The sequence below is a fragment of the Rhinatrema bivittatum genome, chromosome 4 (assembly GCF_901001135.1).
Source record: "Rhinatrema bivittatum chromosome 4, aRhiBiv1.1, whole genome shotgun sequence".
Lineage (NCBI taxonomy): Eukaryota > Metazoa > Chordata > Amphibia > Gymnophiona > Rhinatrematidae > Rhinatrema > Rhinatrema bivittatum.
Window position 1 is genome coordinate 24052436 of NC_042618.1, and position 72089 is coordinate 24124524.

At 43.9% G+C, this 72089-nt stretch overlaps 1 protein-coding gene across 2 annotated transcripts; it reads right to left on the reverse strand.

Moving 5' to 3' along the window:
* Window positions 1-616: 616 nt before the first annotated feature.
* DDX24 (DEAD-box helicase 24) lies at window positions 617-43278 on the reverse strand. Of its 2 annotated transcripts, XM_029597865.1 has the most exons (10): window positions 43063-43278; window positions 38983-39190; window positions 26077-26815; window positions 23987-24334; window positions 22231-22384; window positions 20253-20768; window positions 19497-19572; window positions 18971-19159; window positions 14064-14193; window positions 617-2912 (listed from the first exon to the last, which is right to left on the reverse strand). In XM_029597865.1, the coding sequence occupies exons 3-10, from the start codon at window positions 26807-26809 to the stop codon at window positions 2677-2679; spliced, it is 2382 nt and encodes a 793-aa protein (XP_029453725.1). In that variant the 5' UTR covers window positions 26810-26815; window positions 38983-39190; window positions 43063-43278; the 3' UTR covers window positions 617-2676. The 2 variants fall into 2 exon arrangements, with proteins under 2 accessions (XP_029453725.1, XP_029453726.1); XM_029597866.1 differs by lacking the exon at window positions 38983-39190.
* Between the last annotated feature and the right edge of the window lie 28811 nt (window positions 43279-72089).

Genomic DNA, 72089 nt, shown 5'->3' on the forward strand with positions numbered 1-72089 from the left:
ATCGATTATAAGACCCGCTTGCACGCGCACATGGACGCACTGATTTTATAACATGCACTTGTTGGCGCACACGTTATAAAATATGGGTCCTCGCGCAAATGCGTGCCGGATTTTCAGGTCCGCACGCAGCATATGTGTGGGCAGGTGGCCTGCTCCATGCACGGGGGGGGAGTTTGAAAAGTACATGCAGTAATGCAATTGGGCCTCCCCCAGTTCTGACTGGGAAGGAACTTTCCTACCCCTAACTCTAGCCTTCCTCCCCCTTCCCCTAAAGCTACCCTAACAATCCCCAACTTTTTAATTTTGCTACCGACTGCTCCTCTGGTAGCAGCAGCCGGCCGGCGCAAGCTTCCCCAGGTCAGCGTTGAATGGTACTGTCCTGGCCCCTCCCCCGGCACATAATGGGGGTTACACGTGTGGCTTGGTCTTCTGAAAATGCATGCAGCGCTTGCAGGGCTCGGCGACACGCGTAACCCCCGATTTTTACATGTGTGCACATTTTAAAAGCAGGCTTAAGTGCTATGCTGCAGCTTTATTTATTTATTTTTTATGTAAAAACTTTTCTATACCGTTGCCAAGTTAAATACCATCGCAACGGTTTACATGTAGGCACATATTTAATGTAGGCAAAAGTGTACTATAGTACATTCTAACAGGTGCCGTCAAAAGTTCAGTTACAATATATCATTAGACATAGTCATTTAGCGAAGCACTCTATGCCATGGCTAATTCAGCCCTGCTTCTTGATGGAGGAAGCAACTTGCTTACCATAACCTCCTTTTGCTGTAGACAGCAGGCTGAATTAACCATGTTTACTACTTCCCACTCCCCAGCCCTGGAGAGTCAACTGCCTAGATAAACTTGGCTCTAAAATGAATTGAGGGGCCTCACAAGGAACTCCTGCACATGCTCACTAGAGCAAAAGCTTTATATACTAAGAGAGAAGGGTCTGTTCTGTGCCACTGGATAACATCACCCAAAGGGTCATGGCTAATTCATTCTGCTATGTACAGAGAACCCCAAGTACAGTATTCAAAATTTGCTTTCTTTTTCATGGCAACCCTTTTCATGTTATGGCTGATGATGGAACATATTACTGAATCTGGAAATATAAAAGGAAAAGTTTGTTTTTGTTAAACCAAATCATTTTCCATGGCTTAGAAAAGAAAAATTTGGACGTTTGGGAATTCGAGAACATGAACCATTCTCTTAAAAGACTCCCAGGGATCATGCGAGCTTCAGATCAGTGGTAAATTGTGAAGCTTTTGGATATTTAGCTCAAGGTTCTTTTATCTAATTATTTAGTAATTCTATTTTTATTATTTATATTCTGCTTTTCAGCACTTCAAAGCAGTTTATCTTCAGGAATTAGAAGCATTTTCCTATCCCCAGAGGGCTCACAATCTAGGTTTGTCCCTGAGGCAATGAAGGATGAAGTGACTTGCCCAGAGTCCCAAGGGGTGACAGTGGGATTTGAACCCTGGTTTGTAGCCCACTAGGCTATTCCTCCACACCTGGCTCATGAGCTTTGTCTAAAAATGGACCACGTGGGGCTATGTGTACTAAGCTTTTTTCCCCTCATGGACACAACTGGTGTGGGGGGAGGCCTTTAGTAGATGTGGGCTTCAGTAGATACCTAGGTTTACACTTGCCATACATTAGAGAGATGTTTTCTAAACTTCAGCGAAGCTTCTGCTGCAGCTCCATAACAATATGGCTGCTCATTGAGGTCCATATTCAGTAAGGTACTTTCCTAAATTTAGCTGGCTATACAGAGCCAGATAACTTCATACTTAACCGGATATCTTTTGAAGACATCCGGTTCAGTAGGGTTGTCAAAAAAAAAAAGATAGAGGGGGCCTGCAGCCTGAATTCCTCCCTCCCTCTCTCCCCCCTCCATTTCATAGATAGCCCTCTCTGGCCGTGCACTCCTCACCACACATCCCCTTCTAAATATTCACATTATTTCAGGGTCCACCCCCTTCCCCAGTTCTCTTGGGGAAAACCCCTCCAACACATCAGTTTCCCTCTCCCTTTTGTATCCTTTCCATGCCACGGTTTCAGGACATATCAAGGGCTTCCTACAAGATCCCGACCAGGGTGTTTAATGGATGCATGATCTGCAAAGTAAGCTCCATTAGTTCAGGGGGGAGTTTCTCATTATGGGGTTGATTTTACTGGTGCTCTCTGCCTCTTAGGAAGGAGCCCAGTGTGTAAAATAATGCATTTTTCAGTTTGAATGTTTTAATAAAATACCTGCTCCAGCAGCAGGGAGAAACTTTAGGGGGTCACCTTTTAACAAGTAATGCTTAGAACTTAATATTCAAGTGGCTTGTAATTCCTACATTTGAATTGGATTTCTCAATACTTAATTTCCATAAGAGTAAAGATTTGAAAGCCACTATTTAATCGGTCGTGGCTAATCTTGGTCCACTGGAAGCAGCGTACAACAGGACAATCAAGCTATATCTGAGTTTTCTTGTAGAACCACCAAATTAGGCTACAAAAATCTGCCCAACCCATGTATAACACTTAGTGGAGTATATACCACTTTGCCTTGATACAGTAAAACAAAACAGAGCCATTTCCAGCGGCCGGAGAGCACAGAGGATGCAGTGGTTGTCATCGTTATTGCATTATTTATTTCTTTAAGCAATAATATTCTGTGTGCTGTGCTTAATGGGACTTGGCTCTGGCCCCTTGCTTCATTTGCTTTAGTTTCGTGACTGTACTCAGTGCTGAGTTTGCTTTACCTACAGGAACAATTGGTATTGGTAACCTTCCATCTTGGGTGGGATATTTGGTGTTCATCAAATTTTTGAAGAGAGGCTGTGTGAGCAAATATTTGAGCTGCCGTTTTAGTCCTTTTAAGATCTTCTGTTTCTCCCTCTGCTCCTCCTCATCTTGTCCACCTTGAGTCAAAACAAGATGTGTGTTAATTAGAACAAGACAATAGTATTTCATAATTACTAACAGTCTCGCTTCCCTTTATAAGGTTCTGTACAAAATACTTCAATAAAGCTCATAATCTCTTGTAGATGCGGCTGTGGTCTCTGAGCCTGGGACTGAAGGCTGTTTGGACAGGCATAGACTCGGTCCTCAAAACTATATTCAATATCAACAGGCATTTACTATCAAACTTTTAATACTTTAATTTGGTCCAGGAACCCTTATGCTAGAGCAGTATAAGCCTTTATTTGCAAGTAGGTGGGGGGTTTTCTTTTTTAAAGAACAATAAATCGTCACTTGAGTCAGCAACTGCAGTGCCAGGTCTTGGCTAGAGGCTCAGAGGCTGCAGCTCCCTCTGGAGCCCAGTACCATAAACCTTGCATCAGGCCAGCAGTTGCTGTTGTCACGTGATGACTGGGGCTCCTTATCCCCAGCCCAGGAACTGAACCGGCCCATAATCCAGTGAATAAAAGGCTTGATTAACTCCAGTTGTTGTGAAACAGATGGGTAGAGTATGCCCATTTCACCATACTGCGAACCTGCCAATTTAGGGATGGAGGCAATTTCATATTATCAGAGTGTTACAAATTCATCTAAATACAACAGGCGTGCATGAACGGACTCGATTCACAGATTTATCCTCACTGTCTCTGTCTTATCTGTCACCTCACATACAACAGTTTGCCGCTAGGGGGAGCTTGAGGCAACATACACTCACTTCTGTTTCTTCTCCAGTATTTATTTAAGCTTTTTATATACCGACAATCGTTGGGAACATCTTATCGGTTTACAGAAAAACATAATGCAGCAACAGGCTCTACATGGAACAAGGGGAAACAACAATGGTGATAAAGCTAAAGGGAAATAAAAAAAAAGAGTGAGGGGCAATAAATCGAACACAAAGATTGATGGTTATATGACCGTTGAAGAACAACGATCTAGCATAATATTTACAATTGTAAAGTGTGTGGCTTTGAAGTGTATGGTTAAAAGAAGCATTTGCAGAGACTTCTTGAGTTGACAAAAGTGAGGACAGGTCTGAGAAAAGCTTTCTGAGTGCTATAGTTCTCGGGCAGTTTGAGCCGAGGACCCAATCGGAGGAAACCTTTCACCTGAAGCCAGCTGGGGTAAAAAAAGCCCAGTTACCTGCAGAGTGACTGAAGGGGCAGGAAAGAGGCTTCGGACAAGGGACACATTAAAGGGCAGGGACTGGAGGCTGCAGTACGAAGAGTCAGAGTAACTTTAACCTCCTATTTAAATGCCCCCGGCTGTGTAAGCCACAAACCGTAAAGGATGCACGTACAGTATAGAAGAGCAGGTAAAACAGCATGTGGGCACCCTGCCTCGGCTGGGAAAAGGACGTCCATATCTCGGGAGAGATATGGACGTCCTTTTCCCAGTCCTTTCCGCAGGTCTCCTGAGGAAGAATTACTGGAAACATCGATGTCTGGGCTTGCGTGCTCAAAGCTTTGCCACTCAGCGGAGAAGCTTAAGGATACTTTTTGACTGACAATTCTGGCATCACTGACCGTGTTTTAAAGTTATTCAAGTGGATTTATTTAACTAGCAAATTTCACATGGTACACCAGGCAGTTTTTAGCCACGTTTGATTCAAAGAAAAAAAAAAAAAAGACTTTTTGGCAAATGACGACATGGGGTGGAGATCTTCATTTAAAACAAACAAAAAAAGAAACTTTAGTGCGCTCCACAGTTGATGCCTTCTTTAAACAATCACTAAAATGTGGTTTGTTGCAGCTTAGCGTGTGTTAAATTTTCCTGTGTTTAGTTGTTTTGACTTTTTATTTTCCACCAGAATATCTAACTCGGGGAGAATGCTCTACGACCCCGAATCAGATGTTAATCAAAGCCTTCCATCCTCCTTGCTCGCTGGCAGCCTGGAGGAGACGGGGGTTGGGATTCATGCATTTGACCCTATCCATCTCGGCTCTCTTCCCTCTTCAGAGTAGCCTATTACTGTAAGATTGTTTTCCCCTCCTTTTTCATAAGATGAAGTTGCCTATTTTTTTTATTAATTTCATGAGAGACCTCCGAATTGTTGCTGTGATGAAACAGGTTTTAGCCGTTCATGTCCTTATCCATCTGCATTCCCTTTAACTTCTTCCCCCTCCCATTTTAAGTTAAACAGCAGTTGGCAGCTAAACAGTGCAGACATCTACAGTCACCGGCAGCTGGAGCAAAGAAGGAGAGACCTTATGCAGACACCTTCTGAGTGAGGTAAAGCTCTGTTTTCTAACAGGAAATATTAAGCTGATTCGTGTTTGTCTCTCAGTTCAAGCTAACAGAACAGTCAGGATCAGACTGTGAAAAGGTACAGTATTTAATGGTGTTAACAAGTTAATTCAAGTGCATTTTATGCAGTTTAATCTTTGTGTTCACTGTACATCCTTCTTAGTAATAAACTTTATTAGCATTGTGTTTGTAATTGGTCACTGACCCAGGTAACATTAGTTGCTATATGAGCCCAGTACTGTTTGGGCGTGGGGTCTGCGAAGGTTTTTCTAGGAGCTGCATGACTGCTGGGATTGTGGAGTTACGGCTTCCCCACACATCACCAGGTAGTGGTTTATTGGCAGAGGCACCTGGTTGACGAGTTAGCAGGACGGGGGGCACATATAGGTGAGCCCTATGAAGTGCTTGTCGGGAACCTCAAATGGCCATGGGCTGACCCCGATGAGCAATTAGGGTAATATGGAGGCATTACATGACCGTGCTTTTTTGTAATACTTCATCACTTGTCATGTTTTGTGTCCAAGATACTCTGAGCATCCTAATCTACAACATTTTCACTACCTCTAATCTACTTTGCATAGTTTTGAAAATGATCCCACTTTCACATCCATATAAAGAACAGATCAGGTATAACATGGCAGCAAACATACCTGAGGGTCCATGGTGAGATTTCTTTATCTGACCTGGCAGTTTGCTCTTGCGCCTTTAAGCTTCCAGCTCTTGTTAGGCAGGCTGGGATCTAGCAGCATGAGTCTGCCTTCATGACAACCCAGGGATTAATTTTATATGCCCTCTCCACTTAACTTTAGCCCAGCAGTAACAGTCCTGGGGCAGGGCCCATGGACCAGCCCTCCTTCTGGAACCCTGCAATCATGGACTGCACTCCAGCCACTAGGGGGCACCGCTGCAAGATGATACAACATTTCCCAGCTCCCCCAGGCCCACCACCTGCTGGTGCACGGCCCTGCCACCAAGCCAGCCATTCCCATGGCGAGATTTCTGTTCTTCAACAGAATTCCCATTTTCTGAGCAGTTCCTTGGACAATAATATTCTCCTTTTAATCTCCAACTTGCTTGGCCCATCCATCGCTGTTTGGGTTCTACCTGCTCCGCTGGCAGACAATCCCTGGCATCAATCTTCCTCTGCAGAGGTCATTTCCTTTTACAAGACATTCAGGTCATTTGTACCCCACAATTTTTCAAGCATATTTTCCTTATCTTTCTACTACAGCGTTCCCGAATGCTTAGCTTGTCTCCATGTCCAGCCAATTGAGGGATTTTTTTTTTAAATATGACATCACCTCTATTATTTATTCTATGAACGGAACCTGAAAAGGCATTATTCTCTGCCTCCAGCCCATGTAAAGATGTTCCGATGATGGAGCAGAATTTCTTTAGGAGGAGGATATATTTTAAGAAAGATCTGAATTTCAAAAGAGAACAGATATGAGGCAAAGGCACTTGGCCCATTCTCATAGCTGTGGGGCAGTGAAGCAAGCCCTTATCATGCTAAGCTCCCTTATTCATAGCGGAGGTTTCGGTTGAGCACGTCAAGATTTGAAGTCTAACAAGAAGACATGCCTCAGAGGTTTTCTCCAATACACAGAGCCCGTAGCGGGCTAAGCTCCTTTCCTCATCACAGAGGGTTTTGGTTGAGCCTGTTGCAAGTTCGTTTCTAGTTAAGGTGAAGTTCCTCCGAGACCTTACCTTGCAGACCACCGCATGCAAGTTGCAGAAAGTTGTGTTTTAAAGGCGCTGATCCAAAAGGGCAATTCTTCAGGAAGGCAAGTTTCCAGAGCAGCAGCACTTCAGCCCTTTTGGCAAAAATTTGTTTTCGATATTGCTGAAGAGGAGATGTTCAGCTTAAACAAGCAGTTTGGGGCTCACACCGATATCGTTTAGAGCCGGCGCAATAGGTTCTTTTAACAGCAAACGTGCTGCGTCTTCCAGCAGCACAGGCCTCTGATGCTTCTTTCCCTCATAGCAGAGGCTTAACAGGTAATCTTAAAATGCCTAGGAAATATCTCTCGACTGCAGGCGAGAGGAGAGCCTTATGCTCCCTGCCACTTGGCAGAGGTTTCGGAAGAGCTTACTGCTAAGAAAATGGCTTTTTCTCAAAGCAAGAGAAATGAAATGTTTTGAGTTATCGCAGTCAACAAGCGCTTTGCAAGCTATTCACCCTTCCCCATAGTAGAGGATAATGGCAGAGCTTTCTGAAAAGAATTCAATTTTTAGGGATGCAAGAGGAAGGTAGGCCGAGTTTTCACCGGCTGCAAACCCTTTTCATCTCATGCTTCCTGCCATATAGCAGGGGTTTGTGGTCAAGTAGGATGATAAGAGCTCAGCTGTATCCAAGTGAGCTGGCCTTATTCTCTTACAGTCGCTGTTTTCTGCTCAGATTGAAAAAGCTTTGCTTATTAAAAAAAAAAAAAAAAATACGCTGAATCTGGTCTTATAGCTTATCAAAGTAAGGCTCCTTAAGCGCATCAAAAAACCTTTCCGCTTTAGGAGGAGATGTTATCTTCAGTTTTTCAGACTTTAAGCTTAAGAATGAAAGAGGGCAATTCCCTATGCAGCAAGGCTGAGGAAATATTCGACAGTGGGCTGCAAGCAGGAGCATTCGTTCTGCAGCAGACAACAGCCGTCTGCTTAGCCCGATTCCGTGGGAAAAATGGATAAAGCGAACATTCAAATCTGTTCAAACTTTGGGCAAGGAGCAAAGACTCTAGCACAAAGTGTTTTAAGTTCAGTTTGCCACTTACCCCACAATCGAGGAGACAGGATCTGTTGAAATAGCTGCAGCCGCCAATTTGTAAACTATACATCACGCTGCAGCACAGTTTCCTTTGTTTTTAAAAATAAAAGAGGGGGGAAAAAAAAAGGCAAACCCTATTGCTTTGGTAAGGATTAACTCAGAGATTAAGGCAGGATCCCTCTTTTAGTTTGGTAGTTTACAGTTGAGCAGTATGTCAGAAAGTGAATCAGACATAGTTTTTACTGCTCTGAGAACCAACATCTGGCAAGGTAATGGAGCTAGTAACAGCCTTCCTAAGGAGGGAATGGTCATGGTACTCCCATAGCTGGTCCACTCCCAACTCAGTGACCACCTGGAAATGAACATCATCCTACTCACCACGCAATTTGGCTTCAGGAAACAACTAAACACGGAATCACTACTCCTATCTTTAAACGACACCGTGCTCAAAGGATTTGACAAAGGCCACAGCTACCTGCTAGTCCTACTAGACCTATCAGCAGCCTTCGACACAGTAAACCATTCAATACTGATTGACCGTATATCCGAAATTGGTGTTATTGAAAAAACCCTTCAATGGTTCTCATCCTATCTATCACAAAGGACCTACCAGGTGTAATCAACGACACCCTCTCAAAGAAAATAAACCTTGACATTGGAGTTCCCCAAGGCTCTGCACTATCGGCGACACTCTTCAACATTTATCTTCTCCCGATATGCCACTTCCTCTCAAACCTTAAACTGACTCACTTCATATATGCCGACGACATCCAAATTCTTATCCCAATACACAACTCTCTGGAAGACACCTACAAAAAAAACAGCCAATTGGCTGCAGTTTACTTTCCTGTCGGGACCTTTCCTCTACTGACTTGCCTTGCGGGTCCTGGACGCCGGGGGAGGAGCTGGGTGAGACGCCATAAAATTGGCGTTCTCACAGCTCCCTACTTGCTGCAGTTTACTTTCCTGTCGGGACCTTTCCTCTACTGCCTTGCGGGACCTGGACGCCGGGGGAGGAGCCGGGTGAGACGCCATAAAATCGGCATCCTTCCAGCTCGCCGCCAAAGCTGCGCGCGGCTTTGCCTGGCGAAACTGGCGCTGGCAGGAAGTTCTATTTAAATTGAGCTGCAGCCACGAGAATTGCAGGAGAGGAATTAAGTCTACTACTTTATCAACCACAAGATCCTTGGTAAGACTGCTTTATATCAGGTTGGACTCTGCTCTCTCTTTGTAATGCCACATACAAAGAGAAAAGCAAAGCTGAGAGAATTGTCCTCTACTCCAGTGATGGCTAATCAACCTAGAATCGAGGATTGTTTTGTGAGAACCCCTTCAGATATCCCCGGAGGAGTCGCAGGAGGACTAGACCAGGAGCAGGGTCCGTCCTCCCAGACACAGGAAACATCTTTAACCCCTGGGGCACCAATAACACCCGAGCCACCAGCCGGGATTAGAGTTGGAGTTGATCCCAAACTCAAAATGGATTCTTTAACACCTTGTGACCAGAGAGAAGCAGATGTTTTAACCTGCTCCTCGGTGAGCCCACAGATGGGCTCCAGGGACCAATGTGATAATACACCTGCACAATCCATACCTGGCCAGACTCCATTAGAGGGAGGGATTGGTAGTATCCAAGAAGGACTCTTAGCTGGGATTTCTGTAATAACTCCTAAAACTTTTACTCTTGGAGAAATTGGAAATATGCTAATTTCAATGCAGAGGTCAATAAATAACATAGCTAATACATTGCAGGAAGTTTTAAATAAGAATGTGGTTCTTCAATCTAAGATTGATAGAGTAGAAGAGTCAGTGAATTCTGTACAACTCAAGGTGGATGAAATGGATAAAATTCAATTAAATTTAATCAAATCTGAGAAATCCCATTTTGAGAGATTAGAGGTCATAGAAAATCAGGTCAAGAAAAATAACCTGAGGATATTGAATTTTCCTAAAAGTCATTTAATAGCTCCAGTAGATTTATTTAAAAGTTATTTGGTGAATATTCTAAAATATACAAAGGATGCAATACCAGCAATTGCAAGAATATATTATATCTCTCAAAATGAGGAAATAAAAAGTCAGGATCAAAATCAGGATAATCAATCTGAATTAGATTTGTCAGAATTATTAGAAAAATCTTTTGAAACAAATATAAGTACTCGAGCCACCCTCATTATACATTTTTCCTTTTTATCCGAAAGAGATTCCTTATTAAGATTATATTTTAGACATCAGAATGAAAAGTTCTATGGCCAGACTATCAGGATCTTTCCTGATATATCACGAACAACACGAATCAGGAGGAAGGAATTTTTAGTAATGAGAGGAGAGGCTCAGAATAAAGGAGTAAAATTCTTATTGAAATATCCCTGTCAATGTATTATTATAAATCAGGGGAATAAGTATATTTTCACTCAGACTACCCAGTTAAGGCAATACTTGGATACCCATTCCTAAAGTACCTCGAATGTGCTGGTAATAAATAAAAAGGGGATTGTTGATAATATTTTTCTTTTTCTCTAGAGTTCCTGTTATAGTCTGCTTCAAGAGAGTTGTAATTCTCCTGTATTCTTTTTACTTGATTTTGTTTTCCTTTAGATAAGTATGCACAGTTTGATTTATGCTGATTGTGTAATGTATTTTCTTTCTCTTAGAACTGTGAAATTGTATCTAAATGTTATAAAAGTTTAAAAAACAAATTAAAAAAAACAAAACAGCCAATTACCTCACCAAAATAAAACAACTACTAACCAACATGAGACTCATCCTAAACATTGACAAAACAGAAATAATCATGCTGGATAGAAAGAACAACCCTACGCACATATCACCACTCAACATAATGAATCAAAAGTCTGCAATCTCCCCTGTCACCCATGCCCGCAACCTAGGAGTCATAATCGACAAGGAACTATCCTTCAAGAACCACATCTCCACTAAAATCAAAGATGGATATCACAAACTCCTAACCCTATGACATCTAAAACCTTTCCTTTCCCCCAACGACTTCAGAACAGTCCTCCAACTACTCTTCTTCTCCAACCTGGATTACTGCAACTCCGTACTATTCAACTTACCTCTCACCACCATCTGACCTCTCCAAATACTTCAAAATACAGCCACCAGAATACTCACAGGAACGAAAAAATACGATCACATTACTTCAACTCTCATCTCACTCACTGGCTCCCAATAAAATACAGGATAGATTACAAAATACTATCCATATTACACAAAATAATATATGAAAAACAAACTGGCTAAGTGCATCCATAAAACTTCACTCACCAAACCGAAATCTCTGGTCAGCTAACAAAGGTCTACTAAAAATTCCACCTGCTCGCCACAAACAACTTACCTCAACTCGGAAAAGAGCCATTTCCCTAGGAAGCCCCGAACTCTGGAACACCCTCCCAACCGAACTGAGAACACAGCAAAATTTAAAAACCTTCAAAAAAGATCTAAAAACTTGGATGTTCACCAAAGCCTACCAAAACACCCAATGACTCTATGCTACAACTTTCATTGCAGAACCAATACAAAGCACGTAATCTAACCTGTACATATGTTTATAACGACTATGAGAACTATGTTAACAAGCAAGTGAATTTCTGAAACTCTGTTAAACATCGAAACTTTGTAAACCATTGTGATGGCGAAACCGAACGACGGTATATAACACTCAACAAATAAATAAATAAATAGAATCACAGCCAATTCTTTTCAGAATGGAATCATGGTATTTTCCAACATAATGGAAGTTTTCTAGAGAGACAAGCATGGACAGCCAAGTATGCAAAAGGACAATCAAGAACCTTCCCAAACCATGGAAATTTTGTAGCGCAACATTCAATACCATGAGAAAGGGTTTATCAAACAGACAAAATTCTGGGTGAAGTAGAGGGACTCATTGGGGTAGATTTTAAAAAAGTGCGCCTTCGCGTACTTTTGTTGGCGCACCAGGCGCAAACAAAAGTACGCTGGATTTTAGCAGATACGCGCGTAGCCGCGCGTATCTGCTAAAATCCTGGATCGGCGCGCACAAGGCTGCCGATTTTGGGCAGTCGGCGTGCGCCGAGCCGCGCAGCCTGTCTCCGTTCCCTCCCTTCCTCTACCTAACCCACCCCCCCCCGGCCCTATCTAAACCCCCCCTCCCTTTATCCCTGGATTTACACCTCCCGGAGGGAGACGTAAATCCACGCGCGCCAGCGGGCAGCTGGCGCGCGGAGACGCAATCCGGGGGCGGTTCCGGAGGGCGCAGCCACGCCCCCGGACCGCCCCGGCCCGAAACCACGCCCCAAAACGCCGCGTCCCGCCCCCAAAACGCCACGCCAATCGGCCCCGCCCCCGACACGCCCCCCTCGAAAAACCCCGGGACTTATGCGAGTCCCGGGGCTCTGCGTGCGCTGGCAGGCCTATGGAAAATAGGCGCGCCGGCGCGCAAGGCCCTGCTCACGTAAATCCGGACGGATTTACGCGAGCAGGGCTTTAAAATCCGCCCCATTGTGTTGGAAGAGCCAAGACCATGGGATTTCCTTAGGTTGAATCCCTGGGCAGCAGCATATAAGAGACCCCTAAACTGTTCTTTATCTTATTGGAGGCTCCCAGCACCATAAAATAAGAGTTATCAGCTATATTTTTGCTCGAAAAAAAAAAAAATCCTTCTTGGAAGCTTAAGGCATGGCTGGTCGTACAAACAGTTACATGATTCATAAGATAAGGGGCATGCTGTTAAAAAAATCATTCAATAGCTTAGAGAAAAAAAACCCTCTTAGAATATTGAGCGACAATTCAATTATATTGTCTTATGTAAACCAACTATGGGACAGATTCTTCTTTTATCAAGGGCAGAAATCAATCTGTGTCAAGCTTCTTATTTATCACTGCAGGGCAGAAGATAGAACTAAAGGCTAATTTGCCTTTAACGAAGACCATAAAAAAGGATTCTGTCCTTCAAGACAGCGCAAGCTCATAGTTCAAGGGGAGAATTCAATCCTTCGGAAAACAAAGTCACAATCTTGAAAAGATGCCACATTGATGGGTTACAGAGGTGGTTTCAAAAGCTTTTTCGTGGTCATCATCGACAATCGTGATGCCGCAAAGGGACCATGATTTTGTTTCAAGATCTTAGGCTGAAAACAGTGTTTCTATGTTTCTATCAAAACTGTAATTTCTGAAAGTCAAGTGTAGCATTTAGAGTCCCATTTTATAAGGGATAGCTAAGACTCCGCTTTCAAAATCCCAATGTCTTGCTGGCATTTTCAGAAGTGTTTAAGCAGAAAGAGAGAGATTGCTATTAGTAGCAGTAGTAGTATTCTTAGAAACTCAGTTAATTGTAATAAAATACTTGGAGGTTACAAATACCTTTCAAAGTATTAAATTGAACTGTTAGGGATCAATGCAAAGGAGAAGCAGCTTCTAAGGTGACAACTGCAAAATGCTTTAGAGAATCTATTTCAGCCATAATCTTGTTGAAAGGAAAGTAGATTCAGTCACACTCTATAAGAGCACAACTAACCTCATGAGTGGAATTGAGTGCTATAAATCCTGCAGAAGATTAAAAACCTTAGATTCTTGATCATCACTACACACATTCATTAAATACTATAAATTTGAATGAATCCATAAATTATGGAGCAATGGCCTTAATGGTGGGTCTATCAACCTTCCACCTAGGATAGTTGGGCGTAGGTACATCCTAATCATTCTGGACTGGTGCAGCAGAAAAACAAGAGAGAAAAGATTAAACTTGCCTGATAAAGGAAAGAAAATTACTTCTGCTACACCAGTCCAGAAACCCAACTGAATAAAATAAATATTTATTTTATTTTTATTTATTTGATTTATAATATTCTGCCTTTCAGTCTCTTCAAAGCAGATTACATACAAGTACTGTAAATATTTCCTGTCTCCAGAGGCCTCACAATCTAAGCTTTTCTACCCACACACAACGGAGGGCGAAGTGAAATGCCCAAGATCACAAGGAGCAGCAGTGGGATTTGAACAAAAATAAAGAGGTTAAGAGACTGTTTTAATTTTTTCATCTGGGCTCTGGATTCCAACACTACAAAAAAACTTCTCAGTGCAAGTGCTCAGCTGCTCCACTTACCTATTAATACATCGTCCTCCAGCTCCAGCTCCAGCGCCTCGGCTGCTTGCTGGAACCAAGCGTTGTGCTGCTGGGCCTTACTCTTCTGATACTCCACCTTCTCAATCTGCCTTGCCACATTTACACGCTCCTTCGTGAAAAACAGAATCATTTTTTTTTTTAGGTACTGAATTCCTATTTCATGAACACAGGTATACAGGCCAAACAATGTCATTTTGGGCTGTGTCATTTGGAGGTTGATTTTTTTTTTTTTTAGTGTGCATTATTTCTGAATAGCGCACACTAAAAACAATGGGGAAAACACACACATACACTAAATTTTGTGTTCTCTTCCTCTATGGTTTCAGTTTGAAGACGACAAGAAATGACATTTCAAACAAAGGCCCATCTCTACACGAACAGGTATCATTATGGCCAAGTTTACAAAGCATTTTGGAGGATTGTTACATGATACAAGGTGTTTTTCTTATTCAGTGTATCTCAAACAGCAAAGCATAAATGGTGATGGTTCGGCCGAATGACGGTATAGAAAATCATTAAATAAAATGAAATACTCAGAATTTCTAGAGAGCCGGGTGCTGCTGCATCTTCCATTTCCACCGGGTCCCACAGAGGCACAAGCACTTTTCAGCAAGCTCCAAAAACCCCAGTTGAAGAAACCTCTGCTTTAATTTAGTATTCAGTGCGCATTAATTTAAGTTCCCTGGACGTCCCAGGATCAGTCCAGACTGCTGGCCTGTGTCTTCCTTCCAGCAGGTGGAGTCAGAGAAAAACGTTGAAGGCACCCTAGGATAACCCAGTGTGCCATCTGCGATCCCCCAGTATTTCTCTGACTCCAGCAGGTGAAGGAAGACATCCCCTGCGGTCCTGATCCTCTCTAAATTAAGTGTTTGTTTCTATCGAAAGGGGGTTCTTTGCTCCTTAATGATCATGGACTAGATCAGCCTTAGTAAGTATTTAAAAAAAAAATTACAATTAAATAAGTTTGGTTAGAGCAGCATAAAGGGCTTTGTGCCCACAAGCCTTGATACCCGGAGGGCGCGAGTAATACCCGGGTAGGGGGGGGGATTTACCGGTGGGCCGGTCCCTCCCCCCTGCGATTCCAGAGACGCTTCATTCCTCTGAAGGGAACTATTTCCTGTTACATTCCCCTGATTCACTGGCTCCATTTTTTTTTAAATTTTTTTTTACAAAAAAAAGTACTTCAAAGCCTGCTCGTGTTTAGTAGTAGTAAGATATCATGTAGCACTATCTGGAAATGATCTCTCATCATCTACACTCTATTTCCTGACCACACCCCGCCTCCTGCCAGCTCGCTGTCCTTCCACTCCTGGTAGCCTGCATGCCCAGACTCAGGTGGGTGTGCACGATGGACACACACACACACCACAGGCCCCACTAATGAATGCCATTCTCTGGAGCCAAGCATATTATCTAGGAAGAAGACAGGTAGATTTGGTAAAGTTAATAATTCATTTTCAGAGTTCATTACGTGTGTTCTGCTATTATCAATCCTCTCTTTGCAGGGATTCGGGTTTTCAGGATATCCACAATGAATATGCAGAAGAGATTTGCATGACCCCTGCCTGCAGATCTATCATGGAGCTGTTCACAGGGTGCACGTTTATTAGCGGGGGATACAGGAAACAAACTAATTTTGATGTGTGCTAATCCCAAAGCTACCAAGCTATACATCCAACTTTTTTTTATACGCTAATTTTGAATTGGAAAGGATCTAAAACAGGATAGGACAGCAGAGTTACCAGATGACTCCAGGTCACCAGGGACAGAGTCTGTCAGTCCTGGTTTTGGCCCACTGCATCTGTGGACTTATCTTGCTTTTTGGAACCATTTTCACATGCACTTTTAATACAACAGTAAATGCACACTCAGTCTAGACTCGCTGCTGCTTGCAGTCACATTAAAAGGAGACTAGACAGCACGTTCCATATTAATTCTGGAGTAACTAATATTAGGTCAAATGCATGTGACTGGAGTTTTGGAGACAACAAAAACAGGAATCTATTCCACATGTAATGGAAGTCTTGCCTCACCAATCTGCTACATTTTTTTGAAGGCGTGAATAAATGTGGATAAAGGTGAATCAGTTGATATAGAGTTATCTGGATTTTCAGAAAGCGTTTGACAAGGGACCACATGACAGACTCTTGAGGAACTTAAAAAGTCATAGGATAGGGTGCAATGTCCTGCTGTGGTTTGGGAACTGGTTAAAAAGACAGAAAACAGAGAATAGGGTCACAAATAAATAAACAAACAAACAAACAAATAAATAAATGGTCAATTTTCTCAAAGGAGAAGGGTGAATAGTGGAGTGCCCCAGGGATCTGTACTAGGACCACTGCTTTTTAACGTATAAATGAACTAAAGATAGGAGCAACGAGTGAGGTGCTCAAATTAGAATAATTTTGTATCATCAGCAAAGTTGTTAAATCACAAGACGATTGTGAGAAATTGCAAGACTGGGCATCTAAAACGGCAGATGTGCACAAGTGCAAAGTGATACACAAAGGGAAGAGCAACCCACATTATAGCTACACAATGCAAGGTTTCACATTGGGAGCCACCACCCAGGAAAAGGAGAGAGGCATCATCGTGGCTAATATACTGAAATCCTCTGCTCCGGGTGTGGTGGTGGCCAAGAAAGCAAATACAATGCTAGGAATTATTAGGAAAGGAATGGAAAATAAGAGAGAGAATCTCATAATGCCTCTGTATCGCTCCATGGTGAGACCACACCTTGCATATTGTGTGCAGTTCTGGTCACCACATCTCAAAAAAGGGGATGAACGATTCCCCTATGAGGAAAGGCTAACAGCTGAGGGGGATGATACGATAGAGGTCTATAAAATGAGTGGAGTGGAACAGGTAAACACAAATCAGTTGTTTACTCTTTCAAAAAATAAAAGACTAGGGCACATACAATGAAGTTACGAGGTAATACATTCAAGACAAATTGAAGACATTTTTTTTTTTAACTCAATTCTGGAATTCGTTGCTGGTTGATGCGATGAAAGCTGATAGAATAGCTGGATTTAAAAAACGTTTAGACAAGTTCCAGGAAGAAAAGTCCATAAACCATTATTAAAGGTGAACTTGGGGAAATCCACTGATAAGCAGCTTGGGATTTTCTGGGATCCTGCCAGGTACTTGTGGCCTGGATTGGCCATGGTTGGAAACAGGATGCCGGGCTTGCTGGACCTTTGGTCTGACCCCGTATGTAATCCTAGAGTAGTTACTCCAGGGTGAACAATACAAGCAGGGAAGACCATTTAGATCTAAATACTGGAGTAAGTAACCCAGGAGTCGATTGACTTGTGTAGGAAAATATTTGAGAAAGTGAAATTATGGATGCCTCAGAAGAAAAACAGATCAGATTATCTGGTAACCAATAGCCTTACCACAGCTTTGTTGCAGCTAGCTTCCATTCTTACACAGGTGCACAGGCTGCACTACACTATACCCCAGACTGTGCACATATTAGCCTTCCCTAAAAAAATGCAGGGAGACCGGGCATCCAAATGACAGATGGCATTTAATGTGGACAAGTGAAAAGTGATGCACATAGGCAAAAGGAACCCAAGTTATAGCGACACAATGCAAGGCTCCACATCGGCAGTCACCAATCAGATCAGCTAAGCATTGTCGTGGATATGTGGAAATCCTCTGCCTAGTGTGTGGGGGAAGCCAAGAAAGCAAGTACAATGCTAGGAATTATTAGGAAAGGCATGGAAAATAAAACAGAGAATACCACAATGCCTCTGTATCGCTCCATAGTGCGAGGGCACCTTGAATACTGTGTGCAGTTCCGGTCACCGCGTCTCAAAAAAGATATAGTGGAATTAGAAAAGGCATAGAGAAGGGTAACCAAAATGATAAAGGGGGGTGCAACAAGTCCCCTATGAGGAAAGGCTAAAGAGCTTAGGACTCTTCAGCTTGGAGAAGGAGACTTATGATAGAGGTCTATAGAATCAGTAGACGGGAACAGGTAAACACGAACTGATTGTTTATACTTAAAAAAAGTACAGCGAAGAGGGGACATGCAATGAAGTTTCAAGACCAATAGAAGAAAATATTTTTTTACCCAACGCATAATTAAACTCTGGAATTCATTGCCAGAGGATGTAGTAAAAGCTAAGGGCCAGATTTGCGAATCTACGCCCCAATTTTATACCTTGCACGCACCGAGCCCTAGGGGAGCCCCGATGGCTTTACCCGTTCCCTCCCCTATAAGAACATAAGAACATGCCATACTGGGTCAGACCAAGGGTCCATCAAGCCCAGCATCCTGTTTCCAACAGTGGCCAATCCAGGCCATAAGAACCTGGCATGTACCCAAAAAATCTAACCTGCCCCCCAGCCCTACCTAAATCCCCCCTCCCCGTACATTTATTTCTTTATTTACGCCTGCCTCTGGAAAGGCGTAGGTTGCGTGTGCTGGAGGCCTCGGTCCCGCCCCCGCCCACTTTTTCAAGCCCCGGGACATACGCACATCGCTGAGCCTATGCAAAATAAGCTCGGCGCGCGCAGGAGGGTTTTAAAAGGGTTACGCGCGTATATTACACGCGTAACCCTTTTAAAATCCGCCCCTATTTGTACAGCTGGGTTTAAAAAACGTTTGAACAAGTTCCTGGAAGAAAACTCCATGAACCATTACAAAGTAGGATTTGGGGAAATCCGTGCTTGTCCCTTGCATAAGCAGGTATGGAATCACTGCGCTTAGGAAACTGCCAGGTACTCGTGACCTGCATGGGCCACTGCTGGGAACAGGATGCTGGGCTTGATGGACCCTTGGTCTGACCCAGCATGGCAAAACTCAGGGGCGGATTTTAAAAGGGTTACGCGTGCGGGTGGGGAAGGAGAACTTGCTGTTGTAAAAGCCATTCTACCTTAATACTGGTCATGCATTTTGTGTCGACTGGGAAAACTGGAAGTTCTTCATTTTTTCCCAGGGTCCTAGAGATCTTTTTAAAATTCATCACATCGTCTGGTCCGATCAAAAGTAAGCTAAGGCCTTCCGATGTGGCTCGGGCGGTTCTTCCACTCCGGTGTACGTAGGTTTCCGAAGTCCGTGGCACCTGCAGACACAAACCGGGATGGGTCAACGTACAACACGGTGGGCAACGCTTACACAAAAGGAATCTCTCAAAGCTCAAGCTCTCCCCCCAGCCCCTCCCGAAAACACAAGACTTTCTGAGGCAAACGAAGAGTGAAGCCCCCTCAGATTAATACAATTTCTTCAGTACATGCAAGAAGGATTTCGGAAGAGTTTATCATCAGCTGTTACTGAGGCCACTGAAGGAAGCGTGAACACTGATCTTCTGCGTACTGCGCAGGACGACAAACTGCAAAGCACTGATCGGAGGGACCCCCTGCAAGGTCCAGCACAAAGTGAAAGCCCACACGGCCCATTACCTGGTAGTGGATGACGTGCTGCACACGCGGGATGTCCAGGCCCCGGGCAGCGACATCGGTTGTCAGAAGGACGCAGCTGAAACAGAAGAGCGCATTTCCTCTTTAAAATTCTTTCGTCTAATCCAAAAGGAAGTCATCTTCGAGGATCCCTGAAAACCGGGCAGTGGCGTTCTATCTCCCCCCCCCCCCCCCCCCTTCCTCGGCATGAACGAACCAGCACTATCTACTGCCTTTCAGAACAGAAGTCACTACTTCCCTCCAAATATTGGTGTGCAAACGAGAGCAGCAGTGGGAATCAAACTGGAAGCAGAGATTCACTCTTTGCCAGCCAGAAGAAAGCAGGAATCTACACAAGATGCCACAACATGGAAAAAGTTGGAGCAGTTACGAATCCATCACATGCACTTCCGAGAACAATCACAAAAAGCACCAGGTAGCAGGGGGAGAGGGAGTAAGCGGGAGTGCATTCTCTTTTTGAAAGGAATGTTATAGGGACTGCCATGAAAAAAACAAAATAAAAAACCCCACTTCACTCCCTCCCACAGAATTCCAGGCCTGCACAAGGTCGGTAATTTCAGGTAACCCAAATCCTTAGAAAGCACTTGCAGGCAAACGCACAGTTCTGCGGTGGTTTCCGCTAATGGTTATTCCCACCGGCATAAAATGGGAGAACCACCTCCGAGGCAGATTATTCCAACCATATTATAGGCCAAACTAACTCCATTGCAACGCGACACTGTAATTCAACTGACTTACCTTTCTCGTTCGGCAAACCTCTCCAAGTTCTTTAATCTTTGCTTCTGGTGCATGTTGGCGTGCAGAGGGAGTGGGCTACAGTCCAAGATGGTGAGGAGTCCATGAAGCCGCTTGATGCAGTCGATGCTGTTGGCAAACACCATCGTCCTTCCTGGGTACTGAAGCAAGAAATAATAGAGGTACAAGTCTTTCTCGTCCCTCTCACAGTGAATTCTGGTCTCCGTCAGCGTCTCGACCGTAGCTTCTTTCCTTGTCAAGTCGATCACTTTCGGTTTGCCCCTCATGCCAATTTTTTGCATCAGCTCATCCAGCTTGGTTGCCTTGTCCATCTTCTTGGCGTTTTTCTTTTTCAGAACCCGCATGGGAGCCTGGTGGACCAGCGTCAGGGTTGCAGAAAACACAAAGGTCTGCCTTTTCGGGTTGAACTGGGCATCGCTGAGCAGCTCCAGCAGCTGAGTCAGCTCTAAGAAATGCCCTCGCTCCACCATCCGGTCTGCTTCGTCGATCACCAGGCATCTGCCAAATTATAGACAAAACAGGAGCAGAACATTTATTTCCACTGGTTAAATACCTTCCCACCAACCCTTGCCAGAGCTTCTCCACCTGCTGCCACACAAGATGCTCAAATTATAGGCAGGGACGATGGCAGTCTGGGTCGCCTCCAAATAAGATCCCAATAGGCTTCAGAAGCATATACACAGCCACCTCTGGGTGGATGGCTAGGCAGCCCTTGTCTGATACTTGAACTAACTGAATGCTTCATAAAAAGAGAGAGGGTATAGTGTTACTTACAGGCAGTACGTAATGATAAAGTGACACCCCATGCTAAAATATGGGAACCATTTTTGCGATGGTATAATAACCTCTAAGGCCCGGTATGTTATGCGTGTGGGACTTTGGATTGGTAATTGAGGTTCAGATCTTTGACATTGGGAGACATCAGGGGATTTCATTCAGAGGAATGAACCTAACTTCATTGCTTGTTAATCGGATATACTGCACAGGATAAACCATATATCTGCTGCTCCAGGGGAAGGGGGAGACATAGATAGGCAATCTTTGTACAGTGTAGGGGGCTGTTATTATTTCACATTAATTGTTATTGGACTTGTTACTCTGTTATAACTAAAGTATTCTATGCCAATAAAATTTAATTTAAAAAAAAAAAAAAAAGAGAGGGTAGAAGGCATCATGGCTTTGCTTTTATATATCCGGTTACTAATAAGACTGAATGGCACAGGGAAAAAAAAAGTCAGGTCTCATGCTCTCTCCTCATTTGTGGTAGAATATTCTAACCATCAAGAAATGCCTTCTTATAACTGCAGGAATATCATCCACATTGTTTGAAAGATGAACATTCACAAAAGATTTAGAATTCTAAAAATTATTTCTGTTTATCCACGCGTACAAAGAATCTTCCTTCATCCCTTCCTATCTGCCCTGGGGAGTCTACAGCAAGTTTACATCTTCCATCGCACGTTTTCTGCTGCGTAAAGGCTCACGGGCCTCCAATAGCTCAGGCAGGAGGATACAAGATCTCGGGGCAACTTCACCTGCTGCTCTTTCAGCAGCCACTGAAATGTTGGGGAGAGGGGGAGATTTGGCCACTAACAGTGAAACTTGGCTCCTCTCTGCCAGCAAGAACCACACGTGCTCTTTCTGGCCCTAAGCTGAGCCCTTAACCAGGCACGGAAACAGGAACCCGAAAGAAATGCTGCAGCCATTTTCTCCCCATGCACAGCACACCAGTGGGTCCCATCTCTAGCCTGTCCGCGGCCCTCCAGCAAAGCTCCCTGAATTTTTTTTTGACAACGCTGGCTAGCACTGTAAACGAAGTGGTAATTATTTAAATCAGTAATCACAGATAAATCAGTGCTCAGTGCCCTCGAGTTACGATGTAATTCGCCTAGCCCGGTATGTTCCGATGTAGGCGGACAATAAACATTTTAACAAGTCTCTGAAATAAAAGTCATTTTACCTCAGCTGGCGGAGGTTGCAGAGGTGGGGATGCTTCTCTCTGATCAGCTCCCAGAGGCGGCCTGGTGTTGCTATCACAATCTCGGGCCTGCGATTCAGTACTCTCTGCTGCTTCTGAGGTGCCATTCCTCCCACCACGATGGCAGTTTTAATGCCTGGGAAACAAACAACCAAGCAATCTCACATCGACACAAATCATTCACGAAGCATTTCAAGGCAGCTATCTCAAAAGGGCCGGCTGTAGTTTATGGTGTTTAAAAAAGAAAAAAAAAAAAAAAAAGCACGCAAAGGCCGAAAGGAACCGTTTCCGCGCTCCCTTTGGAGAATCTAAACAAGAGTCGCGTGCTATGCAGCCTCCAATGCGCTGTCAGCGCTGTCACCCTCAAATACCCTCTTTATGATCCCTGTGCTGTTTTTAGGGTTTTGTGTTACGGGATCTGGCACGGGAAGACACGTCGGATACCGCCCCACAAGACAGGGCGCCCCCTCGGCTCCCTGTCTTGAACTTGAGTCTTTACTCTTGTACAGCTGCAAAATCCTATTTGAATTTGTAATAAAAAAAAACAAGTGTACGCACAAGTCCTGGTTCCTTTCTCCCTCCCCCACCCAAATAAATAAATAAATAAACAACAATAAACCACCCAAGACGTTCCACCAGCAGCCTCCTTTCCATGATGTATGCCCATGGTCCCCCGACACACACAAAAAAATCCCAATTGGGCTCCTCATACCCTCAACATTCAGGGTCAATAAAACAGCAAACGGAAATGTTTATTGGTGGGGGACACACACTTGGCAATCTTGGAAGCCTTTCTTCCCTTCGGAAAGTAGGCTAAAACCGCACCAACGGCTGCCCGACGACGACCTCGTTATTTGGCAGCGATGTTCCAGCCTTATCCACCGAGGCATCTTGTTACGGAAGAGCCGGGGGGGGCTCCTGGGAGCAAAGCTGGCTGCTGTGCCGGCTACGCAGGGCGAATCCCTGATCTTTAGTGGAGGAAAGGCTGCTCTCGCCGAGGCACAGCGGGCTTCAAGCAATGCGAGGGGCTCCCCCGCAGAGCCCAGATAATGCTCCTGACTCGCAGAGCAGCTCAGTGCCTGCGCACATCCGGCAGGCCGGGAAGGGAGGCTGCTCTTCGCAGCGCGCTGCAAGACCAGGCAGCGAAATCAAGACACACACCTTGATTTTCTTGGGTACACTACAGCCGAAAGGGAACAACTATCAACTGAGTGAGAGGGGGGGGGGAACACCAAACAGGCCTCCGCTTGACCCATCAGGCAAAGTTGCCAGGCATAACAACGTGCCCGAGGTTTTCCTACGGGGACGCTCATCCATCACAGTCACGACGCAGCTTAGGAAAAACGACGCCTAGGTCACTCTTCTCTAAAACCTGCTGGGAGTCTTAGCGCCGAACTCATTAAAAAGAGCACAAATCATTTCATCTAGTTTCCTCCCTTCTTCCACTTGATCTCACCCTGATATAAAGAAAAAGTGTAATACACTCACCACCAGGGACCTCCCACCACTGCATTTATTTCAACTGTCACTTGCCAAATGGGACTGCTCAGGCTATAGGTCTCGGGGGTTTTCACACTCTGATTTGCTTCTGTATAATGCTTGCGTCAAATCTTTATAAAACACACCTTAATAACCGACCACCCTTAAAAAAAAATAATAATCAGGGAACGAGAGCGGTTGCTTTAATTTCAAAGTAAATAAAACCATGGAATAGTTTATCCGAAGTGACTTTACGTACCTGTAAACCTGGCCACAGCATCAATGTGATGTTTCACCTGGACAGCCAGCTCTCTTGTAGGGGTCACGATTAGTCCCAGTAAAGGGCGACTCTGGATGGCGCTAAGGGCTTGGACGGCTGCCGGGCTGCTTTCCAGCCCCTTCAGGCAGCCTGGCGGGGGCCATTCCTCACTTTCATCCTCCCCCCGTCTGCAAAAGCTCGGCGCCGGATCCGCACTCCCGTTCTCCGGCTCTTCTTCCTCTGCGGAACCAGGGGCCACCTCCTGTCCTCGGGATACATCTCGGGTTTTCTGCCACTTCAGTATCGAATGGATGATTGGAATTGCAAATGCCAGCGTTTTCCCGCTTCCTGGAAGCAGAAAGATAACATTTTTATTTTCTGCTATTGGTGGAAGAAAAGGAAAAACATGAGGGGGGGGGGGGGGTGGGAGAGAAATACTGAGCCGGACCAGATGGAAATACATTGCTGGCTCTGGTCAGAGACGGGCGCCCGTCTCTGCGGCTAAAGGATTTTAACCTGGATTGATTGGTTTTACCCTCCCCCTTTTATAAATAATCAAGTTTCTATCTTAGAGAAATTCTCTTTACTGCTGGCTACAGCTGCCAACTTCAGAGTGAAGGTCACTCCCAAGGAAAGTGGGATTATTGTTCTGGCTCTCTTCAATATTTTCATAAGTAATCTTGCAGAGAGCTGCTAGTAGGAAAGGCTGGACTTTATCCAGATTGGAAGAAAAAAAAAATGATATGCAACAGTACGGATTCTCCAGATGGAGTCGGAAAAATGAGTAATCAAAAGCTTGGGAAACGAGAGTTGATGGAAAAGAAGGGCATCCTCGTGCCTTTTAGGCATAGACGTGAAGGGAGCAGTATGGTAACAAAGGGTTAAGTGCCGCTGTGCAACGAGAGCCCGAGGGCTAATGTCTGAAAAGTGGGAGGAAGGCTGCCAAACAGGGCGAGGAGCCACTGAAAAGTCTAATTTCCTGCAGTAGGAGAAGAGAGCCAGAAAACTCTCTTGGGGAGCGAGATCCAGGGCAGGGGCTTTACTGCTGGCTAGGCTCCAGGTCGGGTGGGTCAGAGTGCTCCGCACACTCAGCGGGCCTGCGGGCCTGGGTGCAGCAGGTGCTAGATCTGCTCAGCTGAGAAAAGGGACTGGGGTCAGGGCCTGAACGGTTGTCCGGACTGGGGGATATGTACACTAGAAAAACGACGCTTAAGAGAGCATTTAATTGTTCCGCACAAATACATCACTGGATTCTACAGAAATCTTTGTATCAAAAGGCGCCCTTTTTTTTTTTTTTTTTTTACTGTTGCTGCAACAAACAAGACAAGGGGGCATTTTCCAACATTAAGGGGTAACTGATTTTACCATCTTGAAGGCAGGGAATTCTTTTATTCAAAGAGTGACGAAATCCTGGAACATTTTGCCAGCTGAAGTAGTTACGACTGCATCACTGAATCAACTCAAAAGCAAATTTGACGAGTTCATAGTGGAAAAAGAAAGATATTGGGGGTGGGGGGTACACGGATAGTTCCATGCTAGAGAAAAAGCTCTAATCCAGCGATTCTGAACGGATTGCCTTTTCTGAGGTTGAGAATCCGTATTCATCATTTTGTGCAGAATTGTACTGTCACCCCCCCGGGGTTACTACCTAGGAAGGGCTGTTAAGCAATCGTGTGGTGGTTGGGCCCGATGGATCCCTGAACTTCCTTCACACTATGCAAGTTAAATCACTCTCAGCATAAAGATCCTGCTCCTGCCAATATGCTTAACCCTCCTTTCTTATCGTCACTTCTTGGTCCGTCCAGAGCTCTTGATATAAATGAGTTTCCGCCAACTCTTACTAAGGCCCCCCCCCCCGATATACGTGTACAAGTGAGAAGAGATTCCCTTGCACCTCCATTGTTCTGGCCTGCCCTCATACTTCTACGTCCTCCAACCCTTCGCTTGAAGGGTTGGGTGGCCCACTTCAGTGCATTTGCCAGGTCTTATACTTTTTGTTTTAAAGATGGCACCAAAAATCATCTAAATCATCATGGCCTCGGAATGGTTCAGTAAATCTGCCTATGGGTAACCGCTCGGCAGTGGATTACCTGTCTCTGCGGCACCAAGAATATCCAGGTCATCTCGGATAGCGGAAGGGAGAGCCAGGGCCTGAATAGGAGTTGGAGCAGAAAAGCCCAGATGGCTCAGCGCTTGCAGAACCGGCTTGGGCACAAAGAGGTCTCTCCATGCAGATACGTCGGTGTTGTGATCAGCGGAATCTAAGGCCCCTGTTGTCCAGTTTCTCCCTTTCTTGGAAGCTTTAGGTAATGGAGCACCTTCCTGAGATGGCAGCGCTCTCTTCTTTGCTTTTCTTTTCTTCTTCTTCTGGGACCTTTTTTGATCAGCCATCGTTTCAGTTGCTTCTGGTTCTTCAGCCCACGTCTCGGGGGCTTTACCCTCGACACTATCCTCGTTGTCCTCTGGTGTATCTCCTTGCTCCACTTGCAAAGCTGGTCTTTTTCTCTTTTTTAATTCAGATCTTGCACCATTCTTTTTTTTCCTTTTTCTTCCTCTGGCGAGCTCTTCCTCTTGCTCTCCTCCATCACGGTCCTCGTCTGCAGGCACTGGTTTTCTCTTTATGCCTTTAGACTGGACAACATTGGCGGCGTTCACCAGTTGATAATCTGTGAGCTCCTCGAAGCACACCAGCTTGTCAAACTGCTCATCGGCAAAGAGGCTCAGATCAACCTCTACGGGTTTCCATTTTCCAGTTACTTTTATACCTTTTCGCTGAAATTTTGCAGAGGGCTTCAAAGGCCTTTTTCCTTTAGATATCTTCATACTGAACTGAATATAAAAAAAAAAAAAAAAGAAGAAAGCATTAGAAAACAGTACACAATCAAACTTGGCAACTGCATACAAATATATGTATTTGATTAGCACAGTTGTAATTAACAAATATAAAAGGTAAATATTGACATTTAAAATTTCACTAATGCAGAATAGTCTTAAAGGAAATGATAACTGCAGGTTCAGGGTATAATTTGGTGATTACGAGTGCAGAAAGTACACAAGGAGACCTGCATTCCCAGAGGAACCTGAAGGATCAAGAAGCACATCTACAAGTTTACTATCACTTGTCACATTAACTAAACATAATCTTAAATAACTGAATTAGCACACAGTATATTCTATACTAATTAATACTACACCTTTTATGAAGGGTTATCTTTTACAGTATTTAAACGGTGAAATGTATATGTACCTGTTAATTTCCTTTCCTTGAGTCCTTATAGACAATCCAGATGCATGGGCTTTCATTCACTCACCAGCAGATGGAGGCAGAGGACACTTTTCTAGTGATATCACCTCATATATATCCTAGAGTAGCAGGCAAGCACATCAGTAGTCTTTTGCCCAGGCTTATTACAAATAAGGGCTGCCCCTCCTGATCCCATATTCAAACAATCCATAAAATTATTTCAGAAATGATGGACAGGTCCTCCTGCCCTTCCTCCTTCAGAGCTAACTTACTGATTGGTCTGTGACTAGTCCCTTATTCTATTATGTACTTATTTACCCCATCTCCCCTTTCTTCTACATATTTTCTATGTTTTATTTTCTCTTTTTTTTCCCCCTTAGATTCCGAGTGGGTCCTAGATTTGCCTGTCAGGACTCAAAAGAAAGGAAATTAATGGGTACATAAGTTTCACCTCTCTTATCATCCAGCCAGACCAGTCTGGATGCATGGGACATACCCAAGCAGTGCCTAGCTCAGGCAGGGAGAAGCCAAGGCCACCTTGAGAAAACTAGTCAAAGACTGCGTCCTCCGTGGTTCGTAAATCCAATCTGTAATACTTGGTAAAAAAATGCAGGGCTGCCCAAATTGCTGCCTTACAAGTCTCCTCTGGGGACACCAGCCTACCCTTTACCCAGGGTGAGGCCTGTGTTCTGGTAGAGTGAACCCTCAAGCCCACCAGAATCTGCTTACCCTTAGCAGTGTATGCAGAGGCAATTGCCTCCTTAATTCATCGAGCAATAGGGGCCTTTGATGCTGCCTCCCCTTTTCGGCTACCCCCAAGCCTCCAGAACAGATTCATGCCCTTTAGATACCACAGCAGCACCCTGCAAACATCTAGTAGATGTAGGTCCTTTTCCTGTCTCGCACATTCTGCTGAACTAAACGAGGAGGGCAAGGAGATGGCTCGATTGAGGTGGAAAAACTCTGACACTACCTCGGATAAAAATGATGGTACCAGGCAAACTGTGACTTTCTCCTCTGAAGTTACTAAATAGGGGTGCCTGCAATTCTGAAATTCTCCTTGCTGAACAGATGGTTACTAGAAAGACTAATCTTCAAGGTCATATCCTAAAGAGAGATGCTCTCTTCAGTAGCTCAAAAGGCGCTGCCACCATGGATCTCAGTACTAGAAGACAGTCTGGTTTTTTAGGGGGGAAGCATATGTCAGAACGTGCAGCCAAAGAGCCTCTCCTAACCTGTCCCCTGTAGCATGCAAATGCGGACACGTGGACCTTTAAATAGTTTGGTGCCAGCTCCTCATCCTGGCCTTCTTGGAGGAACTCCAATATCCTTGAGGTCTCTGCTGTAAAAGGGAGACAGCACTGAGCCTCAAACATTATCCTTGCTTTAAGTAATAGTGAAATAACTACTTCCAAGTACCCTCACTTGCACAGGGCTTGCCCTTTCAATAGCCAAGCCAAGAAACAGAACAGAGATGGATCTTTTACGACTACTTCGCCTCGATGAAGTAAGCCCCTGTTCAAGGGAAAACTGAGAAGCCTTCCCCTCTGGAACTTGACTAGATCCCCCATACCATGGACATCTGAAGCCATCCAGTGCTACTAAAATAATTCAGCCTGGATGGTCTGCTAGCCTGCAAAGAGCCCTTCCTATTAGAGGCCAAGGGGGAAAGCTCTATAACAGGTCATCCTCTGGCCATTGTTGCATCAGTACCTCCAGCCCTTTTTAGGACAGTTCTTTCCTTTGGCTGAAAAACTTCCCAACTTTGGTATTCAGCTGAATTGCCATCAGGCCCCACCAGGGACAACACCCCTATGTTCATGGTCTGTGCGAATGCTATTTGTGCCTGTTCCCATTTACCCCGAGCCAGAGTATGGCGGCTCAAGAAGTCCGTTTGCATTGTCCCCTCCTGCAATGTGTAATGCCAACAGCTTCCCGAGGTGTCTTTCCACCCAGGCTAACAAAGGCTTTACCACTGCTGCCAGTGCCCTCCCCATTTGCATATACTGCTGCTGTGGCATTTGTTCGACATTATCTCGACTTCTAGCCCTTCTATTATGAGCACGAAATGAATTAGGGCTAATCCGATTTATTGTCCAAGCTGCTTCGTTTGGTGACCAGAGGCCAAACGCTATCTGCAGTCCACAGTGTGCTTCCCAGCCTAATAGGCTTGCACCTTTAGTGACTGTTATCCACTGTGGAGGCTCATAAGAACATAAGAAATGCCATACTAGGTCAGACCAAGGGTCCATCAAGCCCAGCATCCTATTTCCAACAGAGGCCAATCCAGGCCATAAGAACCTGGCAATTACCCAAAAACTAAGTCTATTCCATGTTACCATTGCTAGTAATAGCATAAGAACATAAGAACATAAGAAAATGCCATACTGGGTCAGACCAAGGGTCCATCAAGCCCAGCATCCTGTTTCCAACAGTGGCCAATCCAGGCCACAAGAACCTGGCAAGTACCCAAAAACTAAGTCTATTCCATGTAACCATTGCTAATGGCAGTGGCTATTCTCTAAGTGAACTTAATAGCAGGTAATGGACTTCTCCTCCAAGAACTTATCCAATCCTTTTTTAAACACAGCTATACTAACTGCACGAACCACATTCTCTGGCAACAAATTCCAGAGTTTAATTGTGCGTTGAGTAAAAAAGAACTTTCTCTGATTAGTTTTAAATGTGCCCCATGCTAACTTCATGGAGTGCCCCCTAGTCTTTCTACTATCCGAAAGAGTAAATAACCGATTCACATCTACCCGTTCTAGACCTCTCATGATTTTAAACACCTCTATCATATCCCTACTCAGTCGTCTCTTCTCCAAGCTGAAAAGTCCTAACCTCTTTAGTCTTTCCTCATAGGGGAGTTGTTCCATTCGCCTTATCATTTTGGTAGCCCTTCTCTGTACCTTCTCCATCGCAATTATATCTTTTTTGAGATGCGGCGACCAGAATTGTACACAGTATTCAAGGTGCGGTCTCACCATGGAGCGATACAGAGGCATTATGACATTTTCCGTTTTATTCACCTTTCCTTTTCTAATAATTCCCAACATTGTTTACTTTTTTGACTGCTGCAGCACACTGAGCCGACAATTTTTATGACACCTAGATCTCTTTCTTGGGTTGTAGCACCTAATATGGAACCCAACATTGTGTAATTATAGCATGGGTTATTTTTCCCTATATGCATCACCTTGCACTTATCCACATTAAATTTCATCTGCCATTTGGATGCCCAATTTTCCAGTCTCACAAGGTCTTCCTGCAATTTATCACAATCTGCTTGTGATTTAACTACTCTGAACAATTTTGTGTCATCTGCAAATGTGATCATCTCACTCGTCATATTTCTTTCCAGATCATTTATAAATATATTGATCAGTAAGGGTCCCAATACAGATCCCTGAGGCACTCCACTGTCCACTCCCTTCCACTGAGAAAATTGCCCATTTAATCCTACTCTCTGTTCCTGTCTTTTAGCCAGTTTGCAATCCACGAAAGGACATCGCCACCTATCCCATGACTTTTTACTTTTCCTAGAAGCCTCTCATGAGGAACTTTGTCAAACGCCTTCTGAAAAATCCAAGTATACTATATCTACCGGTTCACCTTTATCCACATGTTTATTAACTTCTTCAAAAAAGTGAAGCAGATTTGTGAAGCAAGACTTGCCCTGGGTAAAGCCATGCTGACTTTGTTCCATTAAACCATGTCTTTCTATATGTTCTGTGATTTTGATGTTTAGAACACTTTCCACTATTTTTCCTGGCACTGAAGTCAGGCTAACCGGTCTGTAGTTTCCCGGATCGCCCCTGGAGCTCTTTTTAAATATTGGGGTTACTTTTGCTATCCTCCAGTCTTCAGGAAAATAGCAGGAAAATAGCAGTGGCTATTTTCTAAGTCAACTTAATTAATAGCAGGTAATGGACTTCTCCTCCAAGAATTTATCCAATCCTTTTTTAAACACAGCTATAGTAACTGCACTAACCACATCCTCTGGCAACAAATTCCAGAGTTTAATTGTGCGTTGAGTGAAGAAGAACTTTCTCCAATTAGTTTTAAATGTGCCACATGCTAACTTCATGGAGTGCCCCCTAGTCTATTATCTGAAAGAGTAAATAACTGAGTCACATTAACCCGTTCTAGACTTCTCATGATTTTAAACATCTCTATCATATCCCCCCTCAGCCATCTCCAAGCTGAACAGCCCTAACCTCGTCAGCCTTTCCTCATAGGGGAGCTGTTCCATTCCCTTTATCATTTTGGTCGCCCTCCTCTGTACCTTCTCCATCGCAACTATATCTTTTTTGAGATGCGGCGACCAGAATTGTACACAGTATTCAAGGTAGGGTCTCACCATGGAGCGATACAGAGGCATTATGACATTTTCCATTTTATTCACCATTCCCTTTCTAATAATTCCCAACATTCTGTTTGCTTTTTTTGACTGCTGCACACAGTATACAAGGTGTGGTCTCACCATGTCAATTCCCTTCTATGAACTGGCTTCGGCCAGTCACCATCTCAGGCTTATTCTGGTTTCTTTTGTCATTATGAGAACTCCCTCATAGCCTTATGACTGTGAGGACCACAGTGACAGAAAGCCTGCATATAGGCTCTCGCCCAAAGCACCAGGTCTATGGTCGCTGCCACTGATCCCAATACCCAGAGGCAAATCAGCATGGTGGGGGTGGGGGGAGGCGGAAGGAGGACCTGGATTCCAGTAGGCCCCTTACTTGTGTCTGCAGCTTTCCAATTCTCTCTGGGGTCATGAAGACCTTCCCTGCTCTGGTATCCAAACATACTCCCAGATACACTAAAAGATTGCGAGAACTCCAGTTGGCTCTCCGGCTGGTTCACCGTCCATCTCAAGGATTCTACTATCTGCAGGGCTCTGAGTGTACTGTTGGCTCTCTTGAATGGATTATCCATTCATCCAGATAGGCCCAGTATTTCTTCCTTCTACAGAAATGCTGCCACTACCACCATTAACCTGGGTAAGGTTTGTGGGACCATGGCTAGGCCAAATGGCATGGCTCTGAACTGATAATGCCTCCTTAGCGCAGCCTGCTATGGTACTCTGCTATCTGATCCTGCACTGGCCAAACGTCCGTTCTCCCCCCCCCCCCAATCATTGTTGCAATTCAGTGGGGGTAGAGGATTTAGTTGCAGCCACCAGGCCTTAGTGGGTCCCACTAAGGAGCTGCACCAGGCAGCATTGTTTTTTCCCCAGCTGTCTGCTTTCTTCTGCCACCACACCAGGCCCAAACTGGGAACTGGAGTTACTGAGTGAGAAAGAAACAGCCAAACCTGTCCACCATTCTGGAAGCCCTCCACTCGGTAGTACTCCTTAATCAGGCGAGAGATCCACTCCTGGACCATTGCCCTGTGGTTACGCTTCCTTCCTTCCCAGCTGTCTGCTCTCTTCTGCCAGCTGCTCCTTTTCACCACCATCTTCTGGAGGCAGACGACTACTCTTGCCTGCTACCCCAGGATATATAGGAAAAGGTGATGTTAGTAGAAAAGAAAGCGTTCTCTGCCTCCTTCTGCTGGTGGGTGAGAACAAGTCCACGCATCTAGCCTGGTCTGGCAGGACAACACGAAAGCTTTGCCTACTGACATATCTACGACACACACAGAACCACTGTCAGATTAGCAGCTTACTATGATCTGCTTCAATGGGCAAAAACAAAGTATCCAAGGCTTCTAAACAAATGAAGAGAATTCAAGATTACTGTTTAGTAATCTTAGATTTATTGTAAAAGAAACTGTTCCTTTATAGCCCAACAATTGCATGCTTAAAACTTCAGGGAAAATCTCCCCAGGCAATCGTTATCAGTGTAGCTGACATTCTGTTTCCAGCTCTTTGCAGGTCTACAGAAATATATTAGGTTAGTCTGATAAAAAAAAGGTCTCACCTCATTTTTCTTGCTTATTGATTTTTATTTCCTTGCATTCAAGTGGATAAATGTGACAACTACACTACTTTACAGGGAAACTGAAACCAGATCTGGCACCAGGAGCATCACACATTGATGTCTCCAGATAATGATGATACAGGAACAGGCGCAGAAGCTACAGCACCAAGGCTTGGGTTAGATCAACGGTTCCCAATCCGAGCTCCACAAGAGCATCACAGGGGGGTTACGCCAGAAGGGAAGCAACCAGAGCAGCTGCTGAGAAAGCGTTGCATGACCTCGCTTCTTATGGGCTCTGCTCTAAGGCTGCTGCCTAAACTCCCTGCCTCATCCCACACCAAGAGGAGAGAAAGATGGTGGCTTCGAGGATCCCAAACCTGCAAAGAGAGGGGGAGGGGGGGAGGGGGGAGAGTGAAGTTCATGTCAGCCACAACGAAGCTGAAACCTCACTGAGAAGCAAGCAAGTGCAGGGAGAAAGCAAGGAAATGTGCACTTGATTGCTGCAATCAAAAGCCTGCAGTCATGCCAGAAGGAGTGGAAGTGCACTGCTGCCAACACCTTTACTACTCGATGTTAGATTCCATCTTAGGAGTTACCAGCCAGGGAAAAGATCTGGGCATCATCAGCTCAGTGTGCTGTGTCAGTCAAAAAAGCAAACAGAATGTTAGGAATTATTAGGCAGGGAATGGCAAATAAAACGAAAGATGTCATAATGCCTCTGCATAGCTCAAGGGTTAGACAACACCTTGAATACTGTGCGCAGTTCTGGTCGCCGCATCTCAAAAAATGATATACTGCACTGGAGAAAGTTCAGAGAAGGGCAACCAAAATAATAAAGGGCATGAACAGCTCCCTTATGATGTAAGGCTAAAGAGGTTAGGGCTTTCCAGCTTGGAGAAGAGACGGCTGAGGGGGATATGATAGAGGTGTTTAAAATCATGAGAGGTCTTGAAAGGGTAAATGTGAAATGGTTATTTACTCTTTCGGATAACACAAGGACTAAGGGACACTCCATGAAGTTAGCAAGTAGCATATTTAAAACGAGTAGAACATTTAACACAAATTGGAGAAAATCCTTTTTCACTCAATGCATAATTAAACTCTGGAATTTGTTGCCAGAGGATGTGGTTAAGGCAGCTAGTGTAACTGGGTTTAAAAAAGATTTGGATAAGTACCTGGAGGAGAAGGCCATAAACTGCTATTAATCAATAGGGAATAGTCACTGCTTGTTGCCGGCATGGGATCTATTTAATGTTTGGGTACTTTTGACTTGGATTAGCCACTACTGGAGACAGGATACTAGGCTTGATGGACCCTTGGTCTGACCCAATAGAGCATATCTTATGTTATCATCTGTTGCTCCATACAACCGAACGAGGGGGCAATTCTGAGCATTGCTTTGTGTGTGTTGGCCATCCTGCTGGCCTGAAAATGAGGGAGAAAACCTACTGAGCAGAATAGCCATGGGGGATAGATGGCAGAAGAGAACGCACACAGAAAGGGGTCTTATTTATTTATTTATTTGCTTTTATATACCGACATTCGTTGGCGTACATCATATAGGTTCACATGACAACAATTGGAATAGTATGACAAGGGTCGTACTATTTTACATTAAACAAAAACTGGTTGGAACTGAGTATACAATGTAACAAAAAAAAATTTGCATTTAACAATAACTAGTTGGAACTAAGTATACAATGTAATAAAAAATTTAGGGAACGAGCTTTAAATAATCGAGTGGCGGGGAGTCTTGAGGGGGCACATGTTTCAGTATAAACATTTGAGCAGGGGAGACGGAGGGTGTTAAATGGGGGGGGTGGGTTAGGTGGGGTGGTGGTAGGCGTTTAGGAATAACCAGGTTTTTAATTTCTTTTTGAAAGAGTGGAGGGAGGGTTCCAGTCTGAGTTGGGAGGGAAGCTTGTTCCAGAGTGTGGGGCCCGCTACAGAGAAGGTGCGTTGTCTGATGGAGGAGAGGTGTGCTAGTTTGGGGGGAGGGATGATAAGAAGGCCTGAGTTTTGAGATCGCAGATTTTTCTGGCTGTTGAGTAGTTGGGGAGGGTCGTTTGTCCACTTGATGTTTTGGTTGCTGATGGTTTTATGAAGTAAGGTGAGAATTTTGTATTGTGACCGGTGGGGTATGGGGAGCCAGTGGAGTTCTTTTAGTATAGGGGTGATGTGTGCTAAGCGGTTGATGTTTGTGAGTGATCTGGTTGCTGCATTTTGTAGCAGTTGGAGGGGTTTTAGTGTGGAGGCAGGCAGTCCGGTGAGGAGGGAGTTACAGTAGTCTAGCTTGGAAAGTATGAGGGATTGTAACACAGTGCGGTAATCATGGTGGAAGAGGAGAGGTTTGAGTTTTTTTAGGACTTGTAGCTTGAAGAAGCCCTCTTTGATTGTCCTGCTGATGTGTTTTTTCATATTGAGATCCGAGTCGAGGGTGAAGCCGAGATTTCTGACCTCGTTGGTGAGGAGGGTGTGTGGTTGGTTAGAGGAGAGGTCACTGTCGGTTCTAGTAGAGGATTTGTTAGTTATGTGTAGTATTTCAGTTTTTTTGTCGTTGAGGCAGAGGGAGATCTGAGAGAGGAGGTTCTTTATTTGGGTGGCAAGGGTGTCCCAGAGTTCGATGGTGTTGGTTAAGCTTTCTTTGATGGGGAGGAGAAGGGAAAGCGAGAAATCCCATAGGGAACACACTTGGGAAGCGCTCATGGTTGGGGGTAAGCAAGAGTGGGAGGAAGGACAGGAGGGAAGGCACTCAGGAATAGGCATGGGTGGAGGAGAAACAGGGAGGAGAGGGAAGATACTTGGAAAAGGGCCACAAAAGGAGGGATATATGTCTTCTAGGAATCATGAGAGAGAGCTGCTGCGGTTCAAGGCAGAAGGGAGAGACAAGTGCCAGAGATCATTTTGAGTTCTTCACATGTTAAATTTGCAGCCCTGAAATATTCAGAGGGAAAGTATGGGGAGATCTCCTTTGAAAATGTGTTTGCAGGCCTGTGTCTGCAAACTACAAAATTTGACTGCTGGGTGAAGGCTGAAAGGGGGAGAGATTGGTGAGGAGAGAGAGAGGCTGGTGGGGACAAGATGAGGGCCCTAAAACCTATGGATACTTGCCAGGTACTTGTAGCCTGGATTGGCCACTGTTGGAAGCAGGATGCTGGGCTTGATGGACCCTTGGTCTGACCCAGCATGGCAATTTCTTATATTCTTATGACTAATTTTATCCTCCCTTTTATTTATTTTAAGCGTGGAATCCATTGCTAGGAAATAATAATCTGAAATGAAGATTGCCATGTTTGCAGATGATTTGTTGGTGTCTTTCACACACCAAAAAAACCCAAACCCTATTGATATTGTTGAAGTTAAGAACCTTTCCTGCCTTTTCTCTGTTAAGATTGAATTTAGATAAATCACAGGCCTGGCTCTTGTATTCCTACTTTACAAATTGAATGTGGAGCCAATATTGAAAACAATGGAAAAACATCACTGGAGAGCCTTGATCATAAAGTCCAAGTTGCCAGGAAGGTTTTGCATGCCTTTTGTGCAACAACATCAAGGGAATGGCACCTACAACGTATCAGTTGTAGAGCAGGCTGGGTCTCTCTTAAAACTGTCACAACAGAGTGATTCTTGCCTCACACTTCACTAGCTCCATTTGTGACAATTCCAATAAGGTTTTCAATTTTAAGACCATTACCTTGTATGAAATTAACATCAGCATGTGCTATATCAGTTGCACTTGCTTGGGATTATTCAGTCATACCAAAAGTATGTGCTGACAAATTTCTGGTTAACATGACCGAAGTATTTAATACAAAAGGCAGAGACGTTTCTGCACTGAAATGTCAGTTGATTTGTCAATCAGTAGAGAATATGGAGTTGTGCAGACATCATCAAGCAACTGTTTGAAATATGGTCCTAAAATGAAGTTAACAATTGATGTGCATTCTGCACAATGCATTTTAAACAGTCCAATTTCAAATTTCGCCCTACCTTATCCACTGCATTTATAGATGTTTTATCAGTAATACAAACTGCAATCCTTAATTCACGGCATTTCTGGTCATTCTGTATGGTACTTGGCCAAGTAGCAGCAACCCCAAAACTCGTTATCATTCCTGCAGAAGGCATATAATTTGTACCATGCCTGTTTGTTTTGAGCTGCTTATTGTTTAATACAGTATATTAAGCTTATGTACTGTGTTATGTTAATTGTTTTTTTGATAATGTTGTTTACATGCTCCTGAGATATTCTTGTATTTTAATGTTGTGTGATTTTGTAAACTGTTGAGATCTGGGGATCAGCAGAATACAAGGTTTTTAAATAAATAAATAACTATTTTCACATTTCTGGATAACAAGGACAAAGGTTCTCTAAAGAGGACATAGAAAACACATTTCAGACCTTGAGATATTGAAACCCTATCCTCGCCACCTTAAATGCAGAAAGACATTTTGGCATTTGTCTTTGTCCAACTGGGAGCGGATCTGATTTTTTAAGTTAATTGTAAATGCTGACACAGCAACATTCTCCCTCAGTACCTACATTTTTTTTAATCATTATTCTGAGAGAGGAAAAGGGGTGAGAGAGGCAGGGAAGAAGGGTGTGAAAAAGTACCAAAAATAAAGGGCTTCAATGGCCCTGATATGACACCTCCCCTCCCCCTACAAGACCACCTCTACCAGTATCCCCTCCCAATCCTCAACAACCTCCCTCATCTCCCTTTGCCCCACCTCCTCAAGCCACTCTCCCCATGCCCTGTTACGTTTGGTGTCTCATGGGACTGCCCCGCAAGCTGCTGCCCGATGCTGACGGAGGCCTCCTGTTGGGGCAGGACACAACCATCGCTGCTCGTGATGCTGCCTCCCTTAGGTGCGGGCGCGCATAATATAGGCCCCGCGGCGGGAAACTCAGAGCAGCGCCTCCTGATGTCGTCGGCCCTGTTGGGCTACTTAAGCAAAGGCCCCACAGCATTGCCTCGCCTCAGCAATGGGTCTCCTACCTAGAGCAGTGTGTGCTGCTCCAGCGTTCCCAATTGTTCCTGTGTCCTGGTTCCTTATGCCTGATTTCCTGTTGTCCAGCCTTGCTTAGCCCAGCTGCCTCGTCCAGTGTTTCTTGTGTGTCTTCATCCATCCTTGGCCTGACTTGCTGTTACAGACCTCTGGCTTTGGGGGGAAGACGATTGTCTGCCGTCCAGACCTGATCTCTTGCTTTGGACCTGACCACAATGCTTTGCTTCTGACTGGCTTGCTTGCTGCCTGCCCGAACCCTTGGCCTGTCCCGGTATCTCCAGCCTGCTGCCCCGGTATCTCCAGCCTGCTGCCCCGGTATCTGTCCCGGTATCTCCAGCCTGCTGCCTTTCTTGACCCTGGCATGCCCTTGGAAGTTTGCTTTCTATACTGCCCTTGGGACCTACCTAAGGGTGTGTTCGCCAGTTGCCCGAGTTCGCCTCGTAGGTTCACAGCATAAAGGGCTCACACCCATGCCAGTCACCACTCACTCCTCTTTCTACCTCCCACCCCCTAACTCTGCCTCCAACCCATTTATCTTTCCCATCCCCTACTCCCTTTTTATCCCCACAGTCTTCTCTTCCTCTCCTGCCACTACCCCTCTCTGCCTTTTCTACCTCTACCCAACACCCCTCTGACTTTGCCCCTTCCCATGGTGCTCAATATCCTCTCTCCCAAATCCCTTTCTTCCCCCACCTATTTCACAGTGCAATTTTACCTCTTTCTCCCACCCCCCCACCCCCCACCGCCAGCCTAATCCTCGGTCACCACGAGGCCAAAAAAAAAAAAAAAAGTCTCTTCCCCTTAGTCTTCTCTCTTACCTCCTGTGGTGGTCTGCAGATCTCTCCAGTCACACGTTAGCAGGGTGAAGTGGGGCCTTCAGCAGCTTCCGATTCGAAGCCAAGATGGAGAAAGAGTTCAGCGGTGACAGCAGATTCAGAGGGATGGGTAGGCAGACAGGCTGCGCTGGGCCAGCTGGCTGCTCCGTTTTCTCACAAGCAGCAAGCAAATTCAGATCACTTTACTGGCCTGACAATTTTACGTGTCGCCAAAGAAACATAGCAAATAATTAAAATAAAAGGGGATGAAAAGAAAGGAATAAATACAAAATAACAGTAAAGTAAATTACAGAACATAGGAATTACAAAGACTAATCTCAGGTTTGTGCATGGCTTAGAAGCCGTATTACTGGCATGAGTTAGACATGACTTCTCATTCTAGGCTCACACCATGGGTGCATAGAATGTTTCTTTTTTTTTCTTACTGTATTTTCTGTTTTTCTTTTTTTATATGGGCTCAGTTTGTTGCCAAGGTCAATAAGTCTTGCTTAATGTATAACAGCTGCACAAGTCTTTGTAATATAAACTTTATAACAAGCTTATCTCTTATATAAAATATATTTGTATTATATGAATAACTGCCTCTGTGTCTATCTTCTGCTCTATCCAACGCTCTGGGAAAGTGAGCCTGTACATTACTAATACTGATTACATTTTGGGGGCTTGTCTGTCCAGGACTTTTTCCAGCAGATCTAAAGCCGGGTAAGTAAAATGTTGTGTATATTGTATCTCACATACACAAAGTCCTCCAATACAAAAAGTCTCCAACTTAATAAAAGGACATTTCAATTTAAATTAAGACCTTCATACTAGGCACTACTTGTTGAACACCTTCATTTGCCTTATATGCATTGGTCTGTGTCCATCAGCCACTGTCTATTAATCAACACTGTTTAAGCCATTTTTTTGCATTTAAAATTAGAAGCTTCTCTCCTTCTTGATGGTGGAAGTCTAAGTCCTGCCTGGTATTCAGTCCATGCACCCGTGCAGGACCTGGAACTATAGCTCCCCACTCAGTAGAAGGGTTTGCTTACAGAGATGCGATTCTGGAAGCAGTTTTGCATGAGAAGGAACACTGGCCCCAAACAGGGGATTATTGTCCAAGACAGACATCTGAGCTTGTGGCCAGATAAGTGGAATTTTTATTTGTTAGCCATAATATAGACTGATTTCTTGCTGACATTTTTCTTTTGTTCGTCTGCATTTTCTGTTTTGTTTTTTTTGCATGGTTTGAAATCTCTATATATTTTCCTAGCCAGAGTATTTTTAGAATCCTTGCTAGTTCATATTTAAGTAACTGTTAGTTAAAAAAAAAAAAAAAAAAAAGGGACTGATATCTACATTATCAAATGTCATAAAAGGAAGCTGTTTCTCCTGGGAGACTGTCAGAGAAACCAATTTGGGAAATCATTTTGATGGGGACCCAACAATTAAATGCCTTTCCAGGATCCTCAGCCAATAAAAATACCAACCAGATAGTCAGTACAATTATAGAAGAAAATAGAGACTGCAATATCAACATCAGCATCATCCACCTTGCTAGAAATTGTATCCTTGAAGTACAAATGGTTTCCAAAACCTAGGGAAGAAGGTAAGACACATGGCAAAGACCATTGCCTTTTCGGAAGTATTACCTGTTCATGGAAAGGGGAAGGAAAGGCTAAGCCATAAGGACACCTTCAATGTAAGGCTTAAAACCTGGTGTACAGAAAGTGGTTTTGGATGCATTGGAGGCTGGGGCCATGCATGGAGCAGTAAAAGGTTATATGATTGATTGAGGATGGTTTACATTTGTCCTTGGCAGGAAAGAAGATGCTAAGCGAGAAATTCAGATCATACATTAACAGGCATTTAAACTGAAAGGTGGGGGTGGCAGAGATGGCCAATGAAATTGGCATTCCCCCCCCCCCCCCCCCCCCCCGAGCAACACAGCAAGTGGGCGGAGAAAATAACTAAATCAATCAATCAGCTCCAAAAGCAGAAAAGTTGACTAGGAAGAGCGACAAACCAAAGGAGGAAAGTTGGAAAGCTGTGACCACAAATGCTCGTAGTCTGGGCAATAAAATCCCAGACCTGCAGGCCCTAATGGTGGAAGCGGACCTGGACATCGTTGCTGTTATAGAGAAATGGGTCACGGAGTCTCATGATTGGGATCTGGGCTATATCTTAATAAGGAAGGACAGAGGACAAGGAAGGGGTAAGAGTCGATTTTTCTTTTGATCTGCTCTTATTCTATTTCTTGGTCTCCCCATGTTCTTATTATAATTTTGGGTGGTATTTCCTCATAACATTACTATTTGTTAAATTTCTGTTTTATAATACAGTCTTGTATTGTTAAATATTCAATAATTTAATGTTATCATTATATATTCTTAAGTGAATGTTCTTATGTAACCCAAGAATTTCTAAATAGTTTTACTATTGTAAAATTGTGAAAATTCAATAAAAATAAAAATAAAATAGAAAGGGGTAAGAGTAGCTCTTTATTTCAAAAACAATATCTAACTGACGTGGGGTAGGGAAGAAGCATCATGGGCTGTCTTAACAACAAAAAAAAAAAAGGAAGAAGATGCTTCCATTTACATCAGTTATTTCTTTGATAAAACCAACGAGGTATCAGCTGCTAAAAGTTCCCTCTGGACTTTACAAACTTTTTCCACAGAGACTAAACACAGCACGTTGCACAGACAAGGATATCTTGAAGCAGCATAAGTCCAGAGGGAACTTATAGCAGCTGATACCTCGTTGGTTTTATCAAAGAAATACTACATTAAAATAATCTGATGTACCTGAAGACTGGAAGTTGCCCAATATAACCCTGATATTTAAAAAGGCCTCCAGGGAAAACTATAGACTAATGAGTTTGACTTCAGTGCTGGGAAAATCATGGAAATTATTCTAAAGAACAAAATCACAGAACATATAGACAAAGTTTAATGGGACATACATAGCCAGCACAAATTTACCCAAGGGAAGTCCTGCCTCACAAATCTGCTACTTTTTTCTGTAGGGCTTAACAAACATGTGGCTAAAGGTGAGCCAGTAGATGTAGTGTATTTGGATTTTCAGAAGATGTTTGACAAAGTCCCCCATGAGAGGCTTCTAAGAAAATTAAAAAAAAGTCATGGGATGGGAGGAAATGTTCTTTTGTGGATTGCAAACTGGTTAAAAGGCAGGAAACAGAGAAGGATGAAATGGTCAGTGTTCTCAGCAGAGAGAGAGAAACAGTAGCATACCTTGGATCTGTTTTTTAATATGTTTATAAATGTTTTAGAAAGATGAACGATGAATGAGGTGATCAAATTTGCAGAATAGTTAAATCATAAGTGGATAGTGATAAATTACAGGAGGACCTTGCAAGACTGGAAGATTGGGTGCCCAAATGGCAGATGAAATTTAATGTGGACAAGTGCAAGGTGATGCATACAGGGAAAAATACCCATGCTGTAGTTACATAATGTTATGTTTCATGTTCAGAGTTACCACCCAGGAAAATGATCTAGGCGTTATAGTGGACAATACATAGAAATTGTTGGCTCAGTGTGCTGCAACAGTCAAAAAAGCAAACAGAATGTTAGGAATTAAGAAGGGAATGGCAAATAGAACAGTGGATGTCATAATGCCTCTGTATCACTCTATGGTGAGTCTGTACCTTGAATACTGTGTTTAATTCTGGTCGCTGCATCTCAAAAAAGATATAGTTGCACTGGAGAAGGTACAGAGAAGGGTGACCAAAATAATAAAGGGGATGGAATGGCTCCCCTATGAGGAAAAACTAAAAAGAGGTTAGGGGGAGTTCAACGAGGAGAAGAGATGGCTGAGGGGGAATATGATAGAGGTTTACAAAATCACTAAACGACTTCAACAGGTAAGTGTGAACCCCACATTCAACCTCATCTGTCTTTGTCCTCTTGTCAACATCCTCTATTTTTCCTCCAACCCTCTTTCTATCCCCCTCTTGTCCTCCACCTATCTTATAGGGCTATGCTTTCTTTTCCCTTCCCTCAGAAAACTAATCAGACACACAAAAAACGTTTCTTCCCTTATAATCTCACTTCTTACCTCTTGTTGCCCCTTCCCAGGCAGGAGCTGGGATAAGAGATGTCAGCAGGGTAAAGTGAGGAGATCAGCAGATTCAGGGCTCAGATGAGCGGAGGATGCGGCAGGTTGAGAGATGAAAGCAGAAAGCTCTGTGTAATCAAAAGCTGAGAGCTGCACGATGGAAGTATGAAAAAAAAAACCCACACAGCGCTCCCTCTATACAGCAGCGTGCACCTTCCACTTCCTGCCGTACTTCGGCTGCGGCCTCGTTTTACCTGTCGCCCCTGATTGGCTGCTGCCGATGAGGTCATCACTCTGCGACTGCTGGCTGGGCTGCCCGAGGCAAAGGGAACGGTATCAGCAGCATAGAGGACTGGTAGCATGCAGCTGCCCAGTCCCAAACTAGCCCAACGGGAAGAAAAGTAGCCTAATTGGGCGACACTGAAGAAGGCCTCCTGTTCCACCCCACCACGGCGTGAAGCTATGGCTGAGTGTCGCCCTCTCCCCCGCAATCCACGGGGCCAAACTGCTACTGCCGCCGTCCCTGCTGCCCGCAGTGCCGGGCGAGTGTTTCTGGCCCTTCTGAAAGCCACTTCCAGTCTTGGTGCCTCTCGTACTGTTTGAACAATGTGGGAGAAAAAGACGGCAGCAGCAGGAGGCAGCGGTTAGAAGTGCCGCGCCCTTAGCCCTACTGTCCAGTTGTCAGGACAGGAATGGTAGGTAGGAATGAGGAAGGGAAGATGTGAGGTCAGGGATCGAAGGAAGGGGAGAGGGAGGTAGGGATGGAAGATGAGAGCGAGGAGGGGGAAGATGGAAGGTGAGTAGGCAGCAGAGACAGAAGGTGTAGGTGGATCTGGGATGAAAGGTGTTGGGACAGGACTGAAGGTAAGAGCAAGGCTGCAGGTGGCAGCAAGAGTGAAACTGGTGTTTTTCACTTGTCAGGAGTGGTACCAATTTTAGTTTTTGCACAGGACACTGGTGAGCCTAGAGCTGACCATCGATATGATTATTTTGTAACAGATGAAGAAGATGGCACTATGGTTCAGCATTATAATATATGGGTGTAATGCCCCCTTGACTTGCTTACCTCATGGGGAATTCCTGGGTTCGGGACCAACCTGGCTGGAGCCCCCCCTAGGGCAGACTCAGTCAGTCCTCATGTTCTTGGCACCTCCACCTAGGGAAGAAGGTGTTAGTGGGTGGTATTTCTCTCCCTTCACTCCAGGAAAACCAAATGGGACTGTGAACAAGGCTGTCATTATGTACAAATATATACAAGTTTATCACACTTATATCCTGATGGTTAATGGTCTCAGCCTACACAACTATATACATTTTTACAAGGTAGTAAGAACATTTAATATTTGGCAATTCGGGATTGTTGGTCCCCACCATTTACCGCCCTATAGAATAGAGGGGACCTCGTGCGTTCCCACTTACTCAAGCGTTGTTATTATGCGTCCCCTTTTTTCCCCCAGTCTCACCCAAGTGGACCAATGATGCAGCTGGGGGTACCTGGGGCGAAAGTGCTTGATCTCTGCCACAGTCATTTAGTTCTCCTCCATTGGTAGGAAGGTTTTTTCCTGGCTTGGGCTTACAGTTTTACTAGGCTCATTGCTGTTTTTTGCATTCAGTGGATTTGGCTCTCTGTAGTCATCGATTTTGGCTCATGACTATTCATGTGCTGTCACCCAGCCTAGTTTCTGCTTTATCTATTGTCTGATCCCCATATGGGTCACTTCTTAGCCAAATGGGCTAAAAATCATGCAGAACTACAGAACATAAACAATATATACTTCTCTCTATCCTGCCTGCCCATAACTTCTATTCTGTGGCAGTCCAGGCTACTTGCCTTGCTCTGTGCCTTTCCAGGCATTCTGGCCTTGCTCTGTGACATTTCAAGTCCACCTATCATGCTCAGTGCCCTTGTGGTCTTCTAGGTTTACCTAGCCTGCCTTGTGCCCTGTTGGGCCTTCCTGTTTATTGTTGCCTGTTCTGTCTAGTCTTTGTCCAGTCCTGTTCTTCTCTGTCATTATCCTGTCCAGTCCATTCCTTGTTCAAGCCCTAGGCTGTACTATGTCCCAGCTTCCAGCCTGTACTATGTTACGACCCTGCCTATAATCCAGCTCCTTCCTGCCCTCAGTACCAGTCCAGCTTCCAGTCCTTCCCATATCCAGCTCCTCTCTGCCCTTAGTACCAGCTTTGCCTCCAGCTCTGCTGGCATCCAGTTCCCAGCCTGTACCTGAATCCAGCTTCAACCATGATGTTTTCAGGAAGACAAGTCTTACCTGGCCCCAGAACCCAAGGACTCAACCTGTGGGGGAGGGGGCTGGTTAGGCAGAAGTGCAGCTCCAGTCCTGCCATGCAGCCCTGTGCTGCTTCTGCGAGGGTGAGTCCTGATTCCAGCCCACTGAACTGCTCCACCTGGCATTTGTCTTAGGCCTGTTTTGTACTAGCCAGCACTCCAGATTTAGGTATAGGCAACCTAAGTGTAACCCTTTTCTTTGAAAGGGGCATTATCCTTTAGGGCACACAAAAATATTTGTATATCTATGGGTTTGTCTTCACTGCCACTTGTCCCCTCCTGCTGGTTGCACCCCTTTCTGTGGGGGGAAGCTATTGCTTGTGGCCCTGGCGGTGAGATGCTTCCTTTATCTGTGATTCTGTTTATCTGAAATGGTGCTGTGATGATGTTTGGCTGGGACAGATGAAACAGGACATAGAGCTGAGTGTTCAAAATAAAATAGTTTACTGATTTTTTTCAAAACAAATCAATATCCAACTCACAAATAAACTGGAGTTACAGCTGAATGTGGTCCTATCTCTCAGGCCGATTCAAAAAAACCGGCAGGAGAGTCCGCTCCATGTTGAGTGCCTGCTCTCCCGACGCGTGCCCAGGCACCTCTCCTGGGCACGCGATTCGCTATTTAAATTAGGGCCGGCGCTAATAAGTGGTGGAATAATAATAGTGGAAGCAGCCGTTGTCAGCGGGTTTGACAGCTGATGCTTAATTTTACCAGCGTCGGTTTTCGAACCCTCTGACAGCCACAGGTTCGGAAAACGGATGCCAGCAACCCGTGGGCCGGCGGGCAGATTTTTTTTTTTTTTTTTAAGAAGTTTTGGGTTTTTTTAATTTTTGGGGCCTCTGACTTAATATCGCTATGATATTAAGTCAGAGGGTGTACAGAAAATATTTTTCTGCTTTTCTGTACACTTACCCGGTGCCGTCTGAAATTAACGCCTGCCTTTGGACAGGCTTTAATTTCTGAGAGTAAAATGTGCGGCTTGACTGCACATTTTACTTTCTGTATTTCAGGTGACTAACTAATAGGCCCATCAACATGCATTTGCATTTGATGAGCGCTATTAGTTTTGGGGGGGTTAGCCGCGTGTTTTCCATACGCTATTACCCCTTACAGTATAAGGGGTAATAATAGCGCAGCCATATGGGGGCTAAAGGGTGCGCTCGGCCGAGCGCACTGTTCTGTATTGGCCTGTCTGTGTACATGGTGGTGGACTCAGGTTCCTGGGTGATTCCTATACTCCCTTCTCTGAGTGTGTGAGAGGCCCAGAATCTGAGGGAAATCCTGCTCTGCTTGGGATATCCTTCAGCATTTAAACAATCCTATCTGAGTTCAAGGTTGTCCCAGGGGGGAGATCCAGTGGTGGGTCTCCAATTCTGGTCCTCTTCCTTCTTTCTCTAATCTCAGCACTGGTGACCCTCTAGAGGGAAAAGGTCTGTAGATGGACAGACAGCAGGCAAACAGTCCAGTCTCCAAATGAGAGGGGGGTGACCAAAAACCTCCACTCAACAAAAAAAGAGAAAAAAATACTTCACTGTCCTTAACTGAATAAAAACCTTCTCAGTGGACTCTTTGACAAACTTGAGGTAGTCCCTTAATAAGTAGGTAGTGCTCTAAAGCAAGGGTCCCCAACCCTGTCCTGGGGGCCCACCAGCCAGTCGGGTTTTCAGGATATCCACATTACATACATACATATCCTGAAAAATTGACTGGTTGGTGGGCCCCCAGGACAGGGTTGGGGACCATTGTTCTAAAGGATCTCCCTCCAAAAATATACTCTGAGGGGATAGGCCTCACTCACTCTAAAGGACAAATTCTAATGGCTTCTCACTCTTCAAAAACCAAACTGAAAAGCCAGACCTCTTCTCCTAATCCCTATGGGGTAGATTTTAAAAGAAGCAAGCGCGGCCTTTATGTGCGCTCGCACATATATGCGCGCATGTTATAAAATCCGGGGTCGGCGAGCGCAAGGGGGAGCACAATTATGCACCTCGTGTGCGCCGAGCCGCGCTGGCTTCCTCCATTCCCTCCCCCCTAGCCTGACCTTCCCTAACCTTTCCCCCCCAACCCTACTCTAACCCCCCCCATCTTTAATTTACCTTTTGCACCTGCCGGCCAATTGCCGGCACACGATCTCGGATACAGCGACAAATGGCCGCTGTGCCAGGAGCTGCTGACCCCACACCGCCCAGGACCGCCCACACCCCACTCCCTTTTTTCAAGCCCAGGGACTTACACATGTCCTGGGGCTTTACGCGCACTGCCGGGCCTTTGAAAATAGGCCCAGCGCGCGTAGCCCCCTTGCGTGCGTAAATCTTTGAAAATCTGCCCCTAGTTATACAAGACAGGTGCACCCATTCAGGCAGCCCCTGGAGGCGGAGCCGAACTGTGGTATTCATTCAAGCTGGTTTGTGGGATACTAGGGACATCTAGTGGCCAACCCAGAGGGGTGCCGCATAAGCAATTGACTGGTGCCAAATGCCGGCCCCAGAGCAAGCAATTTAGGGAAGGGAATTCAGAATGGGTCCTGCAAGTCCTTGTGCATTCAGAGGCCCAGCAGCACCCTGCCCCTTGCATGGGTTTCCATGGCAACAGGAAGCCTGGGTGGGAGGAGGACATGGGGTGCCACGGGGCCTCCAAATGCTTCAGGAAGCTACTGCAGTTGCGGAGCTGGCAACGGCATGGAAAACAGTGACTGTGGCAATCACCCTAAGGTGAGTGAGGGGACACTGGAAGAGGGGAGGGTCTGGTCAAGGGCCATTGGAGGGGGGGGGGCTCATCCCACTCTCAAACTGGAATGAGAGAGTCACCAATGTGTGTTCCTAAAAGCCCTGTGTGGATTGGTTCCAGGTATATCTGGTCAGACTGGAGAGTTAAGTCCCCTGAAAATCCCAGCAAAAGTGAGATGGGTAAGTTTATCTAGCTAAGTTGCCACTGCCCACACCACTGAAATTTGAAGGCTGCAAGACAGAATAGGGAGGCCCAGGAGGTCACTGAGCAAGGCAGGGGGGCCTGGAAGGTCAAGAGCAAGTCAGGGAGGCCTGGAAGGCCGTAAAGGCAAGACAGGAAGCCAAGGTAGGCCACAAGACAAGGCATGACAGGAAAGCAAGGCAAGGATGGCCAGGTCAAGGAGCTGAGGTGATTGAATGGAGAGGATGGGTTAAGTAGGGCTGGATAGTCGCCTCATGGGATCAGTGAGGAGGTGGTTAGAGTGGCTCTGAGGGAGACTCGCTGATGACCTCTGCTGGCGGGGGGGACTGTGTAGCAGGTAGAATCATGACAGTAGCAAAGGCTCCCGGGCCTGATGTGCTAGAGGCTGAATTTTCTTAGATTTTGAAGGACAGAGTGGTGGGGCCTTTGTCGGTTATGTCTAATGTCGCCCTGGAATAAGGCAACTTTCCCTGTACGTTCCAGGATCAGTCCAGACTGCTGGGTTATGCCTCCTGGCAGATGGAGTCAGAGAAAAACTGAAAAGGCACCTCCCATATACCCTGATGTGTCACCTGCGATCCCTCAGTATTTCTCTGACTCCAGCAGATTGAGAGAGCATAACCTGCGGTCCTGATCTTCTTTAAATTGGGAAGGGTTCCTCGGTCAGGTTTGGTTTAATCTTATGGGGAATCCTCTGACTAGATCAATTCTTTAAAAAAAAAAAAAGGGCATAGGCAGGCAAGGCAGGGCATTGCCCTATAGCCTTTGAAAAGACCAGTGTTTGCTAGGATCCTATAGACCAACTTCATTCATTAATCAAGATTTAAAGATTCTGGCCAAAGCAGTGGCCCTGAGATTGAGCAAGGTAATTCAAGATCTGGTATTGGACAATTACATTTGTTATTTTTTCCAAATGGTAGTCGCTCAGTTCTAAAAACCAAACAAGACATACCAGTGATTCAGGCTGCCCTGAAATGGCATTGGTCAAGATTATCTTGAGATTTGTTTTTGAATATTCCACAAATATGACAACAATCATAATGGAATTAGACTATGGTACAATGATTCCAGGGCAATGATAGGATTAAATGGTCATCTAACAGAAACTTTTTTGCTCAGGACACACGACATAATTGCCTGCTATCTCTGCTTCAATTTACTTTGTCATTTGGTGGCTAAGTTGAGAGACTTTAAAAGCTTTCAGTGAGCAGACATTAAAACAGTTTTTAAAGATGATACATTAATAATCATTAATAACCCCAAAGAAGCAGTGGACAAAATTATAAATATGATTTAACTTTTTGGGATTAAAAATAAACTTTGGACAATTGATGGCTCTTCCACTCGCTCCACCGCTCGTGGCTGCTCTTCGCCCTCACTCCACCCTCTCTACCTCTGTGGTGACTCCCTCTGTGCCTGATGGACGGCTTGCTGCCACGGTGTCTCCATGCCGCTTCTCCCTGGCGTCCCTGGACCGGCTCAATGCCGCGGATCTGCCATGTTCCTGATGACGTAGGGTGCGCGCGCTCCGAAGTATGTACCGGCAAGGGCGCGAACCTCAGGGGCGTCCCCGTGTATTGACATCATCCGCTTCCAACATAAAAAAAAAAAAAGGTCTTCACTTGCGCTTACGATTTGAGTTAGCAAAGATTGATTGCGGGGATTCATCTGGACCCGCTTCTCTCTACGCTACTCTGCCTCCTCGGATTTACCAGGGATACCCACTCCTCCGGGGCCTCGCTCTCTTTTCTTGATTTCAGATTGCAGACAGGAACCGGTACTCACTCCTCGAGGGCCTATGTTCCTGAACACCCAGAAGCGATCGCAGATACAGACATTTGTGAGTTACTATTTCAGATTACAGATAGGAACCGGTACTCGCTCCTCGAGGGCCCATGTTCCTAAACACTCTGAAGATTCTCTACGGTCTAGAAGCTATCACAAGTACAGACATTGTGAGTTACTATTTCAGATTACAGATAGGAACCGGTACTCGCTCCTCGAGGGCCCAGGTTCCTAAACACTCTGAAGATTCTCTACTGTTTAGAAGCTATCGCAGGTACAGACATTTGTGAGTTACTATTTCAGATTGCATATAGGAACCGGTACTCGCTCCTCGAGGGCTCATGTTCCTGAATTCACTGAAGATTCTCCTCTGCCTGGAAGCCATTACAGATACAGACAATTGTGAGTTACCATCGCTCTCTCAGAGCTTTCCCTGGAACCAGGTACTTGCTCCTCGAGGGCCTAACTCCTTCCAGCTACTGAGCATCTTTAAGAATCTGTGAGTGTGTCATCTACTACTGGCTATGTATACAGCATACCCTGTCTACTCACTATCTATAGACTCTCTGCAGCTCAGCAATCCTGGGACCGCAGTTCCAGTATCTGAGGGACTTCAGCCCTGCCGGGCACATCAGCTCACTACTGCCACCTCTGGTGGTTCTACTAACCTGTCTAATAAAAGAACTATCTGTGTCTGTCTCCATACTCAAGCCTAGCCAGTGGTTCCTCTCAGGATATCCTCCTGGAGGTGCTGTCATCTGCCATCGGCCCAAGGATTCACCTATTTACATTAGAGTGCTCACTCCTCCCACTTCAGGAGCTGAGCACAACAGACTGCTAACTCTCATCTGCTTGCTCCTCTCATCAGCATAGCAGATCCTAACAGATTGCTAACTCCTCCCCTCTGGCGGAGCAGATAATAAAAGATTATAACACCACTGGAGACTAAAGTCAAAGAAGAATGGAAAGGATATTTTCCCTTTAAGTGGGAGTCAGTCAATTAAACATTTAAAAGTAAAAATTCCTAGAAATTTAGCCTCTCTTTGAAAAATTAGCATCACTCCTGTATTGGGGGACATTCGGCCTAAACTAGCAGAAAGATTTGTCATTATCATTTTTTGGAAGAGTTGCATTATTCAAAAACTTTTCCAGCTTTTACAACTATTATCAATTTGAATTGGTAAAAAAATGTATTTAAAATTTTAAGAAAATTATTTTCTGTTTTATATGGCCTGGGAAAAAGCCCAAAATAATAAAGACTTGCAAAATAGATTTCACTGAGAAGCAAAGGTGGCATTGCATTAATGCGTTTTAATCTTGCATGCCAAATGAGGCATATCAGATTGGCTCTCAGAAACAAATAACTCTCAGGCACTAGTGCCGGACTCTAAGGAAATATCTCTGCACTTTATCATGGTTACTTTTATAGAATATCATTGTCTGAGGCTAAAAACACTCCCTATTTCTCTACTAAGATAAAATATTTGCTTAATAAGTCATTGGAACTTTTTAATGTAGTTAAAGATCTTCCAAAGGGACTGCAGAACCCTTGTAATATTGTCCCTAGTAGTAATGATTTGCTAATTACTTTCAACACAAAATTCAGATATTACAATCTTGATTACCCAAGCAGATAAGTAACAGCATTGAGGATAGTCCACCTATAGCTGTACCCACTGTCTGGTCCACTGTTAGGATGATGTAAAAAAGAGGCTTTTCTGATGTTTTATCTGAGATTAAAATATTGAAGACTTAATCTTGGTCCATTCTGGAACATTAAAAGTATGCCGGAATTTTCTTCAGAGCAAATTGTTCAGATTATTAATTTCTCATTGATTGAAGGTATCGTACCCACTTTACTGAAGCAAGCTTTGGTTAGAGCAGCATAGAAAGATCTTACACAGTTTGCTGCACTTCTTTCTAATTATCGGCCCATCTGTAACCCGTGCATGTTAAGTAAATTGTTAGAAAATATATGCAGATGATGTACACTTTTTTTATCCTTTGTAGCTCAGATGGGGAATTTCCATCTGAGCAATAAGAACATAAGAACATAAGAAATTGCCATGCTGGGTCAGACCAAGGGTCCATCAAGTCCAGCATCCTGTTTCCAACAGAGGCCAAAAACCAGGCCACAAGAACCTGGTAATTACCCAAACACTAAGAAGAACCCATGCTACTGATGCAATTAATAGCAGTGGCTATTCCCTAAGTATAATTGATTAATGGACTTCTCCTCCAAGAACTTATCCAAACCTTTTTTGAACCCAGCTACACTAACTGCACTAACTACCTTCTCTGGCAACAAATTCCAGAGCTTTATTGTGCGTTGAGTGAAAAGAATTTTCTCCAATTAGTCTTAAATGTGTTACTTGCTAACTTCATGGAATGCCCCCTAGTCCTTCTATTATTTGAAAGTGTAAATAACCGAGTCATATCTACTCGTTCAAGACCTCTCATGATCTTAAAGACCTCTATCATATCCCCCCTCAGCCGTCTCTTCTCCAAGCTGAACAGCCCTAACCTCTTCAGCCTTTCCTCATAGGGGAGCTGTTCCATCCCCTTTATCATTTTGGTTGCCCTTCTCTGTACCTTCTCCATCGCAAGTATATCTTTTTTGAGATGCGGCGACCAGAATTGTACACAGTATTCAAGGTGCGGTCTCACCATGGAGCAATACAGAGGCATTATGACATTTTCCGTTCTATTAACCATTCCCTTCCTAATAATTCCTAACATTCTATTTGCTTTTTTGACTGCTGCAGCACACTGAGCCGACGATTTTAAAGTATTATCCACTATGATGCCTAGATCTTTTTCCTGGGTGGTAGCTCCTAATATGGAACCTAACATCATGTAACTACAGCAAGGGTTATTTTTCCCTATATGCAACACCTTGAACTTGTCCACATTAAATTTCATCTGCCTTTTGGATGCCCAATCTTCCAGTCTTGCAAGGTCCTCCTGTAATGTATCACAGTCTGCCTGTGATTTAACTACGCTGAATAATTTTGTATCATCCGCAAATTTGATAACCTCACTCGTCGTATTCCTTTCCAGATCATTTATATATATATTGAAAAGCACCGGTCCAAGTACAGATCCCTGAGGCACTCCACTGTTTACCCTTTTCCACTGAGAAAATTGACCATTTAATCCTATTCTCTGTTTCCTGTCTTTTAACCAGTTTGTAATCCACGAAAGGACATCGCCTCCTATCCCATGACTTTTTAGTTTTCGTAGAAGCCTCTCATGAGGGACTTTGTCAAACGCCTTCTGAAAATCCAAATACACTACATCTACCGGTTCACCTTTATCCACATGTTTACTAACCCCTTCAAAAAAATGAAGCAGATTTGTTAGGCAAGACTTCCCTTGGGTAAATCCATGTTGACTGTGTCCCATTAAATCATGTCTTTCTATATGCTCTACGATTTTGATCTTGAGAATAGTTTCCACTAATTTTCCCGGCACTGAAGTCAGGCTCACTGGTCTATAGTTACACGGATCACCCCTGGAGCCTTTTTTAAATATTGGGGTTACATTGGCCACCCTCCAGTCTTCAGGTACAATGGATGATTTTAATGATAGGTTACAAATTTTAACTAATAGATCAGAAATTTCATTTTTGAGTTCTTTCAGAACCCTAGGATGCATACCATCCGGTCCAGGTGATTTGCTACTCTTTAGTTTGTCAATCTGGCCTACTACATCTTCCAGGTTCACAGTGATTTCGTTCAGTTCATCTGAGTCATCACCCCTGAAAACCATCTCCGGAACTAGTATCTCCCCAACATCCTCATTAGTAAACACGGAGGCAAAGAATTCATTTAGTCTTTCTGCAATGGCCTTATCTTCCCTAAGAGCCCCTTTAACCCCTCTGTCATCTAATGGTCCAACCGACTCCCTCACAGGTTTCTTGCTTTGGATATATTTACAAAAGTTTTTATTATGAGTTTTTGCCTCTATGGCCAACTTCATTTCAAATTCTCTCTTCGCCTGTCTTATCAATGTTTTACACTTACCTTGACAATGCTTATGTTTTATCCTATTTTCTTCAGATGGATCCTTCTTCCAATTTTTGAAGGATGTTTTTTTGGCTAAAATAGCCTCTTTCACCTCACCTTTTAACCATAACGGTAATCGTTTTGCCTTCTTTCCACTTTCTTAATGTGTGGAATACATATGGACTGCGCCTCTAGGATTGTATTTTTAAACAATGTCCACGCCTGTTGAACACTTTTAACCTTTGCAGCTGCACCTTTCAGTTTTTTTCTAACTATTTTCCTCATTTTATCAAAGTTTCCCTATTTAAAATTTAGTGTTAGAGCTGCAGATTTACTTATTGTCCCCTTTCCAGTTATTATTAGTTTAAATTTGATCATGTTATGATCACTGTTGCCAAGTGGCCCCACCACCGTTACTTCTTTCACCAAATCTTGCGTTCCACTAAGAATTAAATCTAAAATAGCTCCCTCTCTTGTTGGTTCCTGAACCAATTGCTCCATGAAGCAATCATTTATTACATCCAGGAACTTTATGTCTCTAGCAAGTCCTGATGTTACATTTACCCAGTCAATTTCAATATTACTATGATAAAATTAAGAACTGGTTAGCTGCTAATCAGCTAATCTTTAGTATTGAACCATGACAAGATATGTATTCTTTGGCTGTGGCGCCATGTAGAGGAACAGTTGAAACTCAGATTCTACCCATAGCTGGAGCCTCAGTTTGGTTTTTTTTTTGTTTAATGGATGAGGCCCATAATCTAGGCATTATGGTAAATTTGAAATAAACTTTAAAAAGTAGAATTAAAAACATGGCAAGAGGAGACCACGTGATCTGATGCATGGGTAGGTCGCGTACCTAGCCCGCTCCCGGTCCTTCCCCCCCAAACGGAGCCGTTTCGAGCTGCCATCCCGCGATTTTCAGCGCATGAACATCAGCCTTACCTCCCTTGTGGCTACCCAAAGGCAGCTTGCCGACTTCTGGCACGGCCACAGCGACGTCAGGGAAGTCGCAGTGGGACAAAAAGCTGCCGGGGAAGGCAGCTGAATCAAAGATGGTTGACGGGCCGCCGAGCCCGAGCCAGCGAGGACCCACTCCCGCCGGAGCTCTGGAAGAGGAAGTAACAAATGCAGTTGTGCAGGCTCTGGATGCCAGATTTCTAGCCCTCTCCCAGCAAATTACCACAGAAAATGAAACCCTGGCAGACATTAAAAATCAAGTGGAAGAAACTCAAAATAGGATAGTAGGCCTGGAAATGGATTCCCAGACCCTGCTCCAGCATCAGAGCACCCTGGAACAACAGGTACAAGCGCTGGAAGCGAAGGTAGAGGACCTTGAGAATAGGTCCCTCCGAAGCAATTTGAGATTTGTGGGCTTCCCCAAAACCCTCCCGGACAGGGACCTGGCTCCCCCTTATGGAGGGCTGGCTGCTGGATACATTGGAACTACAGAACATCAAAGGCCAATGCGTGGTGGAAAGGTCACATCGCCTGGAAGCCCACCAGTCTGGCAGGGCAAAGTCATTGCCCGCTTCTTAAACTACACCCACAAAATGGCTATCCTCCAGGCCTACAGGAAGACAGCCACACTGGAATATGAAGGGTAATGTAGTGGTAACCCTGCCATTAATTTTCCCTACCACTATAATATATCGGCCCTGATCGTCCGCGACGGTGGGGAGCCATTCCCAGGTGACCTGCTTGCCTATCAAGATCGCCACCTCTCCTTTTCTGTGGACGGCACCCAGGTCCCACCCCTTTTTCAGAATATTTTTTTTAATTCATGTACCGGGAGATACACACGTAACTGCGGGCCTTTTAAAATCTGTGTGGCTTGCGCGGGTCCGAGTCACGTGTGTATCGTTCGGTTTTGGTGTGCGCAAGCCTTTGAAGATTGACCAGAAAGTGCGGATGTTCATGAAAGAAAACATACTAATCAAATACTGATGTGACCTGGAGGAAAAATTGTACAGTCCATAAGAGGAAGCCCCCTAATATCTTTATTTCCGTTTACCAAGCATTTTTCCCATAGACACAAAATGGGAGAAACCTTTAGTCAATAAACCTCCTCAACTGGGAAATTTGAATTTCATTCTGGGTTTGGATAATGTTTATTCTAAGGAGTGGCAAGAATAAAAGAGTTAAAAACAGTCAGTGGGTTGATTGACGGAATGAAACAGCACATGCCTATTTCACTGATATGAAAGAAATGTTCAGTTCCCCAGGAACATTATTCTACGTGTTTCCAAATTAGAAATTTGACTCACTAATTTGGAGAGAACAAAATATGTTATTAGACAATGAACTGGGAAAAAACGTTATACAAGTAGAAGGGAAAGGAATCTCATTATCAAGTAAGTATATAATCCTTAGTAAAGTTAATCAGAAATCAGATCTCAATCATATTGGAGTAAATTTTCAAAGGGGTTTGTGTGTAAAGATCTTTAAGATAGCATATATGCATGTATATCACTACACTGGCTCCCAATAAAATTCAGGATAGACTACAAAATATTATCCATACTACACAAAATAATATACGAAAACCAAACAAACTAGCTAAGTACATCTATAAAACTCCACTCACCAAACAGAAACCTCCGCTCAACTAACAAAGGTCTATTAAAAATTCCACCTGCTCGTTCCAAACAACTTACCTCAACTCGGAAGAGAGCCATATACCTAGGAAGTCCCTCCCAACTGAACTTAGAACACAACAAAATTTAAAAACATTTAAAAAAGAACTAAAAACTTGGATATTCACCAAAGCCTACCAAAACACCCAATGACTCTCTGTTACTACTTCACTCCCTACCGGACCTATGTAAACATGTTGAACCAATGCAAGCACGTAATATAACCTGTACAGTTTGAAATCCGAACTACGTTTATAACGCCTACATTAACTATGTTAACAATCGCTTGAACCTTTTGAACACTATGTTAAACCTTGAAACTTTGTAAATCTCAAAATTTTGTAAACTGTTGTGATGGCAATAGCCGAACGACGGTACATAAAACTTGATAAATAATAAATAAATAGTAAGTTGCATATACTTGCTTACATGCTAGTTTATAAACGTTAAGAACATGCATGTATTTTCCATTTTGTGCATACATTTTACTGTCGAATAAAAGGGGCGTACTGAGGCAGGGTTCGGAAGTGTGCATGGCAGTTGCTACTTTGTAAGACGTATGTGCATATACATTACTGAACTCATTCATACACTTTTATGCCTGCTCATTGACTTGTGCAAGTGAAATCGGACTTGTCTGTTGCCAGCAGATTGTGGGTTGGAGGTCTGGGTGAACTGGTGGGGGTTCAGAGTGAAGTGCTAGAGGGTCTAAGTGCACTGGAGACAGACTGGGTGAACTGGTGAAAGTATCAGCGAATTGGCGATTTCAGTTATGCGTGCAAGTATTTTCAAAATCGTATACATGCATACTTTAAAAAATGCCTGCCTCCACATATAAAATTAATACCCTTACATGTTACTTTTTTTTTATGCACTTAAAATATACACATGCATGTTTATAAAATAGGTAGAGAATGCATTGGAAATATTTGCGTGTGTACTGTTGGAGCAGAGCTATATAGTATTTTATAAACTGTGCAGCTCCTGCTTTACAGTTTATAGAAGACTAGCATTAATCTCTGTGCATCCACCGATGCATATAAATGCTTTACTGAGGATAGATTTGAAAGTTAGGCTTGTACATTACAATTCACTGAAATCGATACATGGAAATTACTGAAACAAGCCTATGTGTTGGATAGCAATAGAAGAATAAGACAAATACAATACAAGTGTGGCCCAGGCCTTAATTTCAGGTCCTAGGCCACTAGAAGAGTGCATTAATAGTATTCCAAATGTTGTTCACTTAACCTCTGCTTTTGGTTTATGGTGATTTATACTGCACTGAGGAGTACAGCTTGGATTTTGGCAATCCTTTTAGTAAGCGTGTTATGAAGGAGCTCTAGGAGCAGCGTGCCCTGGTTCAATAAAACTAGTGCTCTTACAGGCCGATACAGTACAGTGCGCTCCGGCGGAGTGCACTGTTAACCCGCATTTGGACGCGCGTTTTCAACGCGCTAGCTTTACCCCTTATTCAGTAAGGGGTAATAGCGCGTCGAAAACGTGCGGCCAACCCCCCCAGAAACTAATAGCGCCTGCAACATGCAAATGTATGTTGATGGCCCTATTAGTTATTCCTGCGCGATTCAGTAAGTAAAATGTGCAGCCAAGCCACACATTTTATTTTCATAAATTCATGCCTACCCAAAGGTAGGCGTTAATTTCTGCCCGCACCGGGAAAGTGCACAGAAAAGCAGTTTTTACTGCTTTTCTGTGCACCCTCCGACTTAATATCATGGTGATATTAAGTAGGAGGTCCCAAAAGTAAAAAATAATAAAAAATTTAAAATTAGCCTGCGGCCTGCGGGTTGAAAACCGGACACTCAATTTTGCCGGCGACCGGTTTCCGAACCCATGGCTGTCAGCGGGTTTGAGAACCGACGCCGGCAAAATTGAGTGTCGGCTGTCAAACTCACTGACGGCTGCCGCTCCTGTCAAAAAAGAGGCCCTCATTTGAATACGAATCACGTGCACAGGAGAGTGGCCTGTGCGCGCACCGGGAGAGTGGGCGCTCGCTCGCTGTCCCGCGACTTTTACTGTATCAGCCTGTCAGTAGGGAGGGGATGGCTTTCTGGCTCTTCCTTGCTTTCCTTCCTTCCCTGCGGTCACACTTAAGAGGCGTAGCGTACATTTGATAGGTTTGCTGTTCTACCCAGCCCAGCAAGGCTATGCCACTACCAAGTCCGGAGTCCCCAGAGTTCCCTAATTTGTCAGCGTGAGACAAGAAGAAGAGCAATGGAGCTGCAGCTGACCAGCAAGGTAGTGCTGGGCTCTGCGGAAGGGCTTGGAACTATCCGGTTACAATGTGTGGAATGTGGTGGGAGGAGTGTCCCCCCAACCCCCCTCTCCGGGACTCAAGTTTGAGTGTTGATGCTGCCAAAGTCCCCATGTCTGGAAGAGGAGCATCAGCATGAAAGAGGAGAAAATCAGCACACAGTCGCTTTACCCAGGTACTACAAAATAATTTAACTCCTGATGCAATAAGCTGATAGTAGGATAATGCATCGGGAGTTAAAAAAAAAAAAAAAAGCACACCAACCCGAAAATATGCATTATAAAATGTTTAATGTGCATACAAAATTACTTATGCATATAAACCAAGTTTTCTTTTTTTTTTTAACTTTATTTGAATTTAACAATAATTCAAGTATACAAGTACTTGAAAGAAAAACAAAGGTTATAGAAACTAGAATGTAACAGAACTGTATGTTTCTGATAGATATTGTATCTGTAATCAAAATATAATAAAAAAATACAAGGTTCTTACATTGTTAGGAGAGATTTTAAGATGTTTAAATATGTGATTGTTTAATAAAATGATTCTAATCGGTTTATTAGCTACAAAGAAAACAATTCTTGTTAAATGGATGGCAAAATACTTTCTTGATGTTCCTTTATGGGCCTTCTTAACAATTAATTTTTCTGAAAATGGACTTTCCGGATGTGTGGTTAGATAATAACATAAGGCTTACCAGGCTTAGCAATGGGAGGCTCTTTGGAAGTATTGCTCTTTTGAGAGATAGTAAGTGTCCATCCCCTAAAGCAGATGTTCTCAACCTTTTTTCGGTCAGGACACGCCTGACAGATGGTTCTCACATGTGTGACACACTGCTCATTACAATCTACGGCAGAAATAAATAAAAAGGCCCCATATTACTTTTATTGTTAAGAATGACACAAGGGAAAGATAAGAGTACTCTCTCTGAACAGAAATTATATAAATAGTAAACCTCCCATACCAGAGCAGCACCAACTTCCAGCATTCAAACAGTAACCACCTAACCTAAGAAAAGGCAACACTGAAAATATTGCACCAGGCCTTAAAACTCCAATACTTCTACTAGGAAAATGGAAGAAGCCAGGCTTCTGTAGAGCCCTGCACAGAAACTACATGCAGCAATATACCTCACCTCAATCACATGTGCAGACCTTCACCTAACAAGGAATAAAGAGACCATAAAGCATAAATAGAAACATGCAGATAAAAACTGAACTGGAAACCGTAACAAGCCAGAGTCTCTGTATGCAGTGCAACAAAGGAAAAAAAGAAACATCACCAGTCCTCATAAAATAAAGCAAGAAATATAAAATCAATAGCAGTAAAACCATCCGAATAAAAAGAACAGATTATTTCAAACAGCTGATAAATGGAATATCCAATAATTAAAAACTCATATAAAAAATGTCTAGACACCAATAAAACATTTCAAAACAGCAGACACAAAAACCCAATAATTAAAAATAATGATTAAAAAATGCTCTGCTCTCCTCTCCTCTCCATACCTGTAAATGTTTGATTTCCAGGTACCCTGAGATTGTTGTGAATCAGGAGGAAGAGGGGGGGTAGTTTGCAAATTTCTCCTTTCTGTCAGTCACACACATGGTCTCTGTCACTCACATAGGCTCTCAATCACACAATTACACACATGTGCTCTCTCTCACATACATAGGCTCTCAGTTACACACATGCTCACTCTCTCTTATACACACACAGGCTCTTAATCGTACATACGCATGTTCTCATTTACACATACAGGTATTCACTCAAACTTACATAGATACCCTCAATCACACAAACAGGTTCTTAATCACACACATACATGCTGTCACACAAACACACACACACACACACGCTTGCTCACTCACTTTTTCCCCACCAAACTAGCAGCAGCAACAGCCTCCTCTTCCAGCCCTTGCGGCCGCGAGAAAGGAATCCCATCGGCCGTGGGGGCTGACATTTCTCCTTGTTTTGCTCTAGGCTAACACTGCTGATCTTCTTCGGGCCAGCTCTGCACAAACTTTACCCTACAGGGTCTTTTCTTGTGGCTGCTGCACTCCACTTCCTCTTCCGGGCCGCGGGGGTGGGAAGAAGAGACCAAGCTGCGAGTACTGCTGACTCCATCTCTCCTTGCCGCATTAAGCCCGGGCGGAGGAAGAATTCCATTTTGCTGGAGAAGGAGGAGCAGCTGGGCCAGAGGGGGACCGGGAAGTGTGGCGACACACCTGCGTGTGTTTGGCGACACACTGGTTGAGAACCGCTGCCCTAAAGGATGGGGCAGTACTTTTCCAAGTGTGAGTATGATCCCCTGGGATCTCACAGATTAGCCTGGCCCCTACGACAGAATCCGGATTGCAGAGTTGGAGCATGCTGTTGCGGCCTCTCTGTCTCACCTCTTTTCTGTCTTTCTCCGTTCCAGTTGGCAAGATGGCTGCCTCCACGTCCACACGCTGACCGCTCTGGTGTCCCCGGACCACCAAGGGTGATCGCGTTCACCATTTTCCTTCTGGGATCACCTAGGGCACGCGTGCGCGCGCTGGCCTTCCTTTTACGTACGTCATGGCGGGAACTTCGGTGGCGTCCCCTCCGCATGACGTCATTACCTCTGGGTATTTAAACTCTAAACTCCATTCCAGCTACGAGTTAGCAAGGATACGTTTCTGCTGATTTCGCTCAGGTTACAGACGCCTTCGCTCTGTACTCTCTCCAGACGACCCAGGTACCTGCTCCTCGGGGGCCTTGCTACGTTCCTGTTTTACCCTTCGGGGTCAGCTTGTTCCAGCTAGGACGCTCTTGGTACCTGCTCTTTGGAGGCCTTGCCTCATCCTGGGCCTCCACTCCTCAGTGGTCCCTACCTTCCTCATCCTATTGCTACAGAGTGAATATTCCAGCTTCCAGTCTCTCTCTCTCTCACCTTGCCTCAGTGTGGATTCATGGCGTACCCCGCTCTGCGGACCACTACCGGATCTTCCTCACAGGCTTATCATCTACAGCGTGGATTCACGGCGTACACCGCTCTGCGGATGACTACCGGATCTACCCTACAGGCCTGCCATCTACAGCGTGGATTCATGGTGTACACCGCTCTTTGGATGACAACCGGATCTACCCTACAGGCCTGCCATCTACAGTGTGGATTCACGGCGTACCCCGCTCTGCGGACCACTACCAGATCCACAGTCTTCTGTTGAGAGTTCATCTCCGCAGCTCATGCTGCGGAGTATCAGCAAGAGCACTCCTCTGGGACCACCCTCCTCTGTGCAGAGATACTTTGCCTGCTCCTTGGGTTATTTCCATCATCGGCTATATAATAAAGACTCTCTTGACTTCTGTATGTGTACCATTAGAGCCAGCCTATCGCAGCAAGTCCCCACAGGGCTCCTCCCTGTGGGAGGTTCCATCTCTTGCTACGACCAAGGGCCCACAACACCAACAAAACATAACACATGCTCTGCAGCATGTGAAGGTGGCCCCTGCTAAAAGGCCCGTTATAATAATAATAAAAAAAGGTAGACACTTATACTGATCTGAGGCAATTTTGTAGGTGTAAACTTCAATCCATTATCTTCTCTGAGTTAGACTGAAAGAAAGGTTAACATTATCTTCTAGATATATGATGCTATACAGCTCTACAAAAGTTAACTGAAGAAAGTAAGACGTGAATGTGGGATGACAGATGAGGGATGAATGTACTGTGTTTTTATGTTCATTGTTAAAATACAGAATTCTGGCAAATTAATTGTATCATATTTAAACAGTTTAGACACCCTTGAATATCAAAGGCATGACTCACTTTTGTGTAATAATTATATTGTTATTAAGCCTCTTTTGCTGTTTGCAGTGTGAATTTGCCAATAAACAGAACATTTTTTAAAAATCACTTTTCACCGTAAGAAAGTACAGCCAATAAGTTTACATAAAAGTAGTTTGTTACTTTTCTTTCTTATGGCATGTGATTAAGTAAAACAGTACAATTTGTTTGGGCTAGGTTTGCTGATTTTCCCATAAGAGAAAAAGAAAATAAATATAAGTGACAGAACTTCTCCTGCACATTTTTCTGCCTTGAACTGGAGTAAATGTTGCGTGTCCAGTCCGCACGCTGCCTGGAACTGACCTCTGCCTGATTACCATGTCTGCACGCTGCCTGGAACTGACCTCTGCCTGATTACCATGTCTGCACGCTGCCTGGAACTGACCTCTGCCTGATTACCATGTCTGCATGCTGCCTGGAACTGACCTCTGCCTGAACTCGACCACGTCTGACTGTCTCCTGGAACCTGACCTCTGCTTTGGCTGACTATCCACGGACTGATTAGTGGCTCTGAACCTTGCATTGGCTGTCCATGCTTCCTTGAATCTGGCCTTGATCCTTGCCTTACATTCAGAGACTCTCTTTTGGTCTTCTCAGGCATCCCGGACATCTGGCCTGAATATCGACCGCACACCCTTGATCGTGGTGGGCACACCCCTGAACTTCTTATCAAGGAGATCCTGCGAGGCCCACCTAAGACCAGCCGGCCTGAGTACTCAAGGGCTCAACCCGGGGGTACCTCGGGTTGCTAGTGGTGAAGCTCCAGCTAGCCTCTGCCTCCTCTTGTGCTCCGCCTCCTGGTGGCAGGTGCTCTCTGGGTCCAATCAGGGAACCTACCAATCCTGCACTAGGCCAAGGGTCCACCTCCTGGTGCAACAAATGTATTTGAGTTTTTATTTATTTATTTTATGACCCATCTCTATCCATTGGTGATATATCAATAAACAGCCATAATTTAAAACAAAAATAAACAAAATAGAAAGCACACATCGCCACCTGATGTTCACATATTGGATAAAAGCCAGTCAATTACCCGCATCGGTTGACATGCACCTCCCTACAACCTAACAAATTAATAAAGCAAGTCCTAACTTATCCCCTAATTGAGCACTTGCCCCAAACACTTGTGTGAAAAGTAGGTCTTTAATTGTTTCCAAGCTGGGCTTGTGCGTGACGAGTGGATTTAAAAAACTGCTGAGATATGCGCATATCTCCTGCAGCATGTACATCTCAAAAGTTTTCAAAAAGGAGTGGGGCATGAGCATTTCAGGGAATGAGAGGAGAGGATCACCATGCTGGTGGCTGAAAGGAATCAGTAAGTTTTTGCTTGGGACATTTATTTTTTAAGTATTGGGGCGAAGTTAACTATTTGGGAATATTATTTAGTGTGTTTTTGTGTTTGTTGTTTTAATAGTCAGTAAGGCTGTGAATAAACAGAAGTTAGACTGAATTTTTAAATAGTAAGGCAGCTAGTAAGCAGTAGTTAGTGTGTTTATTTTTAATAGTCTGAAAGGCAGCTAGTAAGCAGAAGTTAGAGTGTTTGTATATTAAAAAAGAAAAAAGTAGCCAGAAGCTAGAAATAAGCTAGGAGCAGTGCATACCTAAGTAAAAAGGTTGAAAAGTTCAGTCCAGTTACTCGCCTTGGAAAGGTATTAAGGTAGTGTGATTTGGTTTGATTAGGTACCAAGATTTGTTAATCAAGAGAACAGTGAGTCACTCTGGCTGACTAACTGTTCCATCCCCTTATAATTTTAGTCACCCTTCTCTGTACCTTCTCCATCGCAACTATATCTTTTTTTGAGATGCGGCAACCAGAATTGTACACAATATTCAAGGTGCGGTCTCACCATGGAGCGATACAGAGGCATTATGACATTTTCTGTTTTATTCACCATTCCCTTTCTAATAATTCCCAACATTCTGTTTGCTTTTTTGACTGCCACAGCACACTGAACCGACGATTTCAATGTGTTATCCACTATGACACCTAGATCTTTCTTGGGTGGTAGCACCTAATATGGAATCTAACATTGTGTAACTATAGCATGAGTTATTTTTCTCTATATGCATCACCTTGCACTTATCCACATTAAATTTCATCTGCCATTTTGATGCCCAATTTTCCAGTCTTACAAGGTCTTCCTGCAATTTACCACAATCTGCTTGTGATTTAACTACTCTGAACAATTTTGTAACATCTGCAAATTTGATTACCTCACTAGTCATATTCCTTTCCAGGTCATTTATAAATATATTAAAAAGCACCGGTCCAAGTACAGGTCCCTGAGGCACTCCACTGTTAACCTTTTTTCCACTGGTTTCCTGTCGTTTAACCAGTTTGCAATCCACAAAAGGATATCTCTCCTATCCCATTACTTTTTAGTTTTCTTAGAAGTCTCTCATGAGGGACTTTGTCAAATGCTTTCTGAAATTCAACTACACCATAAGAACATAAGAAATTTCCATGCTGGGTCAGACCAAGGGTCCATCAAGCCCAGCATCCTATTTCCAACAGAGGCCCAAGAACCTGGCAAGTACCCAAACACCAAGAAAATCCCATTCTACTGATGTCAGTAACAGCAGAGGCCATTCCCTAAGACAACTTGATTAATAGCAGTTAATGGACTTCTCCTCCAAGAACTTATCCAAACCTTTTTTAAACCCAGCTACACTAACTGCACTAACCACATTCTCTGGCAACAAATTCCATAGTTTAATTGTGCGTTGAGTGAAAAAGAATTTTCTAAGATTAGTCTTAAATGTTCTACTTGCTAACTTCATGGAGTGCCCCCTAGTCCTTCTATTATCCGAAAGTGTAAATAACCAATTCACGTCTACTTATTCAAGAAATCTCTTGATTTTAAAGACCTCTATCATATCCCCCTCAGCTGTCTCTTCTCCAAGCTGAACAGCCCTAACTTCTTCAGCCTTTTCTCATAGGGGAGCTGTTCCACCCCCTTTATCATGTTGGTTGCCCTTCTATGTATCTTCTCCATCGCAACTAAATTTTTTTTTGAGATGCGGCGACCAGAATTGTACACAGTATTCAAGGTGCGGGTCTCACCATGGAGCGATACAGAGGCATTATGACATTTTCTGTTTTATTAACCATTCCCTTCCTATTAATTCCTAACATTCTGTTTGCTTTTTTGACTGCTGCAGCATACTGAGCCAATGATTTTAAAGTATTATCCACTACGATGCCTAGATCTTTTTCCTGGGTGGTAGCTCCTAATATGGAACCTAACATAGTCTAACTACAGCAAGGGTTATTTTTCTCTATATGCAACACCTTGCACTTGTTCACATTAAATTTCATCTGCCATTTAGATGCTCAATCTTTCAGTCTCACAAGGTCCTCCTGTAATGTATCACAATCTGCTTGTGATTAACTACTCTGAATAATTTTGTATCATCCGCAAATTTGATAATCTCACTCATCATATTCCTTTCCAGATCATTTATAAATATATTGAAAAGCACTGGTCCAAGTACAGATCCCTGAGGCACTCCACTGTTTACCCTTTTCCACTGAGAAAATTGACCATTTAATCCTACTCTCTGTTTCCTGTCTTTTAACCAGTTTGTAATCCACGAAAGGACATCATCTCCTATCCCATGACTTTTTAGTTTTCGTAGAAGCCTCTCATGAGGGACTTTATCAAACGCCTTCTGAAAATCCAAATACACTACATCTACTGGTTCACCTTTATCCACATGTTTATTAACCCCTTCAAAAAAAATGAAGCAGATTTGTTAGGCAAGACTTCCCTTGGGTAAATCCATGTTGTCTGTGTTCCATTAAACCATGTCTTTCTATATGCTCTATGATTTTGATCTTTAGAATAGTTTCCACATCTTTAGAATACCACATCTACTGGTTCACCTTTATCCACATGCTTAATCACCCCTTCAAAAAAATGTAGCAGATTTGTGAGACAAGACTTCCCTTGGATAAATCCATGCTGTATGTCCTATTAGATCATGTCTATCTATATGTTCTGTGAGTTTATTCTTTATAACAGTTTCCACGATTCTTTCCGGCACTGAAGTCAGGCTCACCAGTCTATAATTTCTTGGATCACCTCTGGAACTCTTTTTATATATTGGGGATACATTGGCCACCTTCCAGTCTTCAGGTACATCGGATTATTTTAATGATAGGTTACAAATTACCTGTAATAGATCTGAAAATTCATTTTTTAGTTTTTTCAGAACGCTGGGATAAATACCTTTCAGTCCAGGTAATTTACTACTCTTCAGTTTGTCAATCTGACCTATTACATCTTCCAGGTTTACCATGATTCGGGTCAGTTCATCTGAATCGTCACCCTTGAAAACAGTCTCTGGAACAGGTATTTCCCCAACATCCCCCTCAGTAAACACCAAAGCAAAGAATTAATTTAGTCTTTCCAGGATGGCCTTATCTTCCTTAAGTGCACCTTTAACCCTTTGATCATCTAGCATTCCAACCGACTCCCTCGCAGGTTTCCTGATTTGGATATAATTATAAAAAGATTTATTATGAATTTTTGCCTCTGTGGCCAACTTATTTTCAAATTCTCATTTAGTCTGTCTTATTAATATTTTACATTTAACTTGTCAATGTTTATGCTTTTTCTTATTTTCTTCAGATGGATCCTTCTTCCAGTTTTTGAAGAAAGATCTTTTAACTAAAATAGCCTCTTTCACCTCACCTTTTAACTATATCGGCAATTGTTTGGCCTTCCTTCCAATTTTGTTAATGCATGGAATACATCTGGACTGCTCAGTTCATTATTTATTTATTTTTTAAAAGAATCTTTTTATTGAATTTTCCAAATACAATATATCAAAACAGATAGCAACATTAGGGGCAGTCAAAACTTGACATGAAAGTAAGAAATACATATCAACACTTTACCCCAGTCATCTAGATCTAGAACATCATTCCTAGTCTTCCCTCCTCTTATTCCCCCACACTTCTGCCCTTCCCTTGCTCTTAACCCATAATTGGATTTGGGTAATTAGTTCTGCAAATGACATCAAGATTAGATATCTGGTATAAAATATAACAGATCTTGATCATTGGAGTTTCCCTATCTTACTCTGTAGAACTCAGTGTAAAGTATTCACAAATGGTGACCACAACTGTTGGTGCATCTATTGGTGAATCTTAGCTTGGGATTGTATGGTCTTTTGTTTCATTAGAAATAAATCAAACAGAGATACCTTCCATGCTAATAAAGATGGACCTGAATCTTCCAGCCACCTCCCCAATATCATGTAGAAGCCACTAGACATCCTTTTAACATTAAGAATTTCTCATGATTATTCACTATCACTGTCGGATCTATGTGACCCAATAAACAAAAGACAGCAGACCACATGATGGTGGGAATCTTTAGATCAATGAAGAAATGTTCCACTTTATTCTAAAATCTCTGTATCTCTACACATTCCCAAATACAGTGTAGAAATGATGCTCCCATTTGCTTACATTTAAGAGAAGAGTCTGAAGTTATTATTTTAGCTCTAAAGTCCTTATGTGGCCAGAAAAGGATTCTATGCAAAATTTTAAAGTGAGACTCCCTTTCTAATTAAAATATCACAATCACATAAATCTTCGACTGATAAACTACAATTTAAATCTTGTGACCATACTGCAGTTAAAATTTTGTAAACTGGATAATTGGAAGTAGAATGTAAAAATTTATAAAGCATTATGATAGAAACCACATTTTTTGAACTCAAGTGTGGTAACTTTTGAAAGGGACCATTGGATAAATAATCTTTGCTGTCTTTGAGGACTGACCTAATATAGCTATGTAATTGCATGTAATCAAGAAAATCTGTCATTGTAAAAGACAAGTGTTGGCAGCAATATGTAAAGGAATGCATTTCATGTGATTGCAAGCCAATAAACGATTGTGAAGTACTAAACCCTTGTGAATGTAACATTTGAAATTTTTTCTGCATTAACCCCGAGGGAAATAAAAGATTTCCAACTACAGAAAGGCAATAAGACTTCTGCCAGCTTAGTCCCAAGTGACCCCTTATAAAACGCCAGCCATTCCTTACCACCCCCACTATTAGTGATTCAGTTAGGTGACAAGGAAGATCTTTCTTTTTAGCATGCAACAAAAATGCTACGTAGTAGGGTTTAACTAGCTCCCCTTCCTATTCCACTCTAGAGCCCATCCTACGTTTCCCCAGCCAAACCTTGAGAATCCTTAATAAACAAGTTACATTATAATAACGCAAATTAGTGAAGCTCAATCCTCCCTCTTCCTTAGGGGTCATAATAGAAGCAACTTTCAACCTTGCTCTTTTATAATTTCAAATAAACTAAGAACAAATACTTTCCAAAAGAAGCACATCCTTCCTCTGCAAAAAGAATGGAACCATTTGTAAAACACATAATAATTTGGGAATCAAAATAATTTTAAGCAAGGCTATGTGCCCAGAAAGAGAGAGAGAGAGAGAAGTGCCTCCAGCCATTAAGTTTCTTTTGGAAATCTTGAATAATTGTAGTGATGTTGAATTTATATCATCTTTCTGTCTGTCTATGAACTTGTATTCCTAAATATTTTATAGTGTCACCTGCCCATTTTATTGGAAAACCCTGCCAAGTACTCTGTAAATTACCCAAGACATCTATAGCTTCAGATTTGGATAAATTTAATTTTAGGCCCGAGAAGCTGCCGAAGGTAGCAATGATGTTTAGTACTAAAGGAAGGGAATTACGGGCATCTGTAAGTACCATCAACATATCATCTGCAAATAGCATCATTTTTAAAACTTGCTTTCCCATCTGTACACCTCCAATATTTACTTCCTTCTTTATCTTTTGTATCAGAGGCTCCAAAGCCAAGATATAAAAAAGTGGAGATAGTGGACAACCTTGTCTGGTACCTCTGTCTAATTAAAAAACTGAGGACGTGGAGCCATGGACACACATAAACACTTTAGGTTATACATGCTGGGGCAGATTTTATAAATCTGCGCACACGCATACTTTTGTTCACGCACCAGGCGTGAACAAGAGTACGTGGGATTTTAATAGATACGCGCGTAGCCATTAATATCCGGGGTCGGCGCGCGCAAGGCTGCCCAAAATCGGCAGCCTGCACACGCCGAGCCGCGCAGCCTGCCTCCGTTCCCTCCGAGGCCGCTCCGAAATCGGAGCGGCCTCAAAGGGAACTTTCCTTCCACCCCCCCACACCTTCCCTTCCCTTCCCCTACCTAACCCACCCCCTGGCCCTATCTAAACCCCCCTACCTTTGTTGGCAAAGTTACGCCTGCTGGAAGCAGGCGTAACTTTGCGCACGCCGGGCCGGCTGCCGCGTTCTGGTCCGGTCCCCGAAACGCCGCGTCACTCGTGACACGCCCCCGAAACGCCGTGTCACTCCCAGCACGCCCCCGACAAGCCCCTCCATGCAAGCCCCGGGACTTATGCACGTCCCGGGGCTTGTGCGCGCCGCCGAGCCTATGCAAAATAGGCTCAGTGCACACAGGGGGGGGGGGGGGGGGGTTTGGGGTAGGTTTTCGGGGGGTACGCGCGTATCTTAAGCGCGTACCCCTTTGAAAATCTACCCCATAAAATTCAAATGGCAGATTCTATCGAGCCCTGAAAGCCAAACTGCTGTAATGTTGCAAATAAGAATTGCCATGATACCCTGTCGAATGCTTTCTCAGCATTGAAACTCACTAGCAGGGGATATATGGCTGGAACATTTTTGCATTTTTCCAGAGCTACTAATAATTGTCTAATATTAGCCGCTGAATGTTTACCAGACACAAAACCTATTTGTTCCTCTGAGATTAAAGATGGCAATATCAATTTAAGCCTATTGGCCAAGATTTTGGCATATAATTTAACATCTAAATTTAGCAGTGAGATAGGTCTGTAGGACCCAGGATATGTTGGAACTTTACCTGGTTTTGGAAATACTATTATAGCCTCCACCGTCATTGTTTCAGGAAGAATTTTCTTCTGAACCATATGATTAAATAATTCATTCAACACTGGTGTAATTAAATCTTTTAATGATCTATAAAACAACCCTATCAAGCCATCTGCCCTGAAGCTTTATGTGGTTTTAGCTCTTGAATCATTTGCACTATTCTAAGGCTGTGACCGGGCAATTCAATCTCTCAAGGTGCTGTTCAGTCCACCTTGGCAAGCGAATATTTATTTATTTATTTATTTATTTATTTTAACTCTTTTCTATACCGACATTCATGATCACTATCATATCACATTGGTTTTCAAAGAACAAGGGGTTATAACTTTAACAAACCAATTAAACAGGAAGCAAGCAAAGTTACAATAACAAGGTGGAATAAACTTGGGAGCTAAGGTAACCGGAACATAGGACAGAAGAAGACAGTTAACAAATTAAAATTAAAAATTGAACGTATTAAAAATACTTAGCAGACGGGTGCCTAGCTGCATATATAGCGAAGTATGGCTAATGGGCCATTTGCATGTTTTGGAAAGTTTAAGGGAAGGCTTGAAGGAATAGCCAGGTCTTGAGTTTTTTCCGAAATGTTAGATGACAGGGCTCCAGTCTGAGGCCTGGGGGCATAGTATTCCAAATGGCAGGACCCGCTGTCGAGAATGCCCGGTCTTTAGTCGCTGTGTGGTGTGTGGCTTTGGTTGGGGGAGTTTGCAGGGTTCCTTTGTATGCCTGTCTGATGGGTCTAGTAGAGGTGTGAAGTCTGAATGGGATCTCAAAGTCGAGCTGTAGTTGTTTGTGGATGGTTTTGTGTATTAAGGTGAGGGACTTGTGTAGGATTCTGTAATTTACTGGAAGCCAGTGTAAGTTCCGGAGGATGGGTGTTAGTCAAGATTCTAGCCGCGGCGTTCTGGAGCATCTGTAGTGGTTTGGTGGTGGAGATGGGGAGCCCAAAGAGGAGAGCGTTGCAGTAGTCTATTTTGGCAAAGAGCATGGTTTGAAGGACTGTCCTAAAATCATGGAAATGAAGGAGGGGTTTGAGCCTTTTCAAAACTTATAGTTTATAAAAACAATCTTTGGTTGTGTTGTTAATAGATTTCTTTAGGTTTAGACGGTTGTCAAGGATTACTCCGAGGTCTCTTACTTGTGTGATCTGGGTGTTGGGGTGAGTCTGTGGGGGGGAGGTTAGCATGGTCGGGGGAGATGAGGAGTTCGGTCTTGGCAGTGTTGTGTTCCACGGCCGTGGTAGGCCACGACCATGTGTCCCGGGGGAAAGTCCCGACCTAAGGTCCGTCACGGGTCCCCGTGCTGCTCGCCGCAGGGGGAGTCGTCCTTGCTCCCCCCTCGCGGCATCCAG

Bases quoted from the DNA above. Each gene is read 5' to 3' on its own strand.
- DDX24 (XM_029597866.1), bottom strand. From the start codon at position 26,809: ATGAAGATATCTAAAGGAAAAAGGCCTTTGAAGCCCTCTGCAAAATTT. The intron at 24,335-26,076 runs GTAATCCACTGC...TTCTGCTTCCAG, and splicing joins TCTTGGTGCCGCAGAGACAG to GAAGCGGGAAAACGCTGGCA. The intron at 20,769-22,230 runs GTAAAATGACTT...ATAATTTGGCAG, and splicing joins TGCAACCTCCGCCAGCTGAG to ATGCCTGGTGATCGACGAAG.